This window comes from Scaptodrosophila lebanonensis, unplaced genomic scaffold (assembly GCF_003285725.1).
Source record: "Scaptodrosophila lebanonensis strain 11010-0011.00,11010-0021.00 unplaced genomic scaffold, SlebRS2 tig00000043-arrow-pilon, whole genome shotgun sequence".
Classification (NCBI taxonomy): Eukaryota; Metazoa; Arthropoda; class Insecta; order Diptera; family Drosophilidae; genus Scaptodrosophila; species Scaptodrosophila lebanonensis.
In genome coordinates, this window is record NW_022060545.1 from 14,149,657 (window position 1) to 14,210,604 (window position 60,948).

The 60,948-nt window shown below is 40.5% G+C and overlaps 3 protein-coding genes across 3 annotated transcripts; all 3 read left to right on the plus strand.

Moving 5' to 3' along the window:
* Positions 1-5,947: 5,947 nt before the first annotated feature.
* On the plus strand, positions 5,948-6,298 carry LOC115622550. The gene has a single exon (XM_030516517.1). The coding sequence runs from the start codon at positions 5,948-5,950 to the stop codon at positions 6,296-6,298; it is 351 nt and encodes a 116-aa protein (XP_030372377.1).
* Positions 6,299-22,474: 16,176 nt separating this feature from the next.
* On the plus strand, positions 22,475-53,018 carry LOC115622553 (putative GATA zinc finger domain-containing protein 25). Its single transcript, XM_030516521.1, has 2 exons — positions 22,475-22,510; positions 52,758-53,018. Exons 1-2 carry the CDS (start codon positions 22,493-22,495, stop codon positions 53,016-53,018), a joined length of 279 nt encoding a protein of 92 aa, XP_030372381.1. The 5' UTR covers positions 22,475-22,492.
* A 420-nt stretch (positions 53,019-53,438) lies between these two features.
* On the plus strand, positions 53,439-60,718 carry LOC115622596. Its single transcript, XM_030516593.1, has 4 exons — positions 53,439-55,957; positions 56,142-56,537; positions 58,329-58,556; positions 60,447-60,718. Exons 1-4 carry the CDS (start codon positions 53,579-53,581, stop codon positions 60,576-60,578), a joined length of 3,135 nt encoding a protein of 1,044 aa, XP_030372453.1. The 5' UTR covers positions 53,439-53,578; the 3' UTR covers positions 60,579-60,718.
* Positions 60,719-60,948: the final 230 nt, after the last annotated feature.

Below are 60,948 nucleotides of genomic sequence, written 5' to 3' on the forward strand. Positions count from 1 at the left end.
AAAAGAAAGCAGGCGCCCACGCAGCACCCACAATGGTAATGACGCCGCCATCGCCGCCGATAGGCGTGAAATGAAGTTTTTTGGACTCTATAAAAAAAATGTTAAATTAAAATTTTGCAGCGCTCAGCGCTCGCGTGCAAATTGTGCAATTGTGCGAATCTTTCAGCAAGCAAATTAAATGTAAAGATTAAAATGTGTGCGCAGTGAAATACCGAAATGCAATAAATTGTGTGCACCCATAGACTAGGCAGCAATAAAACCGGGGAGTGCAAGATATAAAAGCAATAAATACAATTACAAATATAAAAGATGAAATGAAATGAATCCGATACTGCACTCCAACAAGCGCTACTTGTAGCGGGTAATTTTCTTAAATTTGTTGTATACTCGTATGGTGCCAATAGAAATTACGCATAATATTTGTATTTCTTTATATGAATTCAACAAATCCGTTTACTAAATAGTGCAGAATTCTATTACATTAATTTAATCTTCAATTTCAATTAAGAGGAACAAGTTCTTGTCATCTAATATCTCATTTTATTAAAAATATTAAAAAGAGAGAAAAAAAGGTGAAGAAGAGGTTTCTTGAGTTATAATTTTTGCATCATTTCATTATTAGCTCAATGCAATAAATTTATTATTGGCTTATGTGAAGTTCAATTTGGGACGAATCTTAATCAGTCCATCAAGCTATCTTTAAGATTTATTTGATTGTTTTTAAATATAATTTTTATTTAGGCCTACTTATAAAGTACGAACATTTTAGCTTAGTGACTTTTCTATTACTTATTCTACAACATATTACTTTACTAACTATACTTTTTATGTAGGCACATGAACAAAATACTAATGTTGAAATTTATATTATTTATTTACAGGTAAGGCCAATTTAATGTTTAAACCTCAAGGTGTTGGCCCACCCCATAATGCCGCAAGCAAACGTAAGCTACTCAGTACTATTTCATTCGTTCATTTTCGTTCTGCAATGCAATGGCAACCTCAAAGTTTGTCATGCGGTTTGAATTTGAACGCCATAATAATTACCGCTTAAAATGAACTTTATTGTGCGGCAGCTTGCCGAACACCGCAAGGCCAATCAAAGCGTCATTGAAACGGAAACGGAAGCTGCAAGTCAAATAACAGTCGCTCTCCAGCAGGAAATGAAGCGCACAAGTAGCCAATGCGACCGCAAATTAGCGCGAGCCTTCGATTCGTCTTGTTTGCTCTTTGTGAGGCCATCTGACAGACCGACAGAACGACAGACCAAGCATGCGGCCATGCATAGAAAAATTCTGATTAATTTTTCAAAAATGAGAACGAATTGAGAGCAAGTGAGAAGCTGTACCCTTGGACTGGGTTTGGGCGCAACTTTGTCACTGTCAGCCTCAACGTCAGCAGCAGAATCAGCATCAGCATCAACTTTGATGCAGAGCGTTGAATGAACGTTCAAATGAACACCGCAATGAATGTGCGCAGCATGACAAATACGTAAAGTTTCTTTTGAAATTAAGCAGCATTTGCTGCCAATTCTTAACTACATCAGCAGGCCAAGCGGCTCACTGGCTGGAGCTGTTGTTGGTCGTAGTCCTGCTCCTGCTCCTGCTGCAGATGCTGCCGGCACTGAAACTTTGTCCTAGCTCTTTCTCTCTTTCCCTGCTCTCTCTCTCTGTGTCTCTCACACTCACTGTCGCTTTCCCTCTATTCGTAGTTCCCCTTTGCCTTTCTCTTTCATTTAACAAGCGAGTTTTTCTTTCGGCTTGTGTGCACTGTTAGTTTTTACTTGGCACTTTCTTCGGTTGCCCCTCAGCCTGCCGAACTCATTGGAAACTTTTGACACAGAAACTAATTTCGGCAAGCGGCTGCACCCTTCAGAGCCTCCCCAACACCCCCAACATCCCCCACTTCTCTGCAGTTGCTGTTGAGTTTTTCCTTTTGCGTTGTGCATTTAGTGGCTTTTCATTCTTTCGCTGATTGCAATATTTCATTGCCTTTGCGGTTCGTGTGTTGCATACTTTGGAGCGACATCGCTGAGGTTTGCTTTAATTAATTGCCAGCAGCCCTCATTGTCGCAATTCGCTGTCGCCGTTGCCGAAGCCGTCATCGTCTTTGCCGCATTCCGCATGCTGCATGCCGCTTGCATTTTAAAGTGATGGCAGCCCAGCCTGTGGTTTGAATGGTGCTTTAATTGCCGTTTGATTTGATTTACACGCTAGCGGTATTCTTGTCGTTGCTATTATTGTTGTTGTCATATTGAGCTTGTTGTGAAATGTTTCGGCCACTGCCTCCATTATCCACCGAACAATTAACGGGCTGCACTGCCGCCTCGGGGCCTTGCAAACAATAGCCTCAAACCTCAAACTTGTAATACCTAACACTTCAATCAGCCTGACTCGCCTCTGTATATCAAATTTTGTGAATTACCGCATCTCGATTATGTGATAAGTGTGATGCGCTGCTCATTTGCCGAATAGATCAAACCTTTAATTATAAATGACAGGCCAGGCAAACTGTTTAAGGCATTACTCAGAAGGGATTATTGAAAGCAATTTGATATGGAGTGTGGGCAAAACTGCATCTCCGATAATCACAAATTTTCGATGTTCAACATGCTCGTCAAAATCCATACTCAATACCTACGTTTTTAATGGATCAAATGTCTGTAATGCTTTGTTTCAAATATTTGGGAGGAGTATGCTCCCAATAGAACTAACATAAATGTTACTCAACGATGGGTATTCAATTCAACAAATGAAAGCCTATTTCAATGTATCTCTAACTTTCACTTCAAATTTGTTGTGGGTGCTGTGCGAGGCGGGAATGTATGTACATATTTATCAATATCCCCTTAATTAATTTCTGCATACGTGGTGCAATTTGCAATTTTGATTTTTGTTTTGAAAGTATTTATTTATTCATCAATATCCATTTTGAACGCTCCAAAGTAATCCCCTTAGATATAATGCACTTATAATAATACTATTATTGCTTTGAAGGGGATAAGATGGATATTGATGAATAAATAATACATCAACTAAATACTAATCATGTAATAAGTAACTGCTGAACTGCCTACTTTTTAATTTAACATTTCAAAAATTGTACACACGATATCTGACGAATTGCAAAATTTGATTTTGTTTATCGTTCAGAATACGAAAGTATACATATCTAATTACTTAAAATAAACCTAAATTAACGTTTCAGCCTATTCGAAGAAGGCCTCTGTGAAACATAGTAATTATTTATTTATTTATAAATATATATATACGAGTATTTATGGTTTGTAAGCAGCTATGTTTTATTCCACCAACTTCTATACTATAAGTTATATTTCCAATTTTGATAATTACAATGCATAAGTGCATCGTAACCTCAAAAGAATATTAAACCCACATACGTTGTTTCTGGAAGAACTTAATGCGTTTGCTTCTTTAAGCCACATTTTTAAGCTGATTGGTATAATATTAGTAAGAATAAGCGGACAGTTGGTATTGAAATATGATGTATATTAACAGCTATTATATTACCAGTTAATCGGGCAATTAGTGTCCCAACACATTCTTTACAAACTCAATTATGCCCGAAAATGAGATTCTAGCTTTTGTCTTTGTGGAAATTAGTCATAGAACTCGGTGAGTAAAAAAATCAATTTACGAAGTCAATTGCAAAAGCCGAAACCATCGCAGTTGACTGATCCAATACAATACCGCCACAAATACATACTTACCAACATATGTAGGTGTGAGTGAGTGTGTGTGTGTGTGTGTCTGTTTGCACAACCACCACATCCCCATGGAAGACAGCACTTTATACCTTTCATGCACTGTTGAAAGCAATAATTGAACATTTTTTGCTTCTGACTGTGTGCGCTTTGTCGATGAGTTTTGTAAATTAACATTATTGGCAAACGGCATCCAGCGAATGAGCAACAGAAGCATTAGCTGCAACAGCAGCAGCAGTAGCAGCGATAGCGGCAGCAAAAATTTACACAATTTGCAACAATAAAAACGCTGTAATTGAGATGCTGCAGCGCATCTTGCAAAGTCAATTACATAGGGATGGCGTGGCAAATGGAAAAGCGGATTTTATTGAGCTTCCATGGGCACGGGAGCCGGTTTGGGAGTGGGCTTGGGAGCATAACTGGGACATAGGTTGGGCCGCGGCTGATGCTAATGCTGACAGTTGCTGCTTGGCGAGTTTTCTGGCCAACTAGAGAGGTATAGCACATTTCATGTGAACAGAGTGAAATTTTCACTCTTGCAGTTAATAATTCAAATGGCTGCTGGGCAGCCAACAGTTGCTGCTGCGGATGCTGCAACAGCAGCACGCAAATGAAGCAATACGCTAAAGAGCTGATTTCGTTTCATTTTCAATTTAACTTACTTTTATTTCAATGTTGCCGGGGCACACGCTTCCAACGGTTTTCTTTTGCTCGGCGTGCTAAAAATTTTTGCAATTACCGCGAGGACAAGTGGAGAGGGAGTGGAGTGAGGAGAGGGATGTTGGGTAAGGGGCAGTCAACTCTAAAACAGAAGTTGGAATTACATTTTCAATATTTTGCACACCAGAGGCTTTGCCCCTGCAGCTCACTATTCAACGTTTCTGGTAACGTACATACTAAAGCGTCGTCTCATCATTTTTTTTTTTACTGTTACATCGCAGAGTGCCTTCGCTCTTGCCTATATCCTTTTACTTCACAGCTATAAATTTTTAACTACAAGCTCTTGAATGCAATTACTTTTCAATCTTTTTCCTGTCGCTGTCTCTGTGTCGGTGTATTGGTATGGTGTGTCTGTGTCTGTGCCTGTGTATGTGTAGTTGCAGCGAAAATGGCTTATTTCAACATTAAACTTTGAAAAGTTCGTTGAATTTCGTTTAAGAAGCAAAAGTTTTCCATAATTTTGCCAGCGTTTTTTTCCTATCACTTCCCATCACATTTTTTTTCTCTTTACTATTTATTTTGCCAAAGTAAGGCGTGCGAATGATATATATATACATATACTACATAAGACTAGGTTCAACTTTGTTTTATTTGATCAAGAAACTGACATAATTGGCTATGCAAAAAATATGAGTACGATTTCGTGGCACTTTGCGATGTGACAAGGCAGTTAAAAAAGTTTATCTTGCGACTTAAAACAGAAAACTAGCATTCTCATTCTATGAATTTTGAAATTGGAATTTGGATTAACATTGACTTTATGTGGGCTTGGAGGGGCTTAGCATATAAGCCAAGTCAGCCAATCTATTAAAGGTATAAAAACGGTGACTCTTTTGATATCAATACTCCTTCTTTCAACTACCATAGCATTCGATTGAGTTCTACTCTCTGAGATCATTAATGAAAATTCTTGGAATCGAGCAGCTGTCCCAGCCAGATAATCCACGCAAACGGCCGACAGACAACGCCTACGGACATCGCTCGGGTTCGCCCTCCATGTTACCCTTTTGCACCGATAGGTCGAGCGAGCAATAACTTGTCTATTCACCTTATATCGATGGTTCAGTCCCATCAGCTGCTTGGGGAAGTACGTTTTGTAATGTCACTTAATCTTTTTATAGGCCGAATGAATTTTTTAAATTGCTAACACGTCGGCGCATGCTCGCAGCTTGCAGTCGTCAAACGCTTGTCCATTACAACGGATTAGTGAGCGGATTAAGAATGAACGTGTTTGCAAAATAAGAAAACTTTATGGCGGCAAGCAGATTAAGAATGAATCGTTTTTTATTGCGACAATGTACAAGTCAAAAATGCAGGACATGCATTCGAAGCAACAGGTAGAGGGACGATCGGGCAGCAAAGCAAAAGGGCAAAAGGGATAGGTACCTGACCCTGACGAGGCAGCCCTTCTGGTCTTCTAAAGTATAAAAAGCTATACATTCTTTGCCACAGACCACAAACGCAGCTCAATCGCAAAGGCAGCAACATCTAAGAACTTCGAAAATGTCACAATATCAGAAACAAGTCAACGAGGCTGGAACCCTTTCGAGACATTTGGAGAACCAGCGCCGACAGGGCCCCACCGTCACCTATCATCTGTACCTCTATCGGGAGGAACTGTCCCGACGCAATGTCGAGTATATGCGTTTGTCTAAGGCCAAGTATTTCATCACGGAGAAGCTGCTGGCCAAGACGGTGCGCAATCTCAAGAGTTGCAGTGTGGATGAGCTCAAAGCGGTCAATCACCAGATTGTGTTCCGACATAAGTTGAAGCGTCAGATACATCGTCTGCGGAAACTGCAAAGTCTCGGCATCAAGAATGCCAATCCGCACATGGAAAGCACGGAGCTTTAAGGCAACATAACAACAGGAACTCAAGCGCCGATAGCAGCTCTATTACCTGAGCATAGAGTTTGGCTTATTTGGCATAGTTTAAGCCAGTTTAAGTGGCGGGCACTGCACACAATTCATAATCTTATGTTTCTTTTTATTTAACTTTTTATTAGAAAAGGAGTTTGGTTGTTTTTTGCAAATAAAATTATAAATAACACCTCTGGGTGGTATGGTAGAGTAGAATAAGTACACAATAATACTTACTATAGCTATAAGTACTTCCAATAAAGATATATAAAAATATAACTTTTTTGTTAATAAAAATAAATATGACAAAGTTGACCGCCACAAGTTTATTCCATTGCTTAATTTCTAACAGAGTATTAGGTAATGGTGGCTTAAATGAGCATTGCAGAGCAGACTGTGTAGCTATTACCTTCTTTTTCATACAAATTTGTCGAAATTAGCAAAACCATGAGTTTACTTATGGAATTGATCGAATCGAATATTTAAATACATATGTACAAATATCCTATATTGGTGGATACCTTTCTGCTTTGCCAATAGTAGTTTTCTCCCTTTTTCGCTACGTCCGGCTCGACATATATATATATTATATCATAAACTTAAAATCTAGGCTACGACAGGTCAGGGAATGGATCATTTTTCGGCCATTACATCCAGTTAGTGTTTATGCCCGCAGCTGTTTTTAATGTTGCTGCATTGGCTTAAAACTAATTTAATTTTAAACATGTTCCAATTTATTCAAGTGACTACAGAGTGTTACGAGTTGGGTGATCCCAATTATAGTATTCCAGTCTTGCTTTTCTTTGAAAATTGTCCACTATTTGAAAACAATCGACCTAAAATATTATAATGACGTAACAAATTAATCCGTATCCTTAAATTAATAATTGTCTTAGCAACTTTATTTGGTTTTTTTTGTTGGCATTATTTTGAGTTAATCTTTTATACAAAGTTATTTCAACAATTGGATCTGTCATATAGCTGTAGTTAGTTTTCAAAGTAAAACCACTTTAAATAAATAACAATTTCGAAGAGAAAAACCTAATAAACGAATGCAATTTCAGGCTTTTTATGAAAAAAGCTTCGTTTGAATTGCAAACTTATTTCATAGACGAACTTGTGAGTTAGCAAATGAGTTTAAATTTAAGCTTCAACTAAGCTAAATGCGCTTTTGGTGATATTATTTAACCGGCTGACATTACTTTTATAATAAACCGTTTAGCTATAAGATTTATTCGATTAGCTATGCATTCACATGCATCGCCGTGGTAAATAATCCATTTATCGGAATGTACCGTTTAGTGTGCATCGAGTAGTTTCATTAGCGTCAATTCCATGGAACTAATTCTTCTTGACAATGAACCAGGCAAGTTAACCGCCGCCACACTTCAGATCTCCTCTCCACCACTTCCTCGTCAGCATCCAAACCGCTGGTCCCCTGTGAAACAACTGTTGAGAGGAATGCGCATCCAAATGCAAATTTAAAACGAAGTCAAGCACATAGTTAGATTTAAATTCAACGACAAGGAGGAGAAGAAGAAGAAGTCGTCGTGGTACTCCGCAGACAACGTCTAATTGAGTTCCATAGAATTTTGACATGTGTCAAATGAAAGTCGCAAACATGCCAAGCTGTCAAAGGAAAGAGGCCGCGAGGCTATTTTCACTTCCCCACCACTTCCCCGTACCAAAGGCAATGTGCGTTTTAATTTATGCACAATTTATGGCCAATGGGTGCACTGAACTTTGGCAACGTCAGCGCAATCGTTGGCGTCATATGCGGCGTCGGTGTCATGCCGCATCAATCGCAAACGGTTCTTATCACCGTGGCTGTAACTTACATTCTACATAGGAGCTGTTGATTGAATTTAATGCTTTCTGTAGAACCAATAATCGATAAATGAAATTTAAGAAATAAAAGTTGGAACACATCTACAATACAAGTATTTTGAAATCAGATTTCAACAAATCTTGTTGCTTGTTTCTCTACATAAAATAAACCAATTTCATTGTCTTTTAGCATTCATACGTATTGCATTTGTAATGTATATGAACATATTCAAAACGACAAATCTGGACTAGTCCTAAACTATTAATTTTCAAAACGAAATTTTCTATTACTCTATTAGGGAGAAGTCGTACAGATGTGGCGAAGATAATTATTTACTGCAAATAGTGGTACATTTAAAGGATATCTTAAATATTTTGTATATATTTTTCTCCATTATGTGCCTCAAACCTTAGTGTTTTCGCAAAACAAGTAGTTTTACACCACTGTGCTTCAGTTGAGCTGACTGGGCTGGACATGCTAGCTGGCTCGCTGGCTCGCTGGCTGGTCGGTTCGCTGTCTGGTCTGGAATTTATTTGCACAGCAAGTGTCAATGCTCGTCGTTTGTTTGCTTGGCGGCATTCAAAAGAAGACATTTCCATGTGCAGGCTAAAAATGAAAAATTGCCGCCAAAGCCGCAAACGATGCTGCGACAAAGGCGAGAATGTCACACATGCCACGGCATACTCATAAAATGTGAGCCACTATGCCGGCCATTTAATTGCACATAATTTGCACAAAGTGTTTTACACTTAAGTTAACGCCAGCATAATTATTTTCTCCCAAATAATAATATATTATATTAAATGCAACAAGCGGGGATTGCAAAATTGTGAAATTATTAATGAATGCGGCATAATAAATAAATGGTGCGCGTAATGCGGCCAGTAAGTCAATTTTATTATTGAAATGCCCGCAGATCAAACAAAACCGAAGCCCCACACACACACCCTTCCGCGACCATATAATATGTGCATTAACAATTATAATTCCGCAACTTACACATGCACACACTCACATATGTATGCAGCTGTTGTCAAATGCAGACATATGCCCGCTCACATATACATACATACATACATACATACATACGAGCATAGTACTCATGGCACGACAATTTGCAAACACTTAAAAGTATGCTATGAAAAATGGCATAAACATTAAATTTTCCGCACAATCAATTTCTTAACCATGGCCCTCACATCAACACAGATATACCCGCACGCACACACACACACACACACACACACACACACACACACACACACACACGCACACAAACGAATGCATGGTAAAGTCTACAAATTTATTTTGCAATTTATTTATGCTTTTACCGGCTGTGCCAGCAGATGGCTTTATCGTCTCAACTTCCTGCCTTCAATTGCGATAAAAGTGTGTATGTATTATACATACACAAACATATATTTATGTATAAGGTATATTGCAAAAAATACCGAAAGTATTCAATCAGTTTGTTTAAGCTGAAAATTGAATTTGTATTATGAAAGGAAATAAATATAGTCATCTGGATGAAGTTACATGAATCGTTGGTTGCCAAAGGTGATAATGGATGAACAAATTAAAAATGAGGAACACAAATACTTTCTAATGAAATAATTGGTACTAAATATAATTCATTTTTCTGTAGTAATCTACAGTGAAAAGTAGTTAGATGTTAGTTACCTTTGACCCATCTTAAAATACAGATTCATATGTGATGCTTATTGTTGTACATGAAAACTTGTATATACTGATTTCTTAAATTATTATTTTTATTTTATAAATAATATTATTGAATTTAATTAAAACTGTGGTCACGTTAAGGTTTGGTTTAAGCTGGCTTTTATTTAAAATTCCTTATAATAGCTTTACTAAAAGATAATCTTATGCACAATGATTCCCCTTACCACAAAAATAAGTTTGCAGTTGCATATTCTTTAGATTGAGGTGTAAGCTAAATTGATAGCCACAACTATGGCTACAACTGGAACGAGTCGATTAGTGGGCTTTCATTATGAACATCATTTTCATTACATTTATTAGAACGCAAAGTGGCAGCTGGCAGTTGTTGTCGCCCCCACCACTCATCCCACAGACCGTCTGTCCTCTTTTGGCCGCACATCCTTACTGAGCGACCGGTTTCAAGTTAATGCAATAAATAAAATTTAAACTGCACCGTCGGGCATGTTTAGCCGCATGAAAAGCGTCAGTAAGCCGTGCTCGCCTAAGAAGTTGGCTGTTTATCTTAGCCGTCTCTGCCTTTGTTTGCCTGCCATGCTACCATTTTGCCATTCTGCTGTCCTGGTATCCTGCCTGTCACCACTTGCGTCGTTATAACTACAGTGGGAAAATAGAAGATGTTGCGATCAAATCGCGTCACCGTCAGCTTAAGCTGAAGAGTACAGAAGTACTGTTTCCACATTTCATACACAATTTAAAGAAATTAAATTACAAATTATAATGCTATAATTTTTAAAACGTTTGAATTAGTAAATAGTTGCAAACATCGAATTATTTAATTTTAAATATGAAAATTCTCTTACTCTAACGGTTCAATTAAATGTCGAACAGCTTACAAAAGTTTGGAAAAGCATCCATAGAACATGCATTGCTTGTTCATATGGTAAATCTGTATGTATGTATATACATATATTCTTTATGGCACCAGTTGAACTATTACTGAAGAAACTGAAAAACTTCAAAAGCTGCAAAATAATTTGTATTCTCCTTTATTCCTATGTATGTAGGTGGCTTCCATCGTTTTCTTTAAGAAACTTTCTACTTTAACTCCCACAGTGTTGCTCGTGTTGTTGTTGTCCCATTTAGTTGGCAGAGTTGGTCGGCTGGTTTGTTGGTTGGTTGGTTGACTTGCCTGCTCGCTAGCTTGGCCAACTGCTCTAATGAGTTTACAAAAAGTTTTGCTTTAATAAATGCGCAAAAGGCACAACAACAACAACAAGTAGCAATGGGTGCCAGGACAGAAGCGAGGGAACTGAGCAACAAACTGGGCTCAGCAACGAGCATGTTACACAAATTAGAGAGTGAGCAAAACTGTCATCAACGTGTCTGGACCTGGGCCCGGTCTCAGTATGCGTCTTGGTCTGGCCAGTGGCTAGAAGCTTCTGCTTCTTCCTAGAATCTTCATTATACCTGGCACCCGCATTAAACTGCACATTTATGTATTTGTTTACCTGTTCAAGTTGTCGTCGTAGTTGTCGTTGTTATTGTAGTTGCTGTTGCTGTTACTGTTATTGCAGTTGTTGCTGCCTGTTACTTTCTTACGACTTAAGGCAAAGTTCGTGTATTTATGTAGGGCGAATATGCATTTTAATTAGTTTAGCACAAGTTGCAGCTCAGGGCAAATAATCACAAGGCCCCGCTGCCCTCAGCCGCTCAGCCTGCGAATGGATCAAGGCTCGGCCAAGTCAGTAGGTTTTGTTAATTGCGTAAATTTAATGCTTGTTGTTGCCGCTGCACTTTAATGCAAGTCGGTTGTTGCTGGTGCTGCAAAGTTTTGGCCTCTTCAGCGTGTCGGCAGCACCACAAAAGTTGTTAACATTTCACATTTCAGAAAGTAGCAAATTCAATTAGAATGTTGTACATGTTGTACACACCAACACACACACTCCAAAACAAAGGCATTGTGCGTTTTAGCAAATTACTTTAATGTCTAAAAGCTGCATCTACTTATGCTCCACTTAGTTCTGCAATAAATCTACAACATCATCTGCACAGCTTTACATTTAATTTACTTGGGAATGTTACACACGCTCGTAAATAAATTAATTTATTTTGCAAGACGCTACATAAATCTGTTGACTGTTTGGTGTTTGTGGTTGCTCTTGTATGGGCATATTTTTGCGACCCCAAATGCAAACAATTTAAATAAATTTGTTTGAATTATGCCAATGCCACTTGATGGCACTTTAACGAGCTGCTCAAAAGTAAAAGCCAGTGAACATTTCGCCTCTGCTGCATTTGACGCGCCCCAAAAGAAACATCAAGCAGCATCAAGCAAATTAGTTGCATGCTAGCTAGTGGCCTTGCAAAAACTCATTAAGTTTTCAATAAATTAAATTCAAAATAAATAAAATGCAGAAGCGGACGCATCTCCTGCCCTGCCCTGCCCTTCATCTTTGCTGCAGCTGCCTGTCAACGCTGCTGCCACTTCATCTTCTTCCTTTTCACCACAGCCACTGCTACAGCCATCAAAGTTGCACACGTCGCTCAGTCAACCACCGCCAAGCCAAGCTATGCCACACCATGCCATGCCACCTCATGTTTCGTCTCCCACTCAGCCTGTCTGTCAGCTCATGTTGTTGCCAAGGCTTAAAGCAGCGGAGCAGTTTTTAGGTATGCGTATATAAACCAATCAAGAGCGTGAAAATCGTAAAGTTTTTAATGAAAATCACAAATAATTGGATTGGGTTTTTTTAAGTTCAAAATAAGTTAAAATTACAAGAAGGTTTTCAAATCAACGAATCAAACGAATTGTTCCAATTTTAATCAAACCATTCTAGATGTTAAAAATCAAAACATGCATGAAAATAAATGAAAAGTGGTGTCCGAGTTAGAAATAGTGTTTCGGGGAGTGGCACGCTATTTACATCAGTGAGCGATATCAATGACGATAGTTCAGTTCAGTGCCGGGATCGTGACACGCACGATCGCATATAAATATAAATTTCTTCATTCGCACATCTCTATCCTAAATAGCAGCAGCAACGGCAGCTTGGTAGATTTTCAGCAGATTTTTCTTTTTTAACGCTCGTTTTTCGTCTGCACAGTTTAATGCTCAGCTGAATCGAATTATAGATACTTAGTGCGCTGCTGCCACTTCCGTTGCCCGTATTTATATGTATATAGATGTACTATTTGCGAGTGGATGTGGGAGCTGGGTAGTCTGAGCCGCGCTTAGTGGCATTTGAAAGCTGTTGATGGCAGCGCGTAAATTTGGCGCTCAAAAGCGGTGATTATGTCGACAACGTTTGCTGCTTTAGGTTCCCTGCTTAGGTCGCCGACTGGATGTCTGGCTGGCTGCCTGCCCGGCTCATTACCTAACCAATTTTTCTTCTTTGCCACACACTGCTTAGTTCCAAAGGCGCACGCCACTTGAATAAATTAAGACGTTTACCTACCTGCCCGACCTGTTTCTTATCCTTGCAGACATGCAACCTGCTAAATGAAATTGTTAATCTACAGCGTGCACAACTCTGCGTATACTTGATATGTCTTTAGTTACCTTTGCGCCATTTGAGCGCAAGATTTGTTAGGGACTTGCAATGCAGTCCGCTCCTTCTCTTTACTCTCTTCATCCATCTCGCTCGGTCTGTCTCTTATCTGCCTCCTTGTGTCTTCACTTTGCCAGCTCATTACGTTTTGGCAATGTAATTTTTGCAGCCACTGTATACGCCTCCTGCTGACGTTCGTCAATCTGACTCTCTGTCTTGTCAGTCTGCTTAACTGTCTTTCTTAAGCGGCTTATTGTATGAGTAAGCCCCATTTACCAGCTGCATATGCAGCTTTTCTTTTCATGCTTCCCACAACTCTAATTGCATTTTGAATGTTTCAGCTTGCTTTCTGCTTGCTGCGTCGGGGTGTGAGTGTCTGTGTGTCTGTGCGTTTGTGTGAGTGCATTGACAGTTTGCTGTTCTGCAAATTGGCAAATGATTACTTGAATTTATATTAAACTTTAACATCAAGTCACTTAATTAGCTGCACTGCCAGTAACTTGCGCTCAACGTTTTTCAAGCTCTGACTTTGCGTTAACTACTTTTTTATTTGGCCATCAATCTGCGGCCAAGTCCTTTGGGTGTGTACATCAGGCTATTGTTGCTGTAGTTATTGTAGTTTTTGTAGTTGCCGCACGCCCGACAGATAACTGCAAGACAATAACAAAAAAGTTTTAGCCCGCGCGCTTGGCAATGTGGCGCACAACTTTGGTTGGAAGTCAAGTTGAAAATATATTGAAAAATGCAGTAGATTTTTTTCCTACTTGACTCAAAGTTTTCCTCGCTGTGCGTTTTGTGGGCTTTGCTTTTGCTTAAACTGACGTAAATTTATAATGACAAATTGCATTTGGAGCAATTGCCTGAGAAAGGCGCTGGGAAATGTGCAAAAAATTAAACTTAAAACGTTCAGAGAGTTGCAACGCAATTGAGTGTGAAAAATTATGATGCACCCGTAAAGGAAGAACTAAATAAATTGCTTTTCAAAAATTTACTCTCTTGCACATAACATCTTAATAACCAAATGATTACCATAACTTGCATTTAATTTAACGTTATTAAAATTGGTATAGCCATTATATAAGTTTCTCTGATATCTATTACAAGGTGTAATTAAAAGTAACAGAACTTTGGAAAAAATAACTTTTTTGGGGTGGCGGAATTTGAATGTGACTAGTTGGTTGAAAATGTACTTCTCCCACTGACTTTCGGAATAAATTTCGTGAAATAAGTGACAGTATATTTGTGTATTTCGTATAAAAATGGGCATCAAACAAAGAGCAAAACTTAGGTTGGTTTACGAACCCAAAACAACTTTTTCTCAAACGTTTTAATTGATAAAACAATTGATCTTAAGCAAACAATTTGGTCTGGTTCCTGCTTTGTTCTGCACAAGCTCACTGATAACCAGTAAATCGCATTTTAACAATCAACTCATCCCCAAATTTTCGGAAAAATGCATTTGCCGTTAAAATGATAACAGTATGTAGACATAGAAGCCAAATAAAAGGCTATTTATGATAAAAAATAAATTGATTTCAGTGCAAACAAATAGTAAACCCTTGATAAGCGCTCATGCAATCAAATATTTTGATAAGATATTTTGCATAATAAGACTCAGCACATTGGAAAATATCCCTTGTTAGGCCTAGATCATTCGATGATTTCCCAATTTAAAAGGGATTTAGGAGGAGAGTAAAGAAATAGCATTCTTAAATTATTTTTACAAGTACGAGATGTTGCCTAATTTTTTTAATGATGATAAATTTGATTTTCTTCTTAAAAATTTTAAAAAATATTGATGTTGGAAATTTTGCATTCTTATTCATTCTGTTTTCAATAAGTTTCTATATTTTGTTTAAATGCCAGAGGAATATAGCATATAGTATATTTTAACGGCCAAGTATTTCCTAAATTCACTTGAAATATAATGAAAGTAAGAACCAAATGTACCCGTATATAAGCAAATACATCGCACCCACTAGCATAATTCAGATCAATTTTACACATGGGAAAATATGAATAAAAGCCACTTAAGAATTATCTACATATGTGAAAATAAAAATGTTCAATGTAAGTATTCGAGTGGATATTCGACTTAATTTTGTAACATCCAATTAAATTGACGAAAATACGAATAGGAGCTATGAATGTACTATATGAATTACAGTTCATGCTATTATCCCATTAAGAAGGTGAAGAATTTTTAAAAGTATTCAGATCTAGAGCATTGCCAATTTGCAGCGCAACAGTGCGTATGCATAATATACCCAACTAGCTAACAATGATATCGTTAATAATAACCAGACAAAGTGGCTCAAATTCCTCTCAGACAATTTTTTATGTTGCTACGGTTGTTGTAGCTATTGTTGTAGCTATTGTTGTTGGTGTTATTCTTGTTGTTGTTCCCGTTGCTTTGTAGATATAGTGCGCTGAATGCCTTGGGGCGCTGGGTCATGGCAACTTTTGCCTTGGCCCAGCGCGATAAAGAAAAAATGACACGTTTTTAATTTTACTTCACACCTACACACACACACACACACACCTCTGCACACTTCTGCACACCTTCCGGGCAATAGTAACAGCAACAACAACAACAGCTGCAGCAACAAGATGTAAGGAGCAGCAGCCACAGCCAGGCCATGTAATCAAAACTGCAAGAGCAACAGTCACAACAACAACAATAACAAGAACAACAACGACAACAGCAACAACAACAGCAACAATGCAACAACTAACAATGGCGTGTTGCAACTAACTGCACTACATACAAAACGCAATGCAAGGCGAGATAGAGAAAAATTAGATTTATCACGAGTGGTTGCCGGAAAAATTGTCAACATTTATCAACATTTTTCAACGCGCGGCGACGTGGTGTGCCGACACTTTAAGAAGCGGCCATGCACTGTAGTCCGCGTTGTAATCCTTTCAGGATAAAATTGCTACAGTCAAAAGAACAATTCGTGTTTAAAGAGGCAGAAAGAGAGATATTTATTTATTTATGCTGCTACAGTCAAAAGTAATTCAATATTAAGATCCAATTCTTATTTAATAGAAGCAGAAAGAGATATATATTTATTTTTATATGTTGAACCTTTGAAAAGTCGTCAATATTACAAGTAATGAATTCTTATAATACCAATAAGGTCAGCTTTAAGAAATTCATTCATATTCTAACAATTTTGGAATGGAAATGGAACACCCATAAATATTCACGAAATCCAATAATTCGAATGGTTGAATGTTCTTCGTTAATAATTTGTCACAAAATTCCATGCACTTTCAAACATTCCTCCTATTATCTAGCCACCTTGTTGTGGGAAAAACATAAACAAATTAAACAGCAGCAATCATCTATAAAAAAAGTTATAAAATAAATTACAAATACCGCATTTAAGTAATGTGTATAAATATGAATTTGATTAAAGCTTTCAAATCCTATTGTATTCATTCAAATCTTCACAGTAATCCTCCGAATGCAATGCGCAATTTATGTCGACGAATTTTTCGTTTTTCAATTCGAAAAATGTGTTTTTGGCTTTCAGTACCTTTTTGGAGTTGGCTTGAATCTCTTCAATCATGTCAAAACGGTGTCCCCGGAGTAGTCTTTTTCATTCATTACAAATGCTGCCTCTAGGTTAAAAAACTGCCAGTTACCGATTTTGGCTTTTTCGCGATATTTTCGGTTTTGACCCCCTTGGCACAATATTCGCTTGATTGATCGGTTGCTTCGGGGTCATATGCATATATCCACGCCTGATCTCCAGTTACTTTGTATTTCATCTTGTCAGTGTAGTCAGAAAACATTGGAGCACAAACTTAAAAATTTAGTGTTTTTGGACACAAACAATATTTGAATGTCACGAGTCGCAAAAAGTTCTCTAAAAGTGGTGTTGGCGATCTATTATAAGTGCTATCAACAGCAACACTAATATCGGACATTGTAAATATCGAAAAAAGCTGCTTAAGATGTTCATAAAACACGCGCCCACACATGTAAGCTATAAAGAAAATCCTGGGAAAAAAACCAGCCACTGCAAATAACTTCCACCTAAAACCACTGTTGTTTGCAATCCAGGCCACAGTTTTGATAGTGGGCGTTGGCGGGGCAAAGAACAGGAGCCATACAACAACAGTACAGTTATAATGGCAGCTGAACAAGAACAAAAATTGCAAGAAAAGCGACAACGATGGTAACTAAGCTAAGCAACACGCCAAAGTGTGCCAACGTTGCGTATACGTAGACCGCATTTTGATTAATATCCGCAACGTCAAGCGGCTGGGCCGCTCGACTGTCTCTGTCCGCCCGCAGGAAGCCCGTAATGGGCAGCTACAGAAAAAGGCGAACAACAAGTCGCCACGAAAGGTGCGGGTGTCAACTAGACGACAGGAGCGGCAAATGCAGGCGACATGCAATACACAACAGAAACAGCAAAATCAAAGCAAAAGCAACAACAACTCAACGATAAGCCACACAAAGATTTTGTGGTGTTGGCCAAACAAACGCCCACGCCCACGCCCACGTCCTTCTCCATTCATCCTCTTTCCCTGTCCAGCAGTGTCAGCGAACGGCAGTTGATTGTGAAAAGTGGTCACGATGACGACAAAAATTCATTCGCGAAATGAAAACAAAGTTACTCGCCTCAGTTGCCTGAATTGCCTTGCCAGACCAGTTGGCTAGTTGGCCAGCTGGTGAGTGTATGAGAGGTGGCCAGTGAAAAGCAGCATGAACAGAACTTTCACAACAGCGGGAGATATTCTTTTGACTGGTTTATTTGATTTGATGCTGGGTGTCCGCAACAGTGGACGGCACTGTAGTAGTCACATTTTGGATGAAAGAATTGTAAAAAATTGCTAGAGATTTTGTGCGGCACTTTTTCGTCTATTAAGAGCGAAAATTGAGTTTCAACGTTGATTGGCTTTGCGCACAAACAGCTTAAAATTAATTTACGATTATGTCCTGTATGGGTATAGTGCAACGGATTGGCCAAGCGCTAATCAAGCCAGCTGCCACAATAGCAGCACTCACTGAGTGGCCACAAACGCCCATACGGCATCCATCCACTTGCTCCCTTTGGCCCTCGGGACCATGCAAACTCATTCAACCCCTATGCAGTCATAATCGCATTGTAAACTTTTTCAATAACAAACTTTACTAAACGGATTTCCCACTGGACGTTGCGCTTTAATAATTCCGTGTGCCTCCTCATTTCAGGCTCAGGTTGTGTGATGGGCAGCAGCAGCAACAGTTGACCAGACAGCGGCCGGGCAACTTTCGTGCAACAAAACTGAAGGTGGAAGTCGGAGAAAAGTGCAGTAACGCCATTAATTAAAATTGGGGATTATGTGCAGCAAAACCAGCAGCAGGAGCAGCCATACCAACAACAACAACAACAATTGAAAGGTGAGCATTTCCCATATTATTAGGACCCCAATATATTCGACCTAGATGTCCTTTGCATCTCACATCGCCTCAAATCTTCAACTGCCGCACAATTTAAGAATTTTTTGTGTTTTTCTTTTGTTATTTTTGTCAACTCAGAACATTGGACTAGATGATTCTTTCTTTCTTTTCATTTGAAAGCTGATGCTTCCCGTGTGGTCCCATTTCAATTTGGTTATATTTTTGCCACCGTTTTGTTTTGCTGACACCGACTCCGAAAATATCAAAATTTGTACCTACATTATTGAAGAAGAATACGCAATCATTTTTTTTTTTACTTTTTAGTGCATACGCGTATTAATTCTTAGTCGTTGTTTTTTGTTCAAATTTTTGTTTATATTTGCATCATTAAAAAAAGTTTACATTATTAAATAAAAATTGGAATTTTTATATAGTATTTTATTACGTAGCCACAATCATTGATAATGTGTCTGCTCTTAGACTGCAGCAGGAACGCCTATCTAAATTATTCGAGTTATGAAAAAATAATGAATTTATGAGTATAAACCCCATTAAATGAACGTTTGGCTTAAGAATGTAGACAAACAGTAAAGAATTTATCAATTAGGTATATTCAAAGTAAAAATCCAAGGCGCTATGTTAACGTTGTATATTTATAAGTATATAGTGAGTATATACTTCATTAGCCGAAAAAATTCGATGAAGACGCCTATCAATCCATTTGCCTGTTATCTGCATAAATATATAGATTGGATCAATCCAGGCCTAATTTATTTAAAGAACCTCTGTTTATAGAAAAAATGTTTTCAATTTAGGAGGAATAAAAGCCACATTTGGGAATTTTCTCAACAACAACATTCTATTTTAGCTAACTATTCACATTGATGTGATATTGAAGGTAAATAGATTATTCATAATTTAAACAAAATTGTTCAAAAATTGTTTTATTACATACTATGCATAAGAAGGTATCCAGAACTATTGGTAATTTAGGCCATGTTTTTTTAAGTTACTCGCAAAAATGTCCATCTCTGCCTAAATCAACTGCAATTTCTAAGCAAATTCCCTATAGTTTTTTAATCCACTTCTAATAAGTTTTAGTATAAGTAAGCACGATATCGAAAGCATAATTAAATCTAAAAGTTTGGCAATGTAATTTATCAAGCCATTTTCATTGCAGCCTGCAACATCGCCGATGTATGACAAATCAAAGAAAACTTGGGGTCAGAGGCTCAAAATCAGCAACGGCGATAAGTCGGAGACGCTGGCGCTCGGTCATGCGCAACACGCTAACAACATGCAGGCGATGCAACAACTGCAACAGGCACTCCAGATGCAGCACCCACCACACCATGGATATCAGTTGCCGCCGCCCAGTGCACCGCCACCGGGCTACGAGTTTCTGCCCAGCGCCCTCTCGCGCTCCATGAAGTACGCGGAGCCCTGGATATATGGCACTGTGCGCGGTATACCGGCTCGCCACTCCTACCACCACCAGCTGGTGGCAGCTGGCTACGCGCATCCACATGCGGCCGCCATCTTCGCAGCCGAGGCTGCAGAGGCAGCAGCGGGAGGCGCCACGACGGCCACCACTTTGGCAGTTGTCATCTGTTCGTGCGCGGAGTATTTGAATGGCACGAAACGTGATGTGAAGAAGGCGAGCGTGTGCAAGAAGTGCAAAGGTTCGCGCCTGCCGCTGGCCACGATTGGCACGGGCGGTGGCACTGTTCGCCTGCCCGCAGCCACAGCTGCCAATATCAGAATGCGTGGCGTCGCCGGTGGCGCTGGAATGGCGGCGACCATGCGTGTAGTGAGCACGTCGAAGAAGTCACGTCCCTCGATTTTGGACCCACAAAAAGACCCGTACGACCTAATGCGACGCACGCGGCTGCTGTCGCCCGAGCCAAGTGGAGTAGTGGCGGAGGCGAGTGCTTCCTCCAAAGATTCCAAGTCACGTACTCGCGGCAAGAACTCCAGTCCCACGCAACGTGGACGTACACGCACTCGTGCTCCTTTGCCACCAGCCAAGGAACTTACACCTCTGAAGCCGGCGCCACCACCGCCAGCTTCCAAATCACAAATATCAGAGCCTGCGGATTGCTGGCTCGTCGAGGATAATGAATCTTTGCTGCAATGCAGTGGCCTTCATACGCTCAGCAGTCGACAGCCCGTCTCACGTCGCTCTATTTTGCGCTGCAATGTGAATCCCTATGATCTGATCTCAATCGAAAGCAGCAAAAAAAGAGAACAAATCGATGCCTCGAAGCCCCAACAGACGATGCGCGCCAAAGCCAAATCCTTGCCAGCAACTAAGTCGTCCACGTACGACGATTTCGATGTAGCCGATGCACAGTTGCACGACGATGATGAGCTGCAGAAGAGGATAACCGCCACGCCCGAGGAGCGTAAGTTCTACAGCAATAATGTGCAGGCCATTGCCGGTCAGCGCATCAGTCTGGGTGATAAGCAGGCGACTGCTATAATCCAACAGAGCGTCGATAGTGGGGGCGAAGGCGATAATTATGAGCGAATTATCATAGCAGCCGGCGATGAAACATCCAAAACAAATGGACCACGTCGTCCACCACGGAACAAGCGACCGGATGAGCTACCACTGCCCGCAGCTTCACTGCCCGATAAAAGCAACATGATCAATATCAAACGGAACGAAGATGATGAGCAGGAAGATGGGGAAGAAGATGATGACGCTTCCGGAGAGGATACTACAGCATACACCGTGCTCACGGTAACCCCCACCTCGCCGAACATCAAGTCTATACTGAAGCGACCCCTTAGCTTGGACTTGAGTCCCATTCAAGGCGACGATCATGCGACTACACTGTCCGTGACAACGCCGACGGGAAAATCTCAGTTCTATATACCACTGCCAGCGCTGAGTGGTGGCACGCCCTCGTCCACACCGTTCATGCCCACCGCGATGTCAACATCAGCCTCATCAACAGCATCAACTTCAACACCAACACCAACGCCAACGTCAGCGACGGCCACGCGCAAAAAAGTGCAATTTATGGTTGAGGATAAAATCATAGCCATGGCGCCGCTGCCAGACACCGCAGCAGCAGCGCCAACAACAACAACCACAACAACAATATCAACTGATAAAAATGCTGATGAGTCGTCGCCAACAACAGCAATGTCAGCGACAAGACCAACAATGAACTACGAGTACTACAATCGCAAGCGTAATGCGTCCGCGCAGCAGGAGATGTCAAAGGAGCAACAACAACACCAACAACAATCGTCGACTGCGACCACCATTGCGCGTGACGTTGATGATGGGTATAACTTTACAGCTTCCGTTGAGCCAACAGCAGTAGCAACAGAAGCATCGCTAGCTGTGCATATTACGGCAGATAGTTTGCATTATGAAGATGTGATGGTGCGTCCGCCTGGAGCAGTAATCGAGCTGCACCCCCAGGCATCGCAAATATTTGACAATAGTTCCAACAGCAGCAGCAACAACAACAACAGTCGCAGTCAAGAGGATGCGAGTCAAGCTACTGAAATTTTGCCAACGTTGCCGACTGCTAACTCAAAATTATTATTGTCAACGCCGACACAGCCGCCGTCGACATCGAGCGCAATTCATCCTGGGTCAACAACAACAGCAATACGAACTGCAGAAGCAACAGGACCGACAACAACAACAACAGCAGCAAGAACAGCGGGAGTAACAGCTACCACGCCAACGTCACCGCATATCACTGCAAATGCTGTCAGCGCTTTGGGTAAGTCGAGCACCTCCTATCCACTATATACTACATATGTACATGTGCACTATATTTTTGATGTCCCAAATCCGAGAATATTGTGCAGTCAACATTTTGTGAGTCCATGCAACAGATTTAATCATGAAAGATACATACTCTCCATAAATCAATTTTTCCACATGCAACCGATTTTTGCGAACCATTTATTAGTAATCAATCAATTGAATAATTTTAATTAAATTAATTTAATTTCGATTTGCTGAAAAACTTTCTTTAATTGGATATATCATTTAGGAGTTATTCAATTTATTTCAGAGCAACAACAGCTTTCGAATAATAGTACAAGTAATTGATAGGACATTTTTGATAGGCCAAATTCATATTTCTGCTCTTATATAATATATATTATAAAGATATTACTCTTAAGAATAACCCACAAATGGATGGAATGATGAATGAAGAGAAATATCAACATAACTGGGAGACCCTTAAAATATTATTAGATTAAATGTTTAAAAGCCATTTATTTACACCTCTTTGTTGGTGTGTATCGGGACTTTTCCAATTCGGTCAAATTATTATCTGTTAATTATTATCTGTTATTATCTTTGGTCGAATTAAGGGTATCCAAATGTAGGCCACTTACAAACTAAAAGCTTTACCCAATATCAAAAGCTCTACATTCAACTAGTTACACAATTCCGCGCTTCCCCATTCCATGTCCTTTTGTCTTTCTCCCCCTCTCCCTCTCTCTCTCTCTCTCTCTTTCTCTCTCCATGTCCGTCTGTGGTCAAGTCCCTTTTCCTTTTGTTAGCTTTTAATTATGAGCATAATTCGTGCAATTCGCGCACTTTTCGCAATTTATGCAGCGTCGCCGAAAAATGCAATTCGTTAACTCTTCTACAATAGCGGATACACACACACACACACACAAACATACACACTTACATACTAGAAAACGATGTATAGTTTTTCTTACTCCTTGCATTCAACACCATTGCAGGCTCTGGCGGTTTTGCTACTGGTTCTGCTATCCTTGTTTATTTGTGGTAGCGAATTTTTGAATTGTTTGTCAACTACTCGTGAACTCAACCACATTACGCCTACGCCGAACTTTACCGCAGATCCTATAGGGGTGCGTAGGTAGGTGGCTGGGTGGGTAGTTGGGTAAACTCACGAGCACAAACACAAGCGATGATGCTTCAAATAAACGACACTTCATGCATTATACAAACTACGAGTATGCAATGCGAACTCACCCGATACGCCCTGCCCCCAAAACTAAACTCAGTCGGCGGCTGCAGTTGAAATTACAACATTTGAATGCGAGGTGGCGCCTGCGATGCGATGTGATGGCGCACCTGCCGCAAAGTGCACGGGGTTAACACTATAATCAAGCACACATTCTCGAATGCACACATACCACACACCCTTTGACACACACACACACACATTTACTATACATACATATACACATTCACAGACGCTGTGACACGTATACAGCAAACATGCGAACTGTAGACGGCGGGCAAAGTCAACGTGACATTTTCGACCCAAATGGGCAAATCCACAGAGCGTTCCGAAACTGCTTTCATATGCATGCTTACTGCCATACGCCACCATCCATCCAGCCACCTCTTCCCACCCCCACTGTCTGTCTTCTCTCTATGACTTGATCGTCTGGAGGGGTGGGGGTTAAGGGACACACATATTCGACTTCATTCAAAGCAAATTAACAGCCGACACAAAAGTTTGCATTCAATTAAATTTTGACTCTCGCACTCGAATTCCAAAATTAGTGTGCGCTGAAAAATTACAGTTCGTTGTGGGGGTGTGGGAGCGACTTGTATTTTGCAGGCTGGCCTTCTAAATGCGCCAGTAAGCATTAATACCGACAATAGCCAAGGAGAACGTTTTTTAACCCACTAGGTTACGAGGACTTTAAAACGAAAATTAATTAATTACCGTTTATCGAAGCTCGAAATAGCTACACCTTGTTCTATATACAAGTATATTATTCTTCAGTGATTCAGATTTCTGCAATTATTATTTTTAAATGATTATATTATGTATTTGTCTAAAAATGATTGACTAGGTGTTTTCCAGTAATAACATCACTCACCACCATTCAGCATTCAATTAATTGTACACAATCAATCCTTCTAATATATTTACGAGTTTAGTTTGGATGTACGTGGATATACAGACCAACTTTCCCTAAGGCGTTTGAGAATCAATTACCTTTTTAATCGACAACATGAAAAGAACCTTATTTCGAAATAGAGAGACTGATTTAGAAATTCAATTTTAATTTCCGGTATCTAAACCGTGCAAAGTCAAATGTGGAAAATATGGAGGCTTATATCTTTTTACGTGCTCACAACATTTCTCAAGGTTCTAACGAAATGAAGCAATACTGTATCCGTACGATCTTATTTTTCATTTGTTTTAAAGATCATTTCATCGATGGTATAAATAAATGAGTACATACAAAAAGCAACCCGTACTTAAATGATATGACATCTTTTGCGTGAGTGATCTGGCATACTTCATCTCTCGGTGGAAGGTTTCTAAGCGGCATCTTCAGAATTGGGGCAAGAAGTTAAGGGTTTTTAAATAAATGAAGTAACATCAAAAATATAAAAGGTTCTAAATAAATGGGCACCAAATTCAATTGAAGTACTCAATATTCCATACAAATTACTATTAAATACAAATTTGCTTCACGCCTTGGTTTTGGGGAAGAGAACAAATAACGGGTTAAAATAAATGTCTAGAGTGCCTGTCGGCAACTGTGGCGCAATGTGCTTATGGCTGCCCATTACCAGGAACATGCCAACGCCAACACAATGCCACCAGCACCAACAACAACAATAACAACACTAATGCCGCCGCCATCAGCTTCAACGCTGCCACACAGAAAGGTGATAGCACCACAGTGTCGCGGTTATGCCTGCGCCCACGTGTCTCTGCAAGACAATTACAAAGTTGCTCCTTTGATAGAAGCCGGGCCCTCTCGCCCTCCGCACGCCCCCTGGCCCATCACCATTGTTATCGGGTGGCAGTGTCTGCAATTTGTTGCATTGTTTGTCGCCCGCGTTCTATGCCCGCCACAGGCCGACGCCACCGCCGGTGAAGAGTTAAGCACTTGGAACTTTTCAAACTATTTTTGATTTGATTTTTGAAATTGGCGCTCCCTGTGGGCGCGCAGCGTAAGTTCGCGTGCACGCACACACGCCCCACTCCCTCTTCCCCCCGAACCCACTCTACCCAACCCTTTCCACCCAAAATCGAGCAGCTCCAGATGATTTATAGCGCACGTGTTGCATTCACTGGCGTGGGTAGCAGCGAGCCAAAGTCAAATCACAGTGAAAGGCATTAAAGTGATAGAGTCAGGCCGGTCTCTGTCGTGAGTGGCGTCGGCGAGTGAAATTTGCATTTGCGCGAGGCCACGAATTCGCCTACTCGACCATTCCTATAGCCATCATATTTAATGCCAAGCCAACGGCTGGGAGCGCACTTTTCCTTTCCTCGTGCTTTTGTCGGGACTTGCCATTCTTGGGTTTCTTTCCTTTCTTGTTTTTGTCTGCAGCCGAGGTATTATTAATATTTCATATTTGTCTTTGATAAGCACAAACGAAGCAGCAACGTGAGCGGCCGCTCCTCATTTGAATAAGCCAGTGAGTTGAAATTGAAATTGAGGCGACAGGCATTGCTTTAATGCCAGCTAGTTCAATCCAATTGTGAGCATAACTTTAATGTTTCCTTCTTTATTTCGTTTTCATTGTATAGAGATGGTTCGAGTTTAATGCATTTTCCTGAACTCAAACTGACAATTTGCCATCTGGGATAGCAGCACACCATTGAAATGTATTTAAAAGTCTCCAAGCATTTCCATGTTTTAACCTCTGCCACAACAAGGCAACTTGTTTTGGTATACTTAGTTAGGTATAGTTCCATAAGAAATATGCCATAATCAATTACTGCATTCGATAGCAATAAAAGTACATTTTAAAACTTACATAAATTTCCTTTAAACAAAGCTGGTGTGTGTAGCTGTAAGTGAACTCAAACACATGAAGAGAATTCGACTCGAGTTTTATGGTAACAGCCCCAAGTGCCGATTGCTCACTGCCGGGTATTTGTTTACTGGTTGCATGTTTTTCATTTTCATTTCATGTCCAATATCTTCATAGCACAAGCTTTAAGGCAATGGTGCATATTAAATATTGAATTTAATTCTTCTGATTTTAAAAAGGCATTTAAAACTGCCTAAAGTTTACGTAGTTTGTATTTATTTTGGTGGTGCGCTACGGAAGTTCTGCGACTGTCGTTCCTAGGACACAGCTTCGGATTATTGTACTGATAAATACCTATATGCATATGGATTTTTTAAAAATATGGTATGCGAAGATATTGTGAACAGATGGATGGGCAGCCACACCTGTCTCGTCATGAAATTGGCTTTTCACTTTGTAGCATACTTAGCTCGTCCCCTTTAGGATGCAGGGTATAACAATTGGTGGCAACACAAAATACCGAAGCTAATTGATTAGTCAGTTAATTGAAGTGTGCAATATTTAACACTACACTAGTGCAGTGTTAATGCCGTCGTCCTATCTGTAATTATAGCTTAACGCATTTAAATAATTCTGCTTCTCCAACCTCCATTTTTGTTGACAGTACTTTTGTGCTCGTATATAGCTGGATAAAGAGTTTATAACAAAAAAGAAGAGTAAACAAAATGAAACGATTTTAAATATAAGCTGCAAAATGTATTATTTAAATGCCAACAGCAGTCGCAGCTGCTGTCAGGATCAGGACCTGCGACGTGTCCTGGCATTGCCATTGGCTGGCACGGCGCTGACAGCCGCAACAATGTACATTTTTATGCTCATTTCTTGGTCGCTCTCATAACGCGAGTTATGAGCCTCGTGTCTTCATGTACTTTGCATATTTACACTAATAGAAAATGTAGCTGCAATTGAAAAAGAGAAAAACCAACAGAAAATACATAAACGCATGCACAACTGTATGGCAACTTTGCTGCCATTTACGGCTGCCACGTTGTTGATGTTGTTGGTGTTGTGGTAGCTGTGCTGTGCTGTTTTATGTGTTGCAATAAAAACTGTCGCAAGGCGCAGGCCAAGGGGCAGCATTTACGACTGCGCTGCCGCTTGCCTTCACTGCTGCTGCGCCTGTTTTATTGTTGGAGCTGCTGGCAATTCTGCTGGGCTAGTTGTCCAATTGCTGCGACAACATTTGCATATATGTGTCTTTAAGTCTGTCTGGACATGTGTGTGTGTGTGTGTGTGTGTGTGTGTATGGCTGCCATCCTTCAAACTTAATATATCCTGTTTCCTGATTTTCATGACGTACTTTGGATTGACCGTAAGCAGAATGGCTGAAGCTTTTGCGTAGTAGCCGCCATTTCTAGGTTTTCCATTTTTCCATTCTGGCTTGTCTCTATGCACACTCCCCCTCCACATAGCTCCCCCTTCTATCTTGCGTCCTTGCCACACTTTTATGCTTATGCCACACCATAGCATACCATTTTCTGCATTTAAGTGCAATTCTATGCAAGAATGTGCCGACATGCATATTTGTGTTCAAGTAATCCCTTGTTGTTGTAGTTGTTGTTGTTGCTGCTGCTGCTGCTGCTGATGTGCCTGTTGTCTGTGGCTTTATACTGTAGATCGCTTGCCTTCCTGCCACAAGCTAATGCATACAAATGTATGTGTACAACAACTACAACAGCGAAATGAATGAGTGCATCCATGTATTTGCGTATTTATTAAACATTCATTCATACAAAAATGACACTTTCCATTGCCTGAAAAATGCATGAAAATTCGTGTGTACTCGTCTGTAGCTGTTGCTGCCACTCGACACGCTCACATGACGGCACGAACTCGCAATATTTAAATTGATATATCAATAATATTTATACAAGTATACTATAAGTATAATCATTATAATTGTCAGTAGTATTCGACAACAACAACGAAGCGCTTTCCCCATTTTTGCCTTTCCCATAAACATAAAACTGCACTTAGGTCAAATGTAAAAAGGGAAAAAAGAAACGGTATACGTTAGTCAAGAGCTGCAGATGAATGTATAATAATATGTGAATGCGTGTGAGTGCACGCGTATGCGCATTTTTCAAAATGGCTGACGTGCCTGCAAATGGCGGCTGCAATTTATGAAAAGCATATGCAATTTTATGTTGCAATTAGACGTTGACTCGAGCCGTCCCTTTCAAGGCAGCAGCCTGTGCAAAAACAACGACAACGTCAACTTGAGAGCTCTTGCGATATGCTAAATGCAAGCCCAAGCAAAGGTTGAGCACCCAATTACATAAATTGTAAAGTGGTTTCCAAAATGGAACTTAAGATGGTTACTTGAGCCCCCAAGTGTAGATAAAAACGTAACAATATCTGCTCCTTTGTACTTAATTCACACACATTCTCCCCGCTCATTATTGCTTTTGTAGGCTCCTGGATAAATAGTCATTGTCAATCAAATCGTATTCTACGTATAAATAACTGTCTGCGGTCTTCTTAAGTTAATCTTAATAGACACTAACAAGCTTTTTATGGTAGTCTTTGAATAATTCTGAAAAACGAAGCTGTAATCACAGTATTTTGGACCGACCGACCGCTTCAATATTCGTGTAAAACCAAAGGGAGTTCATTGTTGAATGGTTATGCCTCGTGTTTCATAGTTACCATTGACAAATTGCTGACAATCTTGTCCAATCAGTTTATGCGGGCTAGAAATACTTTAAATTTTGTGTGCAAACCAAGCGGCAAACACTCAAGCCCGAGCCCAGCCAAACCTCTAGCTCCCTCCCCATGCCCACACAAGTCCAAGAAAGCCACAAAAGTGCCGGTGGAACTAAAAGTGCTCCTGTCGCTGCTTCAATAGCTGTAACTGAGACTGTCCCAACAGATGAAGATGTAAATAGACAAGACGAATGCACTGCAATCGAAAGCGGTTGATGGCAGCAGGCGTATAGACGGTGCTAAAAAATCAAATGTCACTGTTGATTTCTCTCAGTGCTTGTCAGAGGCAAAGACAGGAGTTGCCAACTGAAAGTAAATCTATCAATGCAGTAGACAGCAGATGCCTCGAGGCGGCCACTTCGAAGGTTTGAAAAAGACATATTCGGCATAATAATAAAAGTGCATGCTGGTGCATGGGAGGTGGCACGATGCCGATGCCGATACCGATGGCGATGGCGATGGCTGGGGGTGGAATGTGGGAGGATTGAGCCAATGGCTGTGGCTACTGCAATTTTCTGATTGCCACAACATTTTTTATATGCTTCGCTGTTGCTGTTTTTTCCATGCCAAAGTTGTTGTTTCTTTTCCATTTTATTGTGCACATGCATACAAATACCAATGAAGTAAGGACGAGTACATGTGCTTGCTTTTTAAACAAAATGAAATTTGCCACATCTCTTGAGAATTGTACGACAAAGGAAGCAGCGAAAGCTGCAGTAGAACCAGAAGCAGCAAATCAAAACCGCAACTTTTCCAGCATGTTGTAGAACTCGAATGTGGATATTTTCGATGGGCAGCAGCAACTTTGCAACAACATAATGCCAGGCACTTATGTATATAGCCAGTAAGAGACAGCGATAGGAGGGTTGTGGAGCCGATGGCGAAGGAAGTGCGGAGGGGAGGGCAAGCATGTAATGAAACGTAGCGAAACAAATCAAAGCATGCGGCACGTGAGTGGCTGGACATGGACATGGACATGGACATGTTCATCTCGATGTGGTCGACAGGTCTGACCTGAGACACACGGAGGCATGTCAACCCATCCCTCTTCTCTCTGCTTTCTATTTTTGCCAACTGGTAATATATTGTTTTCATTGTTGTTGCTATTTTTGTGTTTCAAATTATAAAACACATTGGATGGCACTCTCCGAAGTCTATGAAGCCTTCTTGCCTACATCAGCCGTGCTCGACCACGCCTTGAACTTTTCCTGCGGTTTATTTGGTCTTCGATGACTGCTTCTTTTGATTGAAGCTTTTGGACTGCACGTGTTGGGGTTTGCTTCTTCGTGTGCTGCTCTTTCTAGAGACAGCAGCGAAGAGTGAAAGAATATGACCAAAGTGAAATCCAATTAGTCGACCATTCAGACTGTTTTCCCAGCTTATGCAATATTGTCGTTTAAATACGTACTTAACAATTATTCTTGTAAAGTTCGTAAAATATGCTTCATTTTACTGAATGTTTATTATATTCCCTTCCCTTCAAATATATTTCTACTTTAATGTGTCATCTACGCATTGCCAAGAACATAAAAAAATCCAAAAATTACAGCATCAAATATTGTTGAATGGTTTCAAGAATTTGTAAAATGATTCAGCAAATAAATAAACCTAAGGAAAAAACTGGCCTCAATTGTTTTTGAAGTTTGAAAAATTAACCGATATTTGAAGATTGTATAAAAACACTCAAAATTTGTTATTAGCAAATAGTTCTAAATTAGATGTCATAATTTGCAGCAAAATACATTTTGGCTTCCTGGCATTGTGGCATGACAATATTGTTTATTTTGGGAGTATGGGCTGTCATATAGTCTGGCACTGGCTGGTCAACTCAGTTAGTCAGTTGTAGTCAATCTGATAGAACGGTGAATGTGTTTAGCAGAGTGTCACTCAATCAGTCAGCTTGTCAGTCAGTCAAGAGCTCACAGCACGCTATTTGGCGCACATTTTTAGTTGGCGCTGCTTTTGTAGATGTTAGTTTTCCAAAAAAAATTGTACACTGCTTTTCATTGGCAACAGGCGCCTCTGCAAAGACCGACAAATATTTGATTTATTTATATATTTTTTGTATTTATTTGTCACTACTTTTATCGGCTTTGCGCGCCTGTGCCAGCCAGGAACCGTGCAGAAAAGGCAGCTGCAGCAGCGGTAGCAACTACAACAACAACAACAACCAATTTATTGCGTTTATGTCTCACAAAAAAAATGTATGTTGCATACAATGCGGCGCCGGCTGCTCGACTCATGGCTGTTGGCTGTCAATTTTTGTAACTGCCCGCGTCAAATGTTGAAAAATTTCCGTCGACGTGCTTCATGTTGCCATTGCAGTTGCAGTTGCAGCCGCCCCTACCGCCTCCCCCCTCTGCTGCATGTGAGTGGCATAGTGTTGAAAAATCAATTAACTACACTTTGAAACGTTACGTGAGCGACTGCCCCGATCCAACCCTTAGCGCATTGTCGACCGCAGGCAGCGCTCCCATTAAAAACTGTTGAATATTTTTGCAACTAATATTGAAATTCCGGTAGCGCGCAAGCGAATAAAATAAAATCTCGGCGGGCAGGAGGACAAGCAGGAAGGCAGGCAACGGCAGCTAAAGGTAAATATTTAGTAAATCGGCTCAGTCAACAGGGCCCCGCTCCCAAGCCCAGCGATACACCCACAACTGAAAGCTCGCCAGGCAGTCAGCCAAACAAAAAATCAGTTTTGACATGATTTCGTTTTTTGGTTTTTGTGCCGAGTAAAATAGCCATGACGCCGACAAGTGCACTTGACAGCACTCCGGCGAGTGCGGTGGTGGCGTCAGTAAATATTACCACGGCAGACACGCAACGCGCGAGCACCGCTGGGAGGGGAAGGGGGGTGGTGGGTGCCGATGGGTGCTGCTGCTGTTGTGCAAAATAAAAATGCGGAAAAAAGTGCGCGTTGCGTTTATAAAAATGCAACTAGTACGCTGCGTAAAAATCCACGAACCTTGGCGGCAGGAGCTGCTGCCACTGCTGCCACTGGTGTGTTGCCTTACTGCACTTCACTTGCCATACCGTTGAACAGACAGCACACTCGTAGAGAGGCACAGAATCACTCACTCACTCGGAAGTGTCGGCCCCCGCGTTAGGTTTTTTTACGTGCGAACGAGCGCAGAAGTTATGAAAACATGTCAGCCTGCTGAGAATGCAGAGCAAAGACAATATGCAATCTCAAATGCACTATAAGTTATATCAGAGTCACATGATAAACAAAAATCTACTGAGCATTTTCAAAGATTTCTTTTAGTGAAAAACAAAAACGAAAGACTGAAAACTTCAAAAATATAAAGCCACTATAAGTAGTTAAAAAAGTCACTATATGTTCTTTCTTTTATCAACTGAAATTTATTTAAATATGTATAAGTATTCTAGAAAAATACCAATTTCCCATATACAGTTTTTTCTATTCTAAACAGTTAAAAAATGCGCAGACTATATTTTCCAAAAAGCACTATGATTAATTCCTTTTTGAAAATTGCAGAAACACTATTGAACTTTATATAACTATCCCTATCTCGTTAGTAATGCACGCAGATGATGAAAAATGATTTTATTATGTGTATAGAAGTACAATACTTTACATATACTCTGATTATTTTCCAATTGGTTTTTATTGTGAACATTATCAGCAGTCAAAATAATTAAATGTAAGTGAGTGTTAATCTAAGTTCTAACTGGAATTAGAGCGATACAAATATTCTTCTACAATTATAATCAATATTTTAGAAAACGGATGGAAAGTGGTGAAGAGTATAATGATACCGGCTAGTGCGCTCGCCGCTTCTTTCGTTTCTTCCTTGTTTCTGGTCTTCACAATCGGAGAGCAATTTTTTTTATTGCCGCCTCGCTGTCCACGTTCGGCTCTTTAGCTATTTTTGTAGTGTTGTGTGTACAAGTCTCTACAGCAGCATTTTCACAACAAATGCCAACAACACAACCTTACCTGTGTATGAGTACAGCAACAACAAAAATAAAATATTTGCATTTCACCAGCATGTAACATTTGTTGTTGCTGTTGCTGTTGTTGTTGTTGTTGTTGTTGTTGTTGTTGTTGTTGTTGTCTGCCTGCCCAGTAGGAATTTTTCGCTAGCATTGCATTTCATTTCATTGGATTTTACACTGGACGCGAAAGTATTTGTCAGGATGTGGATGGAGCCGGACATGTGTAGGTGTTTAACAAACAATGTATACGCTGGACTGCACTGCAGCATTGCTGTTTAGTCGCGAGTGCGCCAACAACAGCAACAATGCCAAATACGTAGCGTAACGGCAACAGCAGCAGCAACAACAAAGGGGTGCATCACGTGCAGCAACAACAATTGTGACATTTACACACGGCAGCAGTGCAGAAATAGCGGTAACAAGAACAACAACAACAACAAGAACAACAACAGCATGAACATCGAGGACGCCCCGCAGCGAGCAAGTGGCAAGTGGCAAGTCGAGTGTCGAGTGTCATGTAGCCGAGCCTGAAATGTCAACAGTTTACTTTGCGCCCATTTAGCGCGGGATTAAATGGGTTTTTGTAACTGGTTGACCCCCACACCACCTGCAGTGCGACTCTTCCCCTCACACCAGATGCCTTGAGCACCGACTGCACCCATTTGAGCGGAAGAGAACATATGACGTAAATTAAAAAAGTTTGCTTTGTAGTCGCTGCTACCAACAAAGTTGCCTAAACGAAACTAAGCTTAAAAATAAAATAAAAACTACACCCGAAAACATAAAACATGCGCTTATCAAATTTGGTTGAGGCGATGGCGGTGCCACTTCAAACAGAAGAAAAAAAAACAACAACAACACACATGCACACTTGGCACAAAAGTAGAAGCGGAAAATGTTGATGAAGTGCGCCATGAAAGGCTTCCTGGCATAGCGCTTGAAGTTGCCGCATCCATTACAACAACGACAACAACAGCAACGGAACTCAATGCATTTGTGCGAGTTGAAAGGAAAAAGATCGTTTGCCAACTTCACCTTTACATTACGCATACGACCCCTGCGCCAAAGCACAGGGCAACAAAAACCTTTGGCATGCACTCAGCATGTCAAGCAGGCCAGACGATTGGGGATGGAGGGCATAAATAAAGCAACAAATACGCACAGACGATAAATATACAGAACGTGGCGGAAGCGGCAACAATCTGCAAATAAAAACAAAACGGTGTCCACTTGAAACACACGGCGATGGAGCTGACGAAATGCGAAACACAGTGACTCAGGCACAGGTCTCGAGTTTCCATTACGCACGTGATTCATATGCACACGTATTTATAAGGCGACATACATGTGTTGCGCGTATTTATGTGCACTTGCAGAAAATAATGCGACAGTGAAAACTTGAATACACATTTGGGAATAATGTCTCATTTGAAACGGACAAATCCTTTAATCAAATAATTCTCATAAGCGACTAAATAGCCGAAATAAATTTGAAACCGATATTCTTAAATGCAATTTAAGCTAATTAATTCATAGCCATAACTCCTAATCTCAATTTCAATCTTAGTCGTGCTAGTTACCATACACAAACATAACATATTACAATGTAAATAATTCAAAGCTTTCTTGAACAGCACTCTGTTAGATCTACTTAAAAAGTCGGAGTCAGGCTATTTTTCTTTTACGTCTTAACAACTACTATTGATTAAAGAATTGAACTGGATTAATTAATTACTATTTTATGAAAAAACTGTCGATGGTCACGCTTCATTGTCGACCGAAAAACTTAGTCCAAAGGAGATTTTCAAAAAAAAAAAAAAAAAAAAAAAAAAAAAAGCTTAAGTTTTTTCAAGTACTTTTTCTTTAGGAAATTTCCTTTCCTGAGGCAATTTGCCTCAAAAAAGGTAAAAGTAATTAAGCAATTAAATAAGCAAAACGTAAATATTTTCGTTCAATATATCTTTAGATAAATATCAGCTATTAAACGAAATTTGAAGATCCCGTAGCAACTACTTTATATATAAAAGGCTTCAATTAAACATCCGGTTTGTAATCAAAAAGTAGATTGAGCGTAGATTTAAGGCTTTACCTATTACTACCTATTTGTTATTAGAAAAATCCAGCCATTCTTGATTCATATGAATTTATTTATCAAATAATGTACTCGGAATTATAACTCGGAGTACATAAATCTAACAAAAATATATTAATTAGTTACAAAAATATGCATGGAAAGTTAACTTAAAGGTTTCTTCTTTGATATCTTCTAAATTTTCTTTGAGTGTTTTGTATTTGTAATGTGTGTGGGTGTGCGTGTCTGTGCATGTACATGGTTGTGCGAGTGAGTGTGTGTGTGTGTGTGTGTGTGTGTGTGTGTGTGTGTGTGTGTGTGTGATAGGTGTGCAACGCTTGTCACAATAAATTCACTAAAAGTGACAAATATTTTATGCTTAAGAATAATTGATGAAGTTTATACGCGCATGGCCATCTTACCTTTACAGGTTTGCTTCTGTGTGTTTCTGTATTTGCGCATAACGGAATGTATATAGACTATATACGTGTGTGTGAGAGCCTAAGGCAAGGCACGTTGCCCAGGTTGGCCATCATCGGTACTTGCAGTCATCGTCGCCTCACACGGAATATAATAAAGCGCTAAATCATAGCCATGCTTAGTGCTTTGCGCTGCTCGTTTTTATTATAACCAAGTGCCCGACCAGGCGTACGTCTGTCAGTCAGATCGTATGTCTCTCTCTCTCTGCCTGTAGTATTAGTGCGTGTGTGTGTGTGTGTGGCTGTGTGTGTGTGCGTACAAATGTATGTGGCGCAAATAAAAACAGGAAACGGATATTACGACATATTGCTGCCAACGTTTGCACAGACCGGGCTCAGAAATTGCGCCAAGGATTATAGCACTACATTACATGGTGGCCCAGGCCGAGATGGCCTCGGCACGGCGTCTTGCATATGAATGATGAGCGTCATTTAATCATTGTCTATAGACCCCAGCACATATACACACGCACACATAGACATTTCCACTCAATTGTAGCCGAGTGTGTGCAACTGTGTGTGATAGCGAGAGTGTTTGTTGTGCGCTTGACATGTCCTTAGGTTTGTTTGTATTGAAATTTAAGCAGAGCCAGACAGCTCACAATTGTAGTTTAAATATCCATATGTATACCCATAAGGCATTTGCAAAGCCTACAATACAAAATGAAAGCTTACAAAAAAAAATGCAGAATGAAAAAACAATGATAATGATAGCCTTAAGCTACATACAACAAAGTATTTCGTGCCTTTAAACAAATAATTATGCCATGAATAAATTAGCAGCGCGAGCTGATCATTTAAAACAAGTCATAAAATCTAAAATTCAACAGGAAAAGCACAAAACAGAATAACAAAAACGAGTACATATAGCTAGAGTGGCGTGCTTTCGGCCTAGTAAATACCCTGTACCCTGTTTAGAAATTTATTTTATTGAATAAATAAAACCATTCGAATGGTTAAATATTCATTCATATACACTTTAAACGTATATGCTTCTATATTTGTCTGAACTACAATAAACAACTAAATCATAGCCAGCTACAGAGCATGGATTACAACTATGGCTCAAAGTTAACTAAAAATTTGATAGGTAAATGGGCTCTAAAATTATGCCACAACAAAATTTTACTGTACTCCAAAAAAAAACCCTGCATTTGACCGTCCTTGTATCTAGATGAGGAATTAAAAAGAACAATTTCGTTTTTATGCTTTTCGATGTTTTCAAAATGGAGGGCATTGAGAAAATATAAACTCATATTTCCCCAACCCATAAGAACAAGCATACCAAACTTTCTGGCGCTTATATTTTCGGCAGACAGACCGATGGACATGCAAAGGACGAATCGGATTATCTTACCGATCACGGACAACAACAAACCATTTCATAATACCATTTTATCCTTCAGTTACAGGGTATAAATAGGTAATAAAAGGTTGCAATATTTATATTGTGTGAGGCAACAGAGATGAGACCGTGAATGGAAGATTGGATAATAGCATATAGTTAAACAGTATTCTCACAGCCATAAAAACGAACAAACCAAATTTGTTATTAAACAAGAGAGAACGCTACAGTCGAGCAAGCCCGACAGTGTAATACCCTGTACCCAGGTAAACTTCCGTCACTGAGTTATATGCGCCCATAGCAGCAACAAAAAGAGGAAGAAGAAGAGCGAACTTGTTGCTGCAGTTTGTGGGGGTTGTACTGGCGAGAATTTGTTTCGCTAATAACTTTTCTTAGAATTGACCGAATTGAATAAAATTTTGAACAACAGTAGACAATTATATATAAATTATGTGTGCAAAGTTTGGTTTAGGTAGCATTTGAAATGTGGACGCTATTGACGAAATTCTGTAGCGGGGGAAGGGGGGGAAAATTAAAAAAAATAAAATAAACTCGTCCTTACTCGGACCTAGGAGAATCTGGATGCCAACTTTGGTTATTCTAGCTTTTATAGTTTCTGAGATCCTTGCGTTCATCCAGACGGACGGACAGACGGACAGACGGACAGACGGACGGACATGTCTAGATCGACTCGTCTCGTCATGCTGATCAAGAATATATATACTTTATGGGGTCGGAGATGCTTCCTTCTGTATGTTACATACTTTGCACAAACCTAATATACCCTGTTTACCCTACGGGTACAGGGTATAAAAATAGGACACTTTTTTCGAAATTATTTGACTAAAACTGTGATCGTTCTAATATGAAATATGAAATATGAAAATATCCGAATTTCATTTTCAAAACTAATGAATAAAACCAAAAAAAGAAAAACAAATAACATCCTTGTGAAGCCGCGGTTTATTACAGTCAGTTTATTCCAATTACTGACGACAAACATACTTTGTGGTTATATCTCCGAGAAAAGGGAGCATTAATATCACTTATGATCCATTTTAATAAATGTTTAGCTTAATATACATTTGCAGAATATCGGTACATTTAAAGTTTATGTTTAAGTGTTGCAAATAACTATTTAAGATTTCTAGGAAGAGTCAAATTCAATTTTGAAAGGCTAGACATCCTCACGCTCTCACCTCTAGTAATACAACCTTGAGCCACGCACATATGCGAGAATTGAAGTTCTGCAAATAAGGGCGAGGGCAGCGTCTGCCCAGAAGCGGCACTTAGACGGCCATTGTGCTCGAGAAAGACAGGCCGGGCCAACCAGTGCCTGCGGGGCGCAGACAGGAGGCACAGCAAGACGCTGGGCAACAATTTCTAGACGCACATACACACGGACACACAGACATACACACACACACACACACACGCACGCGGCAAGACATACAAGTAAGAAAAGCGCCGCCAGCGTGTCCATGGAATATGCGAAATTAATTGTCTGTTTGTTGCTAACAAATTTGAATTTAAACCGCACGCAGTATACGAAGCGACAAGGCGGCAACGAGGAAGAAAAGGAAACAGGAGCTCCTCTGCCCGACTCTACTCCCCGCACCCCTCCCAGTACATTTCTATTTTGTATGGGTGCGTCTGTTTGTTTTAGAAACAACTTCAAGTTGTTGAGCTTAAGTTGCTTGTAGTTGTTGTGGCTGTCGCTTGTGTGTTGTTAGTGTTGTTGCTGTTGTTTTTGTTGTTGCTTTTACTGTTTCACAGTTTGCTGTGCGGTTTTCTAGCTTAGCTCCCCATGCAAAGCGGCCAGCGGAGCGAGCGACGAAAGCGTCATTGCAATGCCCAAAAGTTATCTAATGGGCATGGTAGGTGCCACATACTCGTATACAAACGGAGGATCCTCCGTTGGACGTCCGGAGCACTGTTCTCGTCCACAGAAACTTTCGCCCAGTGCCGTACGCAATTGTCTCACTAAAAGTTCTGTCTGTGCTGCTCTCCGTCCATCCTACTGTTGTGTTTGTTGTTGTTAATGTTGTTGCTGATGTTGTAGGTGTGCGCCTAAACTTCTTAGCTACCCTCGAAAAAGTACACACCAACTTAGAAATACACACACGAAGGCTCCGGGGCTCGCAGGGCGTTAGGACGGCAGGACACCCTCACACGCGGCGCAAATTAATTGCTGCTGTTTTCGGCGCTTATTTGTCTTTGAAATTTGTTTCTTGCTGGGTCGCATTGGCAACGCAGGAGGCGCAAGACGCGCAGGAGGCGCAGGACGATAGGGACATGCTCAGCGGCTTTTCTTCTCGTCCGGTTGCCGTTTAATTTTCTTGTTGTTTTGTTTGCTTCTTGCCTATTTGCTATTTAAATTTAATTTGCATTACTTAAAGAATTTAAAAATAAAAAAGCAAAAATTCTTCATGCGAAAGTCGCAATGCTCCTGGCCCGGTTTGTCCTGGTCTGTCCTGTCCTGTCCTGTCCTGTTATGTTCTCGACAACGATTTCCAGCGTCGGCCGTCTTGTCGTTTGGGTACTCGCCTCTTTAGGCCGCTTTTCTGCTTGAACATTTTTATTTACTTGCGGTTTGGCAATTTGTGTTTATTTTTAGCAAGTTTTTACTGCCGGCCCAAAACGCTTCAGAATGTATGTACAAGTATATTTGTGTGTGCATTGCTTTAAAGTGCTTTAAATTTCCTGCTTAACGTCCTGGCAGGCAATTTCAAATTGACGCTGGTCAGCACGACGCACTCGTACGCGTATTACTATATTTGCCAACTTGAACAATTCAACTGCCCCAAACATTTAAATGAAACCATCCGCAAGCTTTCCCATTTAACTTTTTGCATTAAATTGCGACCCCACATTACTCATACGCACCATTGGCCGTATAGCAGTTGCATAGCAACTGCTCATTAGACGTTCTCTTGGAGGTCTACTGCAAATTGCATATTACCGCAGAATCAATTTACATTCCTAAACTGATTTTCCGACTCACACATGTAATACACCGAGCACACGCCAGCACACGCCCGCACCCGCACATGCCGGCACCCGCGCCCGCGCACACATACACATACACGCACTCGCACTCGCACTCACACACGAGAACATGCGCACAGAGGAAATTATTAAATTAAAATTATGTTGCTGCTACATGCAATGCTTACTTGGGGAGCTCGCTCGCGACCAACGTCCAATTAAATTGTGGCGCGACACTTGAAGTGCACAAAACCCACACACAATCATCTATACAACCATACACGAGTGCTCTTATTTACAGTAGAGCCAACAGGTCCATAATCCGACACGAGTAGCGGGAAAATCAATTCTTCTGTCTGTCTTCTGGTACTCCCCAATCGCTTGTAGACTCTACAAGCTTATACTTAATTAACAGTGCACATATACGACATGATATATCAATCAGGCACACTACTGCTTTTACAAAAGCATCTAAAGTCTGCAAAATCAACCAATTACTCACTAACTTACAATATACTTGTATTTAATTTAAATATTACTTTAAGGCCAACGTTCATAGAGACTATATTTTTCCATCACATATAAATACCGAATTCCACTTAAATACGCCTAAATCAAACCAAATAGAGATTTGTAACGTAAATGTACAACAATATCAAGAATCTTAAATAAACATAAATGGGACAAATAAAAAATTGTATGTTGATCTGAGTATAGGAGAGAAACAAAAACTATGGACGGAACACGAAATATATGTGTCTATCACATGCTCTCAGTGTTCAGCAACTTCCTGACTGGTTTGGCTCTTTATTACTTTGAATTATAAGTTTTTGTGGTAATTAAATACGAACTTTTTTAATATTGGACTTTTATCGCTATACATTTTTCGAGGGTAAAAAATTTACCTAAAACAATGTCTTATGTACTTGGAATAGGCATTTCGATGAAGCACTACATTATAAAGTATTTAACTTTCGCGAGCCACAAAGGAATAATTTTCATTTCGTAATTTAAGCCTTCTGAGAACATTTTGAAGCTTCAATATATTTAACTGCCAATAATGTCCAATTTGGTGACATGATTAGCATTAATTAAGTTAGTAAAATTATCTACATTTAATAAAATGTACATTTTCCAATCATTTTCTGATCTGACAGCTTACACACAATTGTAATGTGCTTTCAAAGTTATCTTTTACGTGAAAGTGTATGCTAGTTTGTCATTAAATTTGACAGCAATATTGTCGTTGGACAGTTTAGTTTAAATATTTTTATAAATAAAGAAGACCCTCAAAAAAAAACCTCTGTAAGGTGCCTATAATGGTGTATCATATAATAATCTAATATGGTCTTAAATGATCTCTCATCTGTGTAGTCAGTAGACATTAAAGTGAGTTCTCACTGTCCGCAAACACGTTTATGCTGGTATTGGGGCCTTCTGATGTTGCTTTCGGTTTTGCTGCTGCTGCTGGCACGGTCAAGCCAACGCGACTTTAAACGGACGTTGTCGACCGCAGAGTGCGCAACTGTGCCGCACGTATTCGCAAAAGAAGAAAGAAGGCAGGCAACATCGAAATGGGTGGCTGGCTGACTGACTCCATCCAGGTGTTGGTTGGGCTCCCAGCATGGGCAACATGCCAGGCCAGCACATGCCTCATTTCGTCGTGTCGCTTTTCACTTTTACGGTGCGTCGTCCTTGAAACGCACACGGCGCTCACGTCGTCGCCCATTTAAGCCTTAAGCAGGCCACTTAGTGGCACAGGCATAAATCTGTGCGGCAAATCCGAGCAATTAAATGTGTCGTAATTTAGGGGGGGCTGGTGCTGGTGCTGCTGCTGGTGCTGGTGCTGGATCGAGGGTTATGGCTGAAGAACGGAACAGAGGGTGTTGGTCTGACAGCGGCCCTCTTTAGCGAGCAATTAAGGTGAAGTGCGCCCCATCGCCCATACATATTACACACCCCCGCACTTTCCCACACACACACACACACACACACGTGCCACAATCTCTCATGTGCGCTCGCCATTTTGTTTTGTTGCCGCTTCTTTCCGCTGTTGTTGTTACAGTTGCTGTTATTGTTGCTATTACCGCGCATTGCCACGCTCCACAATTCCTTATTAATTGACGCAAATTTATGTTTTTTGGACGCGTTATTGTTGGCCAGAGAATTTAAAAAATATAAACAGACAAGAGACAACAGCCAGCGCCGATGGTAGCAGCTTACAGGACGGTCTGGCCATAAGACTTTCATAAAGACAGGCAGCAGGCAGTCAAGTCAAAGACATATAAAGCACTGACAAGTCGTAAGGGCGGCGCAGGGGGCGGGTCTTGCCACAAACGCATTTTTATGGCACTGGGCAATTAGAGGCAAGAGCAACAGCAACGCCACCATTGCCAAAAGCAATGAGCAACAATAGCAAGCAACCTTTTTAAATTGCCTGGCAATGCGAGGGCGTTCGTATAGCGACTGCGCTGAAAGGGGGATTGGGGAAACACCAATATGTACTTGGATGTTGTGTAATAATTTCACCGCTTTAATTTGTACTTGAATTTCACTCGCACTTGTCTAGCTCTTTGCTTGCTCCCCAATAGTAGCCAGCAATGTGCTCTGTAAAGACTGTATTAGCTTAAGGCAACCGGAAGAGACAACAGCTTCAAATGAGGCGGAAAATTCGTTTGACAGACGAAAATCCAACCTCATTTATTGCCCTCTTATCTTCTATAAGAATCGCAGGTAAAGGGCAGGATAAGAACCATCTGAAATAAGTTCAGATTTGATTTTAAAAACTCTTCAAACATTTTGAAAAGACTATTTAGTTGAAATATTAAATGTTTTAAATACCTTACTGCATTAAGAAGTATGTCTTCTAGTAAGTTTTCGCATAAAAGATAGTCAGATTACATCCATTGTGAATTTTTTTAAATTTTAATACTAAATCGTAAATAATACATCATAAATTTTATATTTAAAGAGTTCGTATTTGAAATCGAATAGTCTCTTTTTTATGTAAAGTTTAAAATCACACACAACTATGCTCGATAATTTAATTTTAATCAACAATTAAAATCCAATCTCTCCAAATACAAAAAAAATAAACTTCTAAAGGATTTCGTTGAAAAATGAGAAAAACGGGACGAGGCCCACAAATTGAATGTTGGGCTGATGGATACCATATGTGCTAGTCCATATGATATGAAATGCTCGTAAATTAAAATGTTCTTTTTTCTTTTTTAATTTTCTGGGAATTTTTTCCGACCTCAGTGCATTTACTGTCTGCTCTTATTTGCAGAGTATTTCGTTTTCGGGCCATTTCTTGTACCTCTTGCTCTCCCTCTCTATTTCTCTCCCCATCTCTCTTTCTTTATCTTCATTTATGACCCCACTGGCTTTGTTGTTGCCAAGTTAACGTCTGTAGTTAGTGCTATTTTCGTTTGTGTTGCTGTTGTTGTTGTTCTTGTTATGGCCCCGCTCGGATGTTGGCTATTAGACGGCCATTAAATAATTGCTGGCAATTCTCAAACAGCCTGAATAGCAACAACATCGGTGGCAGGAACAAAGCTAGCTAGCTAGTAAGCATTTTTGTGTTAGGTACTTTTTATTTAAGATACATAATTGCCGGCAATTTTGTGTGGGTTTGCGGCACGGTCAGTTTAGCATTGGCAGCTGTTTCTCCGTACTTGTTGTTCCTTTTGGCTTAGTTGCTTTAAAAAGCATGGAGGTTAACATCTCACCATGACTACATAAAACCTAATTTAATAAACACAATGAACTTAGTACAAACTAAACTGCCACAGTGGCAGCAATAATCGTATTAGCACGGCCTGCACATGCAGGAAAATAATAATAAAGTTAACAAGTAACAAAAACCACACACACACATGTACGCAGGCAGTTATCACAATAACGGTAGCGAATGGAAACCGGAGCCCAACCCCAGCCCAACCCAAGCCCAAACCTCGGCACCTTTATACAAAATCCAAAACCAAAAACCGTAAACCGAAAACCGAAAAGCTCTGCTGTTGGGGGATGTAGTACGGAAGGACAATAGGGAAGCCAAATGGGAAGATGGATACAAAACAGTGCAGAACCGAACAACAAATGCAGCCACGAACTGTAACGGTACCAAGCTGAACTCACAGCCACTGACCTAGGCAACGACAGTTACAGTTACACATACACTGCTCCACATATGTACCCTGACACATCCAGAATGATAGCTCGCCCAATTCTTGTCGTGGCAGCCTTTCCTCCTACTTCATTTTACGAGCAGCACTATTTACATTTATTCCGAAAATATACAGCCCTTTCATTAGTAAGTGACACTTCATAGTTATATCTCCACCGTAAAGTTTGTGCGCTTCCCTACGTGCGCAATTTATTTTATTACTAGGGCTTCAAAGTTTTATCTCCAACTCATGAAGCTTTATTGATGAACCTTCGTTTTCATATGGCAATGCCCCTGAAAAAAACTATAATAGTTATGATTGCAAATTCACAAAAAGTGGGATTTCACACAAGCCATATTTCAGCGGCTTTAAAAATATGCTTAGAAATGCTAAGTATTTGGATAGTGTAAACGAAAGGAAGGAAATATCATATCCTCTGGAATAAGCTTAAACAAGCAACAGACCAAAAATTAATAATAATGAAAAAAACATTTTTAAAAGCTAAACCATAAACCAATATATATTTCTATACAAATGGGGACAAATTGGTTGACAACAAATCGTTCTCAAATTCTCAAAATTGGAAACAAACAGATCCTGTTACTCTGATTTAGAATATGGAGTCTGCCACGCCTCCTTTAGTATGTTACACTGAAGGGAAGTCGAAATAAAACACTTCTTCATTCGATGAATTTAAAATAAAAATTCAAATTACAATTTCATTCATTCACATTCACATTTGAACACCTTCTCTTTTCGCAAATTAATATTTTCTTAAGTGTGTATTTTTATATTCAAGTGCTGTTTAGGTACTAGTACAATGATATTAAAATATTGAGTGATATTCGCTTGGCATTAGTTTACATTCCATTTTGGTCTACCCTTTGAGTACAGGGTATAAATATTTAAAATACAACATGTTTAACCAAACAAAATAATTAACAAAGAACTCAGATTTGTCTTTGCCCATCATCAAGTTAATTTTACCAATTGTATATGTACATTAAATTAAATATTATTCTGCTATTTCTGCTAAATTGTAAATTGCATTGTTTAATGATTTGTTAATTAAATTGAGGTGCATATCTATTATAAAAGGGTCTTAAACATAACGCACTTAGCTGGCTATTACATCAAAATATGTAACAGCACTTATCTTATTAATATTTCCATTTTATTAACTTCATTTTTAAAGGTGGAAAAGAACATATTTACTTGTATAATAGTCTTCAATTTTATTCTTTTCTACACTTTCAAGTAATTTTTGTTTAAAGCAGATACCTGTCAAAATATATACTCTAGCCAGTGTCACATACCTAGTGTTTGAAAGTTGAAAGTTTAGAGAGCAGGGTGAAAATTAATTAAATAATATTTATTTGTTACGAGAATTTATGCACGCTTTGGCAACTGCAGAAATTGCAGGTCCGACAGCACCGACTGTGCTCGACATTAAAGATACTGGCGAAAATAAATATGGCTGTTTAAAACGGCAGGCAGGTGTGAAGCTAGTGGGCCAACACTTGTGGGAACAGGCGTAAAGGCCATGCCCACTAAACGCCGCAATTAAAACTGTTAACTCAATTGTTAACTGCAGTGAGTGTAGAAGCGTGTGCGTGTGTGTGTGCGTACTTACGAGTATGTATGTGTTGAATGGTACATATGTAACATTTAAGGCCCTCTAATTATTGTTGCGATGGAAATTGCGAACGAACACGAAACTTCGAGTAACCGATATTGCTTCAGTTGCTCTTGCTGTGGCTGTGTAGTTGTTGCAGAGCTATTGTTCCGGCACAATAAAACCTGCACATACACATATACATAACATCACATCAAATATGTAACTATAGCAATGCACTCCGTTTTATTGTATGTTATGCAGAAAGTGCAATTACGAAAATATAAACGAAGAGCACGCCATTTTTTTCTTTCTTTTTTTAAAGTTGCCTTTACTCCTTGTCGATCGAGCGATTTTTGTTCGATGAAATCACAAGCACCCGCGTATTTTTCACAGTACGAAAGAGCGCCGTAGTCTATAACATTCCAATCTTATTGTTGTTGTTGTTGTTGCTTTGCACTCGACATGTATTTTTTAACGAAAAAATTATCGTAAAAGAATTTTACCTGGGAAACGTGACTGCTGAACTTAATATCCGTTTGTCATAAGCGGTTCTAATGCACACCAATACAAAGGCGCGGTCGTGGCAGGCACTTAGCACACACCTACACACGCACACACTCGTCCATATCCATGCCCATGCATAGAGCGCGCAGTCACATACATACGTTGAACACGTACTGCCAAATACAGAAGCGCCACGAGATGCAGAAGAACAAGAAAAAGTAAAAGAAAAAGAAAAAGAGGAAGAATAGAGAGTGTTTCAGGCATCCGAACTGTAAAGTTGAGCGTGCTCGTTGGAAAAACAAAAACAAAAGCCAAGGACATTTTCAGCTAAATTAAGTATTTTTAGAAGCTGTCTAGCAAGAGCTGGAAGAAGAGTCGAAGTTGCCCGTTGTTGTGTGCACTTTTGTTGGATTTTATTTCGCCGTTTCGGCGCCAATGCATGCGCAAATTTTACGAGTAGATTTTTGAAAGGTTCCGGCGAACGTACTGAAGCATCCTGTTGGGAAGGAGCGGCCCAACAAAAGCAAGTTGCTGCGCTTTAATTGCATTTCGCGCGTTACACTTTGTGCAGCAGCAACACGGACGATCTAAATAATGCAGCGCATTGTCGGGGAAGTGAAATTACGCAAGTCAGGTGGTGCGAGGGAGGAGCGAGCCTTCAACCCTCTCGACGTTCTACCTTCTATGCACAGCACCATCCCAAACTACGTCAAACTATGAAAGCAACAGCCTTTTAGCCAGCACGCCGCTTTGCTGCATTTATTGTTGTTGTGTTTATTTTTATGACCCAAAAGCAGCGACACTATCCTTAAAGGGAAACCCAGTAAAACACTATATACGAAGTGTCAAATATAACATCAGTTTTCAATTTTTCTTCTAATAAAGTGGCAAATTTTAAGGATTTTTTTAAAATTTAAAATTTCTCCAAGCATTTATTTAAAACATATACTTACATTTTAAATTGTTTAAAACAAATTGAAAATTATGGTTTCTTTTTAAATAGAAACAACTATTAAATAGTATGAATTATTTTTATCAAAGCCAAAGAATTCAACAATCTCGACTTAAATTCAATCCTGTGCTGGTAAAGATAAAACAAAATTATGTATCTAAGAAACATGTTTTTAAAATTAAAATATATCAATGGTTTCATCAAAAATAAATTTGGTTTTGCTCGCACATAGGTTTTCTAATATGCGTTTCAAAAAATTTAAATTCAAACGGGTGCTATATTTACAAGCTGATCATGATAAATATACCAACTATTTTAGATTGGTTCTCCTGCTTTAAGCAAGTGGAAGGACAGACTGACAAAAACAGGTTAAAAAACAAATGGGGAGACAATCACACAGACGAATAGGTAAACACGTCAATATGAAAACATGGAATCCTGAATATTTTCTTCAGCACGCTACAAATATTAAACAAAGGAAAGATGCTTTGCGAAAATATAAAAGAGCGTAGCGCAACAAACGTTTTCGCACAGTTATTATAACTGTGCAAATTTTCCAACACATTTGACACAACAACTTTAAAGCCTTGTTTTTGCTATCCTCCTTTGCGTGGTTCGGTCATTTTCATTTTACTTCTTTAGAACATTTATTTTGCAACTACGACAACATTCTACATAACTCCCGCTCTCCGTTTTATTTTCTTTCCCACTCTCTCTCTCTCTCTCTCTCTCTCACTCTCTATGTGCACTGTGTTGTCCTCTTGCAACTAATTTTGCTGATAAAAGATTTTCAACGCATCTTATGGTCGCTGTTTGCGCTTCCGCAATATGTTTGCGCCTGGCTGTATGCTATAATAATTTCGCGTACTTCCTTAGTTGCTTTAAAGAAAAGGTATAAAATGGCAGCTGTATAGTTGGCGACGGCATCGTCAGTAACGACGGCATCAGATGAGCCTTGAGTAGTTTATGCGCATTTAAAAACAGCGCCCCTTAAAAACTGAAGGCCAAAACAAAGGCTAGAATATGTCAGGGGACGAATAGGTAAGAAGGCAGCAACAATGGCCGAGCATCCAAAGAATTGTGCACTGTTCCAACTTGCTTCAGCCGAGGCAAGGAAATGAATTTTGCGCAGGCCGGCGAAACGTGAGTCGTGAGAGCATCGACAGCAACAACAATTAGGACGAAGTCGTCGTATAAGTTGTGTTTGTGCAAGCAGTTGTTAGTATGTATTTTATTTCTCTTCCCCCGTTCACTCTTCTTACTTGATACAGTAGAGTGCATTGAAGTGCAATTCCAATTGACCAAAATAAATGTGCAAACTATTTAAAAGTAAATTTGATATTTCGACTCATTACTTATTGCATCAACAAGGGAAAATGAAAGCTGCATCAATACTTAGTACATAGAAATATCCGCATATCTAAGTGGCTAATATTTTGTTATCCTGACTGTAGGCCTTGAAAACTTCCAAAAAATATATTTTCTGTTAAATTATTACAAAAAAGTTCGTTTATTAATAAATCAAAATTACTTGTGAATAGAAATTTTACAAGTTTAATTAAAATTACTTAATTGTTTAGCTTTATTAAATAGAATTTAAAATTTCTACTTCATTTTCAATTAAGTAACACCAATTGTCAGTTACAATTACAATTGCTTTTAGAAATGGTATTCTGTTGTTGTTCTCCAATAAAATGGATCGGCCGCTACAATTTTAGTTTCTATTGTTTCGTAAATATGCCGCAAAAATATTAAATAGGCTACAATGACATTTTTTAATAATGAACGGCTTCTCTGGATTCAGTTTTGCTATTTTCTTAGGTCATTCCTACTGTAAACTTATTGCAGTTGTTTGTGTCAAAGTTTTTTTGTTATAGATATTGTTGTTAGTGTGCAAAGGGCATTGTTTGCCGTTTTCACTGCCAAAATGAAACTCAAATCAACTCGTGCATTTCTAATGCGAATTTATATGTTTTATCTTGGAATTCTCATCAAACAACAACATAGCAGGCCCGGACCCGCCTTTTACTACTACTACTATGTGCAAACTTTGCTTTAGTTTTCGTTTTTCTTCCTTTTTTGCAGTTACTCCACTTTGCTATTTTCTTATTGAAATGAGCCAAAATGTACACAATGTTTGTAACTCTTGCCATTGCCGTACTTTTGCTCAATATTATTACATCGAAACATCCACGCCTCACTTTTTCCCTCTATTCCTCTTTCCACGACCTTATCGTGCCTCCAAAAGCGTATTTCTTTATTGCCCAGCAGCTTGGCAGTCGACTCTCAGTCAGTTTGTCAGCTTGTCAGCACTTCAGATGCGGGAAGCTTAGTACATAGTAGTCAATAAGGTGTGGAGGTTGGGAGGTCTGTACACTTGCCTTGCTTTTGTTACTCATTTATTTTGATTTGTTTGCCATTGCGATTTATATTTCTTCGTTTTCGTTACTCTCAGCACAGCCAAAATAGTGCAGTGTCTATGTGAGCATACGAGAAGGGGAAGATGGGGGCGTAGAGCAATAAAATTAAGCTCGGATTTATTGACCCATTTCAGTTTGACTTGCTTCGCATTCTTGGCCCTTTCTCTTGTTCTTTCACTAGACGAATTGCTAGCTCGCTCTGCTCTCTTCTTTCGCTCTTTGGCGGTGCTGTTCAGCAACTAAATTAAAATGTTTTACTAATCCCCGACAAGTTACACTTTTAATTACTTTTTCTTCTCAAATGAGCAAAGCCGCATTTGCCTACTATACAAGTAGTTTCCTCAAGCTGCAATTTAATTCTCTTACCTGGCATTGTACTATATGTTCACTTAAATGTTCTCTAAGAAATCAATGCAATTCAATACAACATATTTCAATTAAATATTTCATGGGAAACAAACCCCACTGCCAATTAACCCATACAAAATAAGATAAATATTGCCAGTGTACATTGAAAAAGAAAACAATTAGATTTTCGCACTTTTGTAAGCAGACTTTGTTCAATTGTTCGCTTGCTTGTACCTGCAGCAACAAAAGACGTTAATTAAATATTTGCTCTCAAAGACAACTGGCAACCAATTACAACAAAAACAACTACAACAGCAGCAGTAACAATGGAAACAATAAAACGTAACGTTGAACAAAAATCTCATTAAATGTAGAAAACGCGGCATGGAGTACTAAGCAATGGCATTTAGTAGTGGTTGTTCGAGAAAAGAGTAGTAGCTGATAACGAAAAGGTTCGATTCATTCAACCCCATTTTAATTTGCTTGCTTCAGAGCATTATTTTATTTAATCTTTCTTTTTTATCTAACACTGTGAACGTACTTCTCCTATTGTAAGCAGTTGCTGGCTTTGCAGTTGTAATTTGTCGCCACTCTGCATATAACACTAACTTTCAACTGACATTTAATGCGATTAGCGCAATTGACATTCGAAAGTGAATCGAGAATGCGGATAGAGGATCAAATGCGAAACTCAAATTGAAATTTAAGTATTCAAGTATTGCGGTAATTGATTAGTATAGTACATATCCAGCCTCTGTCTAATCCCTGGGTCACTCAATTGGGCAGGCAAGGCAAAAATACAGATTTTTTGAATCTAAAAGCTATCTTCAACACCCGACAATATGGCGCCTATCTCAGCTCGCTTATCTTTGCACACATTTGGGTCAAAGGGGCAATGCCATAGCGACTGAAATCTCAGTACTAAGGACCGCGTTGATGGCACTCATTAACATAAAATGCAAAGGTGGCCGCAACACATAAAAACCTTCTCACTTTTCACACTTATTAAACGGGCAAGAAAAGCAGGGCGTGGGTGATAAATACAACAATTTTCAAGGACATTCCCAACTAAGTGTATGTCTTTGTCAGTGTATGTGTGTGTGTGTGTGTGTGTGGGTGTGTGTGTCCAACTGCCTTATCGGTAAGCAAACTGCCATGAGACGAGTGCCATCAATTTTTGTGGTAGCGACGGCAACGACTTTGAGAGCGCCACTCAAATTTCAACAGCATGAACCCTTTTCGAGCCTCAAAACATTTAAATGTAATCTATTATCTTAATTTCGACACAAATTGTTTGGCGCGCCGTCGACAATGCTGAGTGGTCGCATAAAGCCGCCAAAGTCGCTTCTCAGGTCCCTCTGCGGTCTGCCACTGTCTCCATCTCTGTCTGTCCCTCTATCAGGCAGGCAAACAGGCTCACGGTTTGTCCGAATGTCTGTCTGAGGGCATGCTTAACCCGGCTAACGAAAATAAAAGCCCGAAAAATAATGCCAGCGCCATTACAGTGTTGACTTGTGCACCCGACTTGAGCCCGACATTCAAATGCAAGGACGACGATACCAGCAAAGACGCTGCTGGTGGCGATGGCGATGGCGACTGCGATGGTGATGGCTTGGCGTTAGTAGCAACCGCTGAAAAGCGACGCTTATCGGCCGCAACGTAAATCACCCAATTTACCATAAATAAAGATATGTACGTATTGTCAGCGTGGACAGCACGGCAGGAGGTGAGGGGGCCCATGAGGCACGTCTTGCTCGGTGCGGTTGCTAAACAGGCGGCAAGCGAAAGCCAAAAACTGAAAACCAAAAACCGAAGACCAAGGACCTAATCGGATGGGCGACTGCACATACAAAACAAAACACCTTATCGCCATTGAGCACATCTTTAAGTGGCTGTCATCGTGGGTGGCCCACCCACCTCTGAATTGGGAGGGGAGAAGAAATGTGTGCAGTGGGCTACGAACTACTTGCCACTACTTGCCCGCACATAAATCTGCATGAGAGAGTGGAGCACAGTACAGGCTGAAGCATATTTACACTGAGAAAGAAATACAAAGAATTTGGGTCCCAAATTGTTTTAGCTCTGTCTTAGTAAGGCACAGAAACTGAAACAACTCCACCTATTTGGAAATATTAAAATCGATTATCAAATCCAGTACTAGCCGATCTATTGTACAAAAAAGTGAATTTATTTATTGCATCCATAGAATTTATTACCGATGGAAGTTTGTCTTGTCTTTAAATTCTGTCCAACTCTTTATCTTAAAGGGCTAAGCCCGTGCTGTTATTCTTATCCAGACAAAATAAAATAGGAAAATATTTCTCAGTTTGCTGCTTCTGTATATAAAGGGTAAGGACCGATATGTAAATTGCTTGTCTCCATTGGACTCGAACCTTTACTCTCCGGTCGATAGTTCTGCACCGGTTGCTCAGTGTATTTAGAAACGATGAGCACATGTAACCCAATAATGTGGTGGGGGAGAAGTGGGGTGGGTGTGGGTGTGGGTAGTAAAATAGTGGTTTGTAGCCTGACTGCCGTTCTCAGCTGTCTTAGATTTACTTTGCAAAAGCAACGTTTTGCTGCCTGTGACACGTCACTTACTATTTTCCTTTTTGCCAACTTGCAGGCACACCAACAGCAACTACAACAACATCGGAAGCGAGAGCAGCAGCAGCAACAGCAGCAGCGAACCCAACAACAAGAGCAGCTGCTGCTGAAGTATGCGCAAAGCCAACCGAAAAGAAGACAGCTGCAAATCGCGATTATGACGACGATGATGAGAACGGGAATGGCAGGAGCAATGGCAAGAACGATGAAAACGACCACGCTGGCACGCCGCAGGCAACAAAGCGGACTGTGCCTGCAACGACTACGTCAACGACGATGACGACAACGGGCCACACTCAAAAGCGTGTGGCACAAACGACACAATCGCGAAATCCCATCAGACGCGCGCACAGCGAACGGCATTTGTCGGTGGAATCAACACCAGCGACGGAGTCGACGACGCCGCCATCATCACCGACAAAGACGTTGGCAAACAAGCGCGGACCGCACCATCAGGCAGCAACGACGGCAGCCCCACAAAATGTCATTTTAAATTTTAAGGACACAATGGCGTTGCGCATAAAAAGCAATCGCAACGACTCGAGAGATTTATTTCAAAGGCGACCAAAGGAGCCGCCTCCGCCACCTCCACCCACGACTCGCTCTGAGGCGGACCAATCAAATGGCTTAGAGTCTCATGAAATCAATAAGCCATTGCCACGACAGCAACAACAACAACAACAACAACACCAACAGGCACAACGCACTGTGGTGCGTGTGGCTCCCTACAACAAACGCCAGGGCGAGGGAGGTGGGGAAGTGCACCGGCTTAAAATCTCACATACCGATGCGCCGCACGAAAATGAGGACGATGTTGAGGCTGTGCAACTACGCTCCCACATGGCACTATCCAATGGTGATGCTCAGAAGAAGACCTCGATTTTGATCAGTGGCGATGATTGCTACTCCACCATGAACCTAAGCTCCGACACCGCCCAACCCCTCTATCAATCCTCGGTTGTAGTGAAGGCGGAGGCTTCACCACAATTGAATCTCAGCAACAACGCCAATACGGTGACTATCAATGTGAGCAGTCCCGTTACTTCGCCGCCAGCTTCGCGTAGTAGCGCCGAGGAGCTTATCTATCAGCACAATAAGCTAAACACATTGCGGAGTCAACAAGCACTCAGCTCTGCGGGTGAGGTGCGCCGTGGTGCCATCATTCCCATCAAGGGCAGCGACGTCAATCTACAGCGCTCCGCCTCCAGCACATCATCAGCGTCCAGCAGTTCCATGGCCAGCAACTCGAGCGGCAGCAGCACAAGCGGTCTGGGCATGTCCAAACGCGGCCGCACACTCATTACATTGGACTATGAGAAGGAGCAGCAACAGCAACCGTCGCCAACGAAAACAAAAGCGATGACCACGTCAACGCCAATCAATACGCCAACCGCACCAACAGGAGCAACCGCAGAAACTGCACCCTCACCCATTCCTCTGGTAGCTCACGAGACAGAACTTTTGAAAATTTTACGGAATCCCGTCGAAGCCGTCAAACGCAATTTGGTGCCGCACGTGTGCGGTCGCGCCGCTGCCACGGTCCAACCGAGTGATGAAGCGCGCGCTAAGAAAATGAAAGATGGCTGTCATGTTCAACAAACAGCGCCCAATGGGGAGCCCACACAGACAAGCGGTTTTATAGCAAAGCTGCTGGAGGATCCCACATTGAGTCAAGTGGCCGATGGTCTTGAGACTGATACTGTAGCGGAGCTGATTGAAAACTCTCTGCAGCGATTACAGCAAACGCGTCAGGCCATCGATATGAGCGGCACCAAAGATCATGTTGATATGAATCGGTTAATCAGCGCTTCCTTGCAGCGTATTCGAGCAGAAAGGAGTCAAACTAATACGTCCTCCACACAGCAACAACAACAATTGCTGGCCGTGTCAGCCACAACGACCAAAGACGAGGATCGCTTCTCAAATCGTGGAAGCATTAGTTCCGCCAATAGTTTCGCCTCGGCCCATAACTACGAACTGTTCGACTTCGAGCAGGAGGCAGAAGCGGAGGCAGCCAACGAATCGGACTGCTACCAGAGCTGTTCCAGCGAACTCACAGCCGCCGGTATTTTGGACGAGGATGAAAACGCCGACATTGCTACACGGACCAAGTTCTATCAGCTGCTGGTTGATGCAACGCTGGCAGAGATCGAGTTGGCGACACATACGGAACATACACTGGATGACTCGGAGCATCACTATGAATCCATTAGACACACCGGGGATCCCATCTATGAGGAAATAACAGACGTTCCACCGCCACTGCCCCTTACGGCCCCACCCCTCAATGATGCTGAGCTGGAGAAGAAAGCGGCACGCTCCATATTCGAGGGTGCCTCCAAGTATGACATTCTCTCCTATCTCGTAGACGCCAAAGAGCGTGGACTAGTGCGTGAGGAGAGCTGTGAGTTTACACCGAATAACAGCAACCCGAAGATCATTGAAGAGGAGGCTGCCGATACATTGAGTGAACTGGACAGACGCAAGCAGCTGTTTAACCACCTGAGCGATGATGGACAGAACAACATGAACTCCCTCTCACCACCCCCGCACACCTTTATATGCGGCAAAGGTGGCGCATCCAGCGACATAGAGCGCCAGGATTCTGGCGTCGGCTCGGAGACTAGCAAAACGTCGCGAAGCAAATACCAGGCGGCAGGTGTTACACCCGCCAGTCCGCTTCATCTCTGCGAGGACTGTGATGGTGCCGTGGAGACTCAAGTTAGCGAAGCAGGCGTTGTCTTCGCTCCCCTCGTTTGCCGAAAATGTGGTAAAAAGCGTGTAGAGCGCAAAGAAATCATCACCGAGATTGTCGAAACGGAAGAGAAATACGGCCGGGATTTGCAGATCATACTCGAAGAGTTCTGCCATCCCATGCTGGTTGCAGGCCTGTTGACGCAGGAACAGCTCTCCGCAATCTTCCTCAATACGGAAGATTTGCTTGAGAACAATCAGACACTAGCTGAGCGCATGCGCGACGCCCTGGACATTGCTCTGGAGCAGGGCGATGACGATTTGCTCACTGTGAATATTGGACGCATCTTCCTTGACTTCACACAAATGTTGCACGCCTTCGAGAGCTATTGTGTGCGACAGGCGGGAGCTAGCTTGCTTTTGGCGAATCTGGAGAAGGAGAAAGAGCTGCTGCGCATTTTTCTCAAAGTGTCGCAGATGGAGAATGCTGTGCTTCGTCGAATGAATCTCAATTCATTCCTGATGGTAAGTATCGAAATCACTTTGTTGCAAAGAAATATTACGTATTACGTAAGTAATAAAACACCGTAAATCTCTCTTATAATTTTGCTTCTTGATGCTTCACCCTAACACGGCAATTTGTTTTTTTATTAAGTTATATTCACTATGCAACCCTATGTAAATCAATCGACCGTCTCTAATCCGACAGGTGCCTGTGCAACGCGTCACGAAGTACCCTTTATTGCTGGCTCGACTCTATAAAGTGACGCCCGCTCACCTCGATGGTCGTGAGCTGCTGAAACAGGCACAGGAGAAAATTGAATTGCATCTAAATCACATCAACCAGGAGGCCAAGGATGTCCCAACGAAGCTATGGCGTCGAATCTCCTCGTCAAGCCCCAATCGCCGCGCATCCTGCGAAATTGATATGATAAACATCAAGCTTCGCAAAATGGCCATCGACATACTCGAATGGAATCACGATGAGGTCCGTTTCGCCATGGAAGGCAAACTGCTCTACACCCAACCCACGGACAGCAACTGGAAGAAGGCGCGCACTATCAAGCTGACGCCATTAAATGCGCTGCTCGTAACTAACGGCAAGGTAAGACGATGGGGGGACGAGAAGGGGTTTGATCATTATGTGGGTCACTTTATGTTCGACAATCGATGTCGTTTTGACGTTTGACACGAGTCGGGCAATTAGCGACTCGCTCACACCTAATAACCTTAGGCGTAATCAAATGTCAGCCCACGGCTGCCATGGCAACGGCAATAGCAAATCAATCGCAGAAGAGTGGGCATTTATCGCTCTTCCCTGCTCACTAGCTGCCACCCAAGGCTCAACGAGCGATAAAAGATTTCAGCAAATCAGTACAACATGCTCGGAACATCTGCCTCTGCCCATTGAACTGTGCTGTGTTGGCGTCGCTGGCACTCTAATGAAAAGTGCTTATCCCAGCAACTATCTGCTTTTGATGCCTAAAAACAAAAAGGAAAGCCAACGAGTTTTGCAAAGCGAAGCGTAACGGACGCCGCACTCGGTGTGTGGAGGGCAAAAAACGTCAAGTGGCCCAGAAGCATCTGCCAAATGACAGAGGTGCACAGTGGCCCAGCAACAGTGGGTGAGAGTTGGGAAAAGAGAAGAAAGTGGTATCCTAAATATGATTCAAATGACAGTGGTTCAGAATGCTCAACACAAGCTCGCACTATATACTTACATACTAAGTTGCAATTGCTTTCCAAACTCATTTCGGAAATAATTTGTAATCGGGGAGTATAAATGAGAACAGTATTATATTTATTAGCTACTGTGTTAACCGACGACGTATTTATTTTCCATACATTCCGCCAGAAATTAATCAAAGAATTTATTGGATATAATAACGAAAGTTATTAAAAAAACTTCTACTCATATAAGAAATTTTCTAATTTAATTATTAGCTAATTAGTTGCCTGTATTCAAGGCTTAGTACCCAAAAACTGAACACTTTTTTTTTATAATTAAAAAGTAAAGAAACAACAACAACTCAACTCGAAACAATAAATTAATAGGGAACGTTTTATTATTAATCAATTAATTATTGTAGCTCGGAACATTATATTGGATATAATATCGACAGTTCTTAAGAAACCTACTACTTAAATAATAAATTTTCTAATTTAATTATTATCTAATTATTTGTATTCAAGACATAGTATCCAGATCCTGAAAACTTTTTTTATATTTAAAAATTAAAGAAACAACTTCAACAACTCAACTGGAAACAATAAATCAATAGGGAATGTTTTTCAAATGAATATTAAATAAATAATACTTGTCTATTAGTGTCAATGAGATGTCGTGCCATTTGAAAATAATTAAAGTAATGTCTTAGAAAATGATTTACTTCCACTGTGCGGCCAAAGCGGAGAGTGTAGGGAAACATCAGACGCAGTGCGTATGTCACTTGTTAGGTTTTTATGTGTGTTCTGTGTAAGTAGAAGTGGAATGGAGGGCCGGTTGGACTGTATCGGTAGGTCTATGAGTTTGGTTGGTGAGTTGTTGCGTGTGTTTTTCTAAATTTTGCAAAATCCTCAACCGACAATTGCTCAATTCAAGCCATTTTTCCCTGGTTGCCGCCCAGGCGGCAACTACAGCTGCTTCTTGGGCTTCCTGCCATAGGCGTTCGACTGACAGGCTTTGTGTATCTGTGAGCGTTATCTGTAGCCAGTCCCAGTTGCAGACCCACACATACACATATAGTCTAGTTGTAATTTTGTTTAGTTTCGTTCTATACAATTTTCTATTTTCTTTTTCCATTTTTTCATTCTATCGCTGCTGCCCCGTTTTTTATGCGCTGGCAACCATTTTTTATGGCCGCAATGACAACGTCAACGGCGACTAAAACAACAGCCAAGTGGCAATTATAAGGCAGAGAAGGCCATGTCAGATAAACTGAATTTCCCGAAGCACACGGGCATACGAGAAGCCTCGCTGTTGCTGGTGAAAGAGAAGTGCGGACGTTATACGCTGATACGGGAGCCGTTGTATCTGGACAGATGTGTTGTGTGCAGCGAAGCGGATTGGGATGATTATTTCGAAGTGCAGGAAATTTCATCGAAGGACACATTCATATTCAAAGTGAGTACTAGTACGCAGCTATCTATCTGTAGCTCTATATCCTGATACTGTATTCGTGTACGTGTATTTGTGCGCATCCGTGTCACGGCTGCTTGTAGCTGGGGACCTTTTGTCTCGCCCGCTCGCTGTGTGTGCCAGTTGACTTGGCTTTTAGTAAACGTTTGCCTTTTGGGTTCGTTAGTTTAGTTGCCGCTTGGACTCAATGCGACTGAATCGGCGTTTGCGCACCTGGATGGGGGTGAGCATCCCGTGAATGTACGCATATGCGTTAGCAATATTTAGTTCATTTGTCAAATACCCGTATGTATATTGTTATAATGGGCACGAACACAATTTGGATGCTTAAACCATTTAAAGCGCCGTCCATATCCATAAGTGAGCCCACTCATGCAAATTCCACATACAAGAGCCCACCAGTGTAGTCTTTTCAAGTGCGCTCAGGCAGTGGCTAGCAGGCAGCAGCAGGCTGGCAGGCTGGCAAGCAGCGCCTGCCAAAATGAATGACATTTATTGAAATAAAAAGGCACGGGAGCGCAACAAAATGCCTGCGTATGGGTATGTTGCGTGAAAGGGCAGCCACACAAACACATTGCGGATGCTGGGGAAGTGGCAACTGCTGGCGCCGCATAAATTGAAGCGTTTAGTTCCGGCAAACTGAGCAGTGACAACTTTTCTATTTAAAGCGAGCAGACAACAGGCACAAAGCAAATCGACAGCGACATGCTACACATGTAGATTTTATGTAGCGCAAAAAGCTGTCAAATTTCGCCCAAACGCCTAGGCTCAGTGTTGCCGGTTTATGTTTGCGTCTTTTCTGTAAAACGTACTTTCATGCGTATTCTGAGTCGGAAAAAATGTAAAAAAGTTCTCCGAAAGCAAGATGCGAGTATACGCCTACTTTATTAAACACCAATTGATTTAGATCATGTACATTTTAACAGAGTCCGTTACCAGAAAACTTTTTAAATGAAAGCGGGAAATGAATAAGATTTCCATACATTTAAGTTGTAATCCAAACTTAAGAGAGAACTAAATTTGTTAATTCAGATTTCCAATCACACAATACTTTATTTATTTATTGTTTAAATAGACTGGTAAAGTTTTCAATCGCATATTAATAAATATGAATGGGTTGCATCAGGAGAGAGAGAACGACATGGCTCGAAAGACTAATCAAGCATTTATATACAAGTACTTTTTGTTGTCTACTTATTGTCATTACCAGAAAACTTTTTAAATAAAAGAGGGATATGAATAAGGTTTCTTGAAGTACCTCTTTACATCACAGATGTTATCCAGACTAAAGAGAGAACGAGATTTGTTTATATAGATTTTAAAGTTTTTAATCGAATGTTAATAAATATGAATGGGTTGAATAAACCAAGAGACGGGCATGGCTAGAACGGTCCGTCTTGTCAGACTAACCAAGCATTGATAAACTTTTTTTAGTCTAATGCGATCCATTCTAGGTGATACAAAAACTGAACGATTTAATTATACTTCTCCTTTACCTTTCGGGTAAAGGGTACACATAGCTTACCGTTGTTCAAATGTTGTTCCAGATATCTCTTACTAAAATACTTTTTAATAAGAACTTGCCCTGCGCCTAGCAGCTATGCAACACTTTTTTGTAATACACTATTCAATGAAAAGTTTTCAATCTAATAACTAAAAAGAAAAAAGGATAAATTTAGAGATAGATAATATTTGGATAAATAGAGAATTAATTTCTATTTGACATATTGCAAGCAAATTTGTTCTTAATGCTGTCCGGTTTTTCATCTCGTCATTTGATTTCCTAGCATTTTTTCTAATGTAGCATTCATTCTTGATTAAAACTGTGCCCAATTGATTGGATGCTAATATATTTTTTATATTGTTCACCCCCAGGCTGAGGATGGTGTACGTACCAAGCAGTGGTACACCCAACTGCAATATCATGCCCAGGGCATGGGAGCGTGGCGCAAGAGACGGAACGCCCTGGCCAACATAATGATCAATGGAATGCTGGCGCGCAGTTAAACAGGCGCGATACAACTATAATAGTTCTGGTGGAATTGCATTTAATATGAGCATGGCGTAACGATATCAAAATTGGTCTTTTAATTTGTATTTATGCGTTTTTAACAAACCATTTTTATTATATAATTTAAGTGATATACTTATACATATATTATCAGCAATCACGCATAACAGTAGTTAGTGTTTACCTACATACATACAACAAATGAAAACATGCATAAATATACATACATACTACACATATAAATATTATACACACGTACATACACATATACATACTTTATGCTACAATAAATGCAATGCATTAATTATATTTTAAATTGCATATTAATTGGCTTTAAAGCGGAACGGCTACCCCGACCCTCACACT

Excerpts from the sequence above, each read along its gene's own strand:
- LOC115622550 (XM_030516517.1), top strand. The coding sequence starts at position 5,948 with ATGTCACAATATCAGAAACAAGTCAACGAGGCTGGAACCCTTTCGAGA.
- LOC115622596 (XM_030516593.1), top strand. The coding sequence starts at position 53,579 with ATGGCACTATCCAATGGTGATGCTCAGAAGAAGACCTCGATTTTGATC. Across the intron at positions 55,958-56,141 it reads ATCTCAATTCATTCCTGATG|GTGCCTGTGCAACGCGTCAC; the intron begins GTAAGTATCGAA and ends CTAATCCGACAG. Across the intron at positions 58,557-60,446 it reads AGGACACATTCATATTCAAA|GCTGAGGATGGTGTACGTAC; the intron begins GTGAGTACTAGT and ends GTTCACCCCCAG.